Source organism: Oncorhynchus masou, chromosome 18 (genome assembly GCF_036934945.1).
Source record: "Oncorhynchus masou masou isolate Uvic2021 chromosome 18, UVic_Omas_1.1, whole genome shotgun sequence".
NCBI classification, from domain to species: domain Eukaryota; kingdom Metazoa; phylum Chordata; class Actinopteri; order Salmoniformes; family Salmonidae; genus Oncorhynchus; species Oncorhynchus masou.
The window spans coordinates 71844655-71902526 of record NC_088229.1 but is presented as its reverse complement, the minus strand read 5'-3'; the positions used below and the strand labels follow the sequence as shown (position 1 = coordinate 71902526).

Sequence of the window (57872 nt, the reverse complement as noted above, 5' to 3'; positions counted from 1 at the left end):
AAAGTTTGTCATTTCCATTTAACAGACTTGAACTAATAAAAAAGTATCAACATCTTAAAAAATGTCTATTCATTGTAATTCACCCATAATTTAAATTTCCTGTTGCTGACATGGCATGGTATTCACTATATAGTGCCCTACATTTGGCTACAGTAGAACTTGATACCATTAGCTGGGAGGCGTGTAGAATGTCATTGTATGCTGTAGCATTAAGATTTCCCTTCACTGGAACTAAGGGGCCTGAACCATGAAAACCAGCCCAAGACCATTATTCCAAATTTTACAGTTGGCACGATGCATTCTGGCAGATAGCGTGCTCAGATTCTTCCGTCGGACTGTGAAGCCAGATGGTGAAGCGTGATTCGTCACTCCAGAGTCCAATGATGGCGAGCTTTACACCACTCCAGCTGACACTTCGCATTGCGCATGATGATCTTTGGCTTGTGTGATCTTTGGCTGCTTCGCCATGGAAACCATTTCATGAAGCTCCCGACGAACAATTATTGTGGTGATGTTGCATCCAGAAGGCAGTTTGGAACTCGGCAGTGAGTGTTGCAACCGAGGACAGATGATTTTTACGCGCTTCAGCATTTCCTGTTCTGTGAGCTTGAATGGCCTATCACTTCGCGGCTGAGCTGTTGTTGCTCCTAGACCTTTCCACTTCACAATAACAGCATTTACAGTTGACTGGGGAAACTCTAGAGGGGAGAATTTGACAAACTGACTTGTTGGAAAGGTGGCGTCCTATGAAGGTGCCACAAAGTGACTGAGCTCTTCAGTAAGGGCCATTCTACTGCCAGTGTTTGTCTATGGAGATTGCATGGCGGTGTGCTCGATTTTATACATCTGTCAGCAACAGGTGTGGCTGACATACCCGGATCCACTCATTTGAAGGGGTGTCCACCAATGTACCCTTGCACTGAGCAAATTTTGATTCTGATTCTGACTTGATTCTGTGCAACTTCCAGTGTGCGTTTACTATGAACACTGAGGCTGTACCTGCTTTAAGTTACAGGTTTAACAGTGGCCAAGTAGGCTACTGTGGCTATTTGATCATAATGTAGACTTACCAGAGTGGCCTACCATCAAAAACAATGGAGAAAATGCATCCCATAAGATTTTAACATGAAAATAAGTCGCTCTGGATAAGAGCGTCTGCTAAATGACTTAAATGTAAATGTAAATGTAAAATAGCTGTCCAAGTATTCAGCCGACAGTAACAGCCAAAGTTTGGTGTTCAATGTAGGCCCACATTCCATGAGACTTAATCTGTTTATCAACTTAACCTTCAGACAAGGAGGTGACTGAAAATGCAAGAAACCACTTTCCAAAATAAAATGCATTATTATTCCCGTACCATTAAGACAGAGAATCAGACAAATTATGCTTCTCTCTGCCTATTGGCTACTTAGCTTATTCAAGCCTGTCTCAAAATACAACACTGCCCCTTTAAAACATAAAAAAGCTCTTCACCTGACATGATTTTCAAAGATGTGGAGAAAAAAATCACTCCCCTATTGCTGACTACAAATTAGTTTTAACTGGGCTAATAACTCACTAACTAGTAAAGGATACGAACCTAATGTGCACACGTGGCTACATGCAGCTCTTGATCACATAATCTTTCACATTTGGATTCACATGATTTCTGCAAAACAAAAGGAGTCATTCTGACACACAGTGCTTTCAACACATATTTGACAACATTGTGTGTTTTTATAGAGTAATTCATGTACAACATGTTGTTACCTGGGATTTGAACTCACATCCTCTTGGTTCACAGCATTCCAGTCTTCCTGCTCCACCACAATGTCTCTTGTCAGTTACTGATTACACCTATATTCCTACACTTTGGACAGCAACATAAATCTCAGCTTTGTTTAAAAACGATTATATTTATTATGGTGATTCAGGGATAACATTAAAAGAATATACAGAATCACTCAAATGACTGAAATAAGTAAATTAAATCAATGATGAGAGAATAGTCAGATTTATTGAGGACTATAATAGCAGTACAGATGGCACTCTTTTGATAAGTGTAGAGATGTATTATAGGTAATGAATGTTTTAATAAAACACTGCTGACTTTGTGGCGCAGCAGAATGCTCAGTCTACTTCCAATCCAGTGGTTCTGAGTTCAAATCCCAGGTGGGATTATCCCTTTAGCTGAACAGCAATAACACATGGAATTGCACATTTGAAATTGTGAAGTGTTCCAAAAACAAGTTTTCCACATGTGAAGTGTTCCAAAAACACATTTTCCACATGTGAAGTGTTCCAAAAACACAATTTCCACATGTGAAGTTTTCCAACAACACGTTTTTCACATGTGAAGTGTTCCAAAAACACAATTTCCACATGTGAAGTGTTCCAAAAACACAATTTCCACATGTGAAGTGTTCCAAAAACAAATTTTCCACATGTGAAGTGTTCCAAAAACACATTTTCCACATGTGAAGTGTTCCAAAAACACATTTTCCACATGTGAAGTGTTCCAAAGACACATTTTCCACATGTGAAGTGTTCCAAAAACACATTTTCCACATGTGAAGTGTTCCAAAAACACATTTTCCACATGTGAAGTGTTCCAAAAACACGTTTCCACATGTGAAGTGTTTCAAAAACACGTTTTCCACATGTGAAGTGTTCCAAAAACCTATTTTCCACATGTGAAGTGTTCCAAAAACACGATTTCCACATGTGAAGTATTCCAAAAACACGATTTTCACACGATTTGTTCCAAAAACATGTGAAATCATTTGGTTCAACATGTGATAACATGAAACTACACTGTTAGCCATTAGTGTTTATTTTGTGGTAAATTGTACAGTTATTTTACGGTACATTTCTACAGTAATAGGATACTCTATTAGTGTTTTGTAGTTTATTTACTGTCAATGGCAATGCACTTACGTACTTTTTGTCCCGTCAAGAATACATTTTTGCACATTGCTAAAAGTTGCCCGGGAATCAAGTCAATAACGGCGTGATTATCTGACAGCAATTAAAAAGTAGCAGTGCTCAGGGACACTAGACGTTAAGGCCTAGATTCAACACGCGATAGCCGACACCCGCATAGCTGGTGTTTTGACTGTGTCAGAGTTCGGGGAGTTCATGTGGTCATCATCATGAAGCCACGCCAGTTCTACTCAGAACGAGAACGTGTAGGCTATATTGAAATAATGACACTCAAATTGAAAATCATTCCGCAAAATATTGAGGATTTCTATTAGCCTAATTGAGGTGTAGATTACATCTCGTGTTCCAACTTGTAAACAAGGCTGCATGGTACCTCTCTTAATGCAATTCTGTGCAGCCAATGGCAATTTCCGCTTCAGGTATAAGGCCGGAAGACGTTTGTGGATTTGACAGCTCTAATGCAGTTCCACATCTTACACTGCCAAAATAATCGCTTTGCAGGTGTCCACTAGCATGGAGCTGGTAGACTCTAGCACAAAGTGTGATAAAATGCTCTCGGGATTTGAACTTTCAGTCTGGACTGTATTAATGTCTCAGCGGTGCCACAAAATGGTTATTTGTTTCCACACACACACACACACACACACACACACACACACACACACACACACACACACACACACACACACACACACACACACACACACACACACACACACACACACACACACACACACACACACACACACACACACACACACACAGTGAAAGGTACATAGGAACTCAAGTAGTACTGGTCTGTACCTTTTAGTGTACATGTGCTCATAATCTAGTATAATGGAACATTTTTCTACCCAATATATTAAATATAAAGCTGCATTTGTAACCATGTAGGAGGTGGGAATTTACCAGTTGTGAAATCGTAAATACCAGTTGGGTGCGTTAACATTTGAATTATTACAATAACATTATGACGAGCAATAAATTAAATATTGTATGGTTCTTTGGTATCACATTGATATATAATCTCAGCAAAAAAGGAAACATACTCTCACTGTCAACTGCGTTTATTTTCAGCAAACTTAACATTTGTAAATTATTGTATGAACATGACAAGATTCAGCAACTGAGACATAAACTATTCAAGTTCCACAGACATGTGACTAACAGAAATGGAATAATGTATCCCTGAACAAAGAGAGGGTCAAAATCAAAAGTAACAGTCAGTATCTAGTGTGGCGACCAGCTGCATTAAGTACTGCAGTACATCTCCTCCTCATGGACTGCACCAGATTTGCCAGTTCTTGCTGTGAGATGTTACCCCACTATTCCACCAAGGCACCTGCAAGTTCCCGGACATTTCTGGAGGGGAATGGCCCTAGCCCTCACCCTCCGATCCAACAGGTCCCAGGCGTGCTCAATGGGATTGAGATCTGGGCTCTTCGCTGGCCATGCCAGAACACTGACATTCCTGTCATGCAGGAAATCACGCACAGAACGAGCAGTATGGCTGGTGGCATTGTCATGCTGGAGGTTCATGTCAGGATGAGCCTGCAGATAGGGTACCACATGAGGGAGGAGGATGTCTTCCCTGCAACGCACAGCATTGAGATTGCCTGCAATGAAAACAAGCTGAGTCCGATGATGATGTGATACATCGCCCCAGACCATGACAGACCCTCCACCTCCAAATCGATCCCGCTCCAGAGTACAGGCCTTGGTGTAACCCTCATTCCTTCGACGATAAACGCGAATCCGACCATCACCCCTGGTGAGACAAAATCTCGACTCGTCAGTGAATTGCACTTTTTGCCAGTCCTGTCTGGTCCAGCGACGGTGGTTTTGTACCCATAGGCGACGTTGTTGCCGGTGATGTCTGGTGAGGACCTGCCTTACAACAGGCCTACAAGCCCGCAGTCAAGCCTCTCTCAGCCTATTGCGGAGCAGTCTGAGCACTGATGGAGGGATTGTGTGTTCCTGGTGTAACTCGGTCAGTTGTTGTTGCCATCCTGTACCTGTCCCGCAGGTGTAATATTCGGATGTACCGATCCTCTCAGCCTATTGCGGACAGTCTGAGCACTGATGGAGGGATTGTGTGTTCCTGGTGTAACTCGGTCAGTTGTTGTTGCCATCCTGTAACTGTCCCGCAGGTGTAATATTCGGATGTACCGATCCCGTGCAGGTGTTGTTACACGTGTTCTGCCACTGCGAGGATGATCAGCTGTCCGTCCTGTCTCCCTGTAGCGCTGTCTTAGGCATCTCACAGTACGGACATTGCAATTTATTGCCCTGGCCACATCTGCAGTCCTCATGCCTCCTTGCAGCATGCCTAAGGCACGTTCCAGCAGATGAGCAGGAACCCTGGGCATCTTTCTTTTGGTGTTTTTCAGAGTCAGTAGAAAGGCCTCTTTAGTGTCCTAAGTATTCATAACTGTGACCTTAATTGCCCACCGTCTCTAAGCTGTTAGTGTCTTAACGACCGTTCCACAGGTGCAAGTTCATTAATTGTTTATGGTTCATTGAACAAGCGTGGGAAACAGTGTTGAAACCCTTTACAATGAAGATCTGTGAAGTTATCTGGATTTTTACGAATTATCTTTGAAAAACAGAATCCTGAAATAGGGACGTTTCTTTTTTTGCTGAGTTGACGTCTGGCCTTTAACAACACTGAATAACTTGCAGACTACAGGGTTCTTCTTCGCTGAGCTTTAACGGCGGTTGGCATCCAAGAAATGTTGCATTACCACCACCTACTCGACTGGAGTATAACTCCCTTATAGTTTGCTTAAAAAAATACCCAATTATAATAATCAATAAATACCCTACCATCTAACACTACACTCACAAAAAAATAAAAAATAATACTTCACTATTTAAATCTATTTAGTCCGACCTCAGGCAGCAAGTGTCCTGTAGGTTACTGGCACCATTGCTAGTGGCAGCAAGTGTCCTGTAGGTTACTGGCACCATTGCTAGTGGCAGCAAGTGTGATACCGTAGCTCCGAGGCAGGCGTCGAAATCACTAAGCAGCTAACGTTGAGGCAGTGTGAGGATGTGTGTATCACTTCATCAGTAATACGCCATCAAAGCTTTGTTTGATCACGTGTTTTTTTTTCAAACCGTTTGATGCAAAATGCGAGATCCCACTGATTTCGTTGTGGGTTCCGGTGCTTTCTTTGATTCCAAGCTGCCTTCAAAACACCAACCTCTACTTGACACTGAACGTAGAAATAAAGTTAGGATTTTGTACAGACACTTTCACATGACCAGTATCCAAGCAGGTAGAGTAGGGAACTATGGATCATTCAGGGATGCGAGGGTATGTAGTCGAATCCGTTGAAGACACACCATTTAGCGTTGACCAAGTAACCTAAAGGTTGCTAGATCGAATCCCCGAGCTGACAAAGTAAAAATCTGTTGGTCTGCCCCTGAACAGGCAGTTAACCCACTGTTCCTAGGCCATCATTGAAAATATGAATTTGTTCTTAAGTCACTTGCCTAGTTAAATGAAGGTAAAAAAAAACTTTCAACATTTAATTATGTGAAACTTCACTTTCTGCACTGCTGTTCAAATAATTCGTTTTATTTAGTATAGTATAAACTTCTGTCTTAAGCATCCAAAATAATGCCATTGATTCTATTTTTTTTATATCGAAATCAACAAAGGGTAGCATGATGTAAGATGCGAACCTGGTATTTCAACAGTTTCTAGGCTACTAAAGCCAACGACTTATCGCTGTGCCACAGAGTTCTGACCGAAACAACAGTGAAGAAACCTCAACATCTCTCTGATAACCACACGCTGCTATTTATTGATGACCAGCAGATGTCACTAATGTGCATTGTGAACCGATAAATGAAGCTCTGAGTAATTCATCGTTTTTGCGGCACAATTTGTTCAGAAAGCCTCGGTTTCACACCACTACTACAAGGTACCGAACTACACCATTTGAGTTAGTTTGTGTACCTGTGAAGTTTACCTTTGACCTTTTTTGTACCCCAGGCAACAACACTGCGGTGTACCCTAACCATAACCTTCATGTTTGCGAGTGTGTTAATTGGGTGGCCGAAATGACAGAACTCATTCGGGCTGTTTCTTTGCTCCAAGTGCACAAAACACAAGCCCTGGTCCCAGGGTCTGCTGGGGTTGTACAGGCCAGCCAGGCCATCGAGATTGCCCTATGTCCCCCAGAGCTCAGGGAAACGGCTCGGGGTCCGCATAGACCGGGTAGTGCGTTACCAACCCCTGGCTTTCTATCCCTTTACCACCATCATCTTCAGGTTGGAGGAGCCAAAGCACAGACTGGGAAGCAAGGCTCCACTGTTCCCCCAGAAGCAGACGAGGGCAAGCGGATGGAGCCTGTTGTTGTGGTGGGCCGGACCTGTGTTGGGGACTTTGTCATGTGCCTGTCACTGTGGAGGGGGTGCCTTGCTCCGCCCTGGTGGACACTGGGTCCACAGTAACCCTGGTGAGGCCAGATATTGTGCCAGGTTGGTACTCAGTGTGAGCCTACAACTGTGCAGCTCCGCACAGTCACAGGTGAGCTGGCACCATGAAAGGGAAGGGAATAATGACTCTGACACCAGGGGCAGGACTGTGCGTCATCCTGTGTGGGTGGCGGCTGTGCAGGACCCTTGTATCCTGGGGTTGGACGTTTTTAGGAGCACAGGCTGCCAGTCAGACCTAAATAGGGGCACACTGAGCTTCCAGGGAGGGACGGAAGTCACCATGGCTACCCCCTAATGTCACATTCACTCAACCCAACAAACCCTTTACTCCAACAGTTAAAGCAGCAGAGACTCATGGCTGCGCTCAGGCTCCCCACAGCTGTGTGTGACTTTTCCCAGTCCCCCTGTCACCTACGGCGGTGTGTTACATTCCCCAGCTACCTCCATGACACAGCCCTCTGTGAGCCCGGTTAGCCGCAAACCCCCAGCCCAGCTACCCCAGATGGGAGAGGAGAGGACACTGTCTGCAGTGAGGGAGATATGGGGGAGGAACTGGTTGGTCTTGACCCCGAGCAGCAGGAACGGTTGTGGCAGTTGCTGTTTGAATTCAGAGACAGCTTTGCGTTGAGTGAGGATGAGGTGGGTCAGACTCATCTGGTGCAGCATTGAGATCGACACAGGTGATGCTCGACCCATCAAGATGCGTCCCCGCCGTATCCCGCTGGCACGCCAGGAGGCGGCATTGACAAGGCTGTGTTGGAGATGCAGTGGGGCAGACTTCATTGAGCCCTCAGACAGCCCCTGTTCACATCCTGAGGTGGCGCCAGTCGTCATGGTTCCGAAGAAGGGGGCAAGCTGAGGTTCTGTGCGGACTACAGGTGGCTGAATGAGGTAACCAGGAAGGACTCATACCCCATACCACGTATCGATGAGTCGCTGGACCTGGTTAGGGGGTCCTCCTGGTTCTCCTCACTAGACCTCCGCAGTGGCTACTGGCAGGTGCCCCTCTCCCCAGAGGCCAGAGCCAAAACAGCGTTCGGACAAACAGAGGACACTGGCAGTTCAAGGTCCTGTGCTTTGGCCTGTGCAACGCTCCAGCTACTTTTGAGCGTTTGATGGACAGGGTGCTGGATGGCATCTGGGACAGCAGTGTCTGGTATACCTCGATGACATCCTGGCCCATGGCAGCTCCTTCCAGTCAGCCCTGGGGCGCTATGGCGTGTGCTGGAGAGGGTGGCTGCCGCAGGTCTGAAGCTCCACCAGAGAAGTGCCACTTCATGAGGAGAGAGGTGTCCTTCTTGGGCCACCGAGTGGGGAAGGAGGGGATCAGCACTATGGAGGACAAGGTAGGGGCTGTCAGAGACTGGCCCACCCCCACCGACCAGTGTCAGCTGAAGAGCTTCCTGGGCCTGGCCTCGTACTACAGGAGGTTTGTACGGGGCTTGAAGGATGCCGCCTGCCCCCAAGGAAAGGCTTTCACTTGGACAGTGGAGTGTGAGGAGGCGTTCAACACCCTCAAACGTGCACTGATCGAGGCCCCGTGCTCGCCCCCCTGACCTCACCTTGCCCTTTATCCTGGACACAGACCTGTGTTGGCGAGCAATGTGGGCATGGGTGGGGTGCTGGCCCAGGTGGGGCCAGGGGGAGATAGTGGTGGCGTACTTCAGCAAAACATTTGACAAACATGAGCGCCGCTACTGTGTCACCCGTAGGGGGAGGCTCTTGGCTGTTGTGGCTTCCGTCAAACACTTCAAGTACTACCTGGGTGGTCTGCCCTTTACTGTAAGGACTGACCAGGGAGTCACATTCACTCAACCCAACAAACCCTTTACTCCAACAGTTAAAGCACTCTGCTCCCCCTGTCACCTACCGGTGTGTTACATTCCCCCAGCTACCTCCATCCAGTGGCTCATGTCTTTCAGAGAGCCAGAGGGGCAGGTGGCACGCTGGTTGGAGGAGCTTCAGCCGTATGACTTCATGGTGGTGCACAGGGCAGGGGCACGCCACTCCAACGCCCGACGCCATGTCCCGTCAGCCCTGTACTGCAGACGGCTGCCGCCACTGTGAACGGAGAGAGGGACGGGAAGAGAGCTGCGGGCAGAGGAGGGTGTCTGTGCCACAGTGTGTCGGGATGAGGCGGGCCTGTCTGCTGCGAGCTGCAGACTGTCGACGTGGCTGAATGGCGGCAGCAGCAGGGCGGGACACAGACCTACAGCCAGTGCTACAGTGGGTAGAGGCGCAGGTGAGGCCACCATGGGAAGAGGTGACAGCTGAGGTCTCACTCGGACCAAAGGGTTGTGGTCGAAGTTTGAGAGACTGCGGCTGGCTGATGGCGTGCTACAGCGGGCATGGACTGGAGTCAGCTACGGGAGAGGCCAGGTGGCAAAGGTGGTGGTCCCAAAAGCATTGCGGGAGGCTGTGCTCCAGAGTACTCATGGGGGGTGGGGACTGGACACTTTGGGGTCACAAAAACACTGCGCCATGGTCTCCGTCAGGGCTTCTACTGGGGGCAGCACAAGAGGGATGTGGAGGACTTTTGTCGCCGCTGTGACAACTGCACAGCGAGAAAGGGCCCCATGAGGCCGCTCTCCTGCTCAGCTCCAACAGTTCCCAGTGGGGGCTCCCATGGAGACAAGGTGGGAGCTGGATGAGTTGGGCCGTTCCCCACCACCAGACAGTGAAACCGCTGGGTGCTCACGGCCATGGACTATTTCACAAAATGGCCCGAGGCCTCCATGCTCTGCCTGACCAGGAGGCAGAGACCATCGTTCAACACCCTGACAGCGGGGATGTTCAGCAGGTTTGGAGCTGCAGAGTCCATCCAGGACACAAGGCAGAGCAATTTGAGTGGGTGTGTTCGCCACCATGTGTGAGAGGCTGGGTATGCACAAGACCCGCAAACTCCTCTCCATCCTCAAAGTGATGGCCTTGTGGAGCTCTTCAACAAAACGCTTGGACAGCAGCTGGCCATCGTCTCTTCCAAACACCAGCGTGACTGGGACAAGCACCTGCCTATGGTCCTCATGGCATGCCGCTCCGCTGTCCAAGACTCCACCTCCTGCACACCTGCCCTCCTCATGCTGGGGGAGAGATCCGCACCCCTGCGGAGATGGCGTTTGGTCGGCCCCTGGATAGCCCTCATGTTCCTCCGGGGCCGGAGTATGCCCGGAGACTCCAGGACCGCCTGGAGACAGCCCACACCTTCGCCAGAGAGCAGCTGGTGAATGCAGGTGTGAGGCAGAAAGGAACTATGACGTGCACACCCGGGGAAGGCACTTTGTGGCTGGGGAGCTGGTCTGGGTCTACAGCCCCCTAAGGAAAAAAGGCAGATGCCCCAAGTTGGACAGTCACTGGGTGGGACCCTGCAGTGTCCTGGAGAGGGTAGGGGAGGTTGTGTACCGGGTGCAGCTTCCTCCCAGGGGGAGAAAGGTGGCACTGCACCGGGACAGGTTAGCCCCATACAGAGGGGCCTCTTTTCCCCAAACCCCAGGAACCCCCACAATTCCCCTCTCTGGCAATGACATTCTCCAGGCACCCACCCTCAGGTGCCGCAGACAAGGCTCCAGACAGCCCACTCCCCCTGTCTCCCCCCCTGTGTCACCGCGTGGTTCCCCAGAGCCACGGACTGTATCACCCGTTCCCGCTTCCTTGTCCCCCATATCCCTGCCTTCATCCCCTGGTTCCCAGAGGGGCACTCTGCGACCATCACGGACACGCAGGCAAAGGAGACCTCCGGGTCGCTTCAGAGACTTTGTTTGTTCCCTCGGGGACGAGGGACTTTGTGGTGGGGGGCTGTGTAGCGACCCGCACAGACAGCTGTGTGTTATGTGTTAGGCTAGGAGGTGGTTGTGTTGTACTGACCAGTACCCGGTGTTCGCGGGGTCCGACATGTCAATCAACCTGCTATCTGCCAATCACGGGAATGCCTGGAATGTTCTGATGCCGGGCATCCTGGTGGTTGGCGGAGTGGCGTGGAGGGGGGTTGGGCAGGGGGGTGGGCATTGGAAGTTAAGACCAGGTTCAGCCTTTATTCTCTCTCTCTTACGCCTGGGCTTCCCAAGAGAATGTCACGATTGGCTTGTGGGTTATCTGTCATCTTTTTGGCGTGTGCTACGGCCCAAACAGTAGCCTGTGTAAAATTGGTTTAATAAACCGTCAATTCGCAAACTCAAGCCTCTGTCTGGACAATTGTTCATTTATGATCTAGGCAGGTCATTACAATATGTAAGTAAATAAATAAATATCCAAGTATTAAGTATGAACGTGGTGGCAAAAACATCGATGCACTTCAAAACAGCATTAAGTATTAACTTCAAATCTCCAAAGAATTGATGTATACTCTACATCAAGTGTCCTTGAGCACTGCTAGTTTAACGCTGATGTTATGTTGGTGGTGATAATTGGATCATTATTTATTTGATTCTGGGAATCTTTTAGCATAGAGCAGAAATGGACTCTTGCCAATAAGTCTGTGGTCGTATCTCCTTCAAGCTCACAGATCTGGTGATGCAGCTGCGCTGTAGCAGGAAGTTTCAAGTTGCTCGTGACCAATCGATTATGAGTTCAAATTCCATTTAAGGCTGAGTCCCAATTGTGGTCACAGTATAAGATTTGAACAGTAATTGAAATCAGATTACAGCAGCATACTGTCACTGTATCGAAATAACGCCTTCAAGTTGTTGTATATATTTACTTCATTTTTACTGTAACTTTTTGTGCAGAAATGTATTCTTGCCAATCTCCATGATGTCCACAGACCTGGTGGTGCAGCAGGAACTTCCGGTAGCTAACAACAACCACGAGAGTGTAAGTACCAACCACGAAGTACGGTTGAGTCACAAGTCAGCAGCCTACTGTCCTTTAACAAAAATGCCTTAATTTATCTGTAAAAAATACAGGAACTTTTTGTAGATTTACCATATTTTCGCCGCAACTAGACGAAAACCTCCAGGGTATCATGACACAACGTTCTAAGAACGTCCTAAAAACGTCCTTGGGGACCTCCTTTGAACCAACCTGGAACTAAACAAAACCTGCAGGGGACCATGACTGTTTAAATTGAATTAATGTAAATTATGCCATGCAAAGTAAAACATCCAAAATTACATTTGATCTATATATATATATATATATATATGGAAAGTATTCAGACCCCTTCACATTTTCCACATTTGGTTACATTACAGCCTTATTCTAAAAGTGATTACATTGTTTTTCCCCCTCATCAATCTACACACAGTACCCCATAATGACAAAGCAAAAACAGGTTTTTAGAACAATTTGAAAATGTGTTAATAATAAAAAACTGAAATATCAAATGTACATAAATATTCAGGCTCCTTACTCAGTACTTTGTTGAATCACCAATTTTCAGGTCTCTCCAGAGATGTTTGATTGGGTTCAAGTCCGGGCTCTGGCTGGGCTACTCAAGGACATTCAGAGACTTGTCCCGAAGCCACTCCTGCATTGTGTTGGCTATGTGCTTATGGTCGTTGTCCTGTTGGAAGGTGAACCTTCGCCCGAGTCTGAGGTCCTGAGTGCTCTGGAGACGGTTTTCATGAATGATTCGCTCAGTTTATCTTTCTCTCGATCCTGAATAGTTTCCCAGTCCATGCCTCTGAAAAACATCCACACAGCATGATGCTGCCACCACCATGCTTCAAAACCAGGTTTTCTTCAGATGTGACACCTGGCGTTCAGGCCAAAGAGTTCAATCATGGTTTCATCAGACCAGATAATCTTGTTTCTCATGTTCTGAGAGTCCTTTAGATGTTTTTGGCAAACTCCAAGCAGGCTGTCATGTGCCTTTTACTGAGGAGTGGCTTTTGTCTGGCCACTCTACCATAAGGTCTGATTGGTGGAACACTGCAGAGATGGTTGTCCTTCTGGAAGGTTCTACCATCTCCACAGAGGAACTCTGGAGCTCTGTCAGAGTGACCATCGTGTTCTTGGTCACCTCGCTGACCACGGCCCTTCTCCCCCGATTGCTCAGTTTGGCCGGGCGGCCAGATCTAGGAAGAGTCTTGGTGGTTCCAAACTTCTTCCATTTAAGAATGATGGAGGCCAATGTGTTTTTGGCGATCTTCAACACTGCAGATATTTTTCAGTTCTCTTCCCCAGATCTGTGCATCGACACAATCCTGTCTCGCAGCTCTATGGACAATTCCTTCAACCTCATGGCTTGGTTTTTGCTCTGACATGCACTGTCAACTGTGGGACCTTATATAGACAGGTGTGTGCCTTTCCACACCATGTTAAATCAATTGAATTTACCACAGATGGACTCCAATCAAAATCTCAGGGATGATTAATGGAAACAGGATGCACCTGAGCTCAATTTCGAGTCTCAAAGCAAAAGGGTCTGAATACTTCTGTGTTATAAAGTATTTCTGTTTTTATTTTTAATAAAATTGCAAACATTTCTAAACACCTCTTTTTGCTTTGTCTTTATGGGGTATTGTGTGTAGATTGACGAGGTATTCATTTTATTTAATACATTTCAGAATAAGGCTGTAACGTAACAAAATGTGAAAAAAAGGGAAGGGGTCTGAATACTTTCTGAAAGCACTGGAAATGATGCAGACAATTACATTGATAGAAGCTTCAATCTATCTGCAAAATTAAAGCTGATCTACCACTTATAATAATAAATAAATAAAGCCAGCATGGACGCCACAGTACACTTTGTAGTGCAGTGAGGTCATCATTACTACTAATTGTATTACATCAATATAAGTAGGAAAATTCCCGTTCTGTATGTGTGTGTGTGTGTGTGTGTGTGTGTGTGTGTGTGTGTTAGTGCGGTCATGTGTGTGTGTTCTCTTTGACTGAGGCTTCCTTCCCCACTCGGCAGCAGACACACACACACGTGACCACACTAACACACACACACACACACACACACACACACACACACACACACACACACACACACACACACACACACACACACACACACACACACACACACACACACACCATAATTAATATTACCTGATTGAGCTAATGTAATTAAATGTAATTAAATGTAATAGTAATTAACTAGAGAGTCAGGGCACCACAAAATAATATTTATAGAGCTGTTATCTTCCGAATAAACTCTTAAAGACCTAGTAATATTTTACATCAGTAGCAGTCAATATTAATCGTCACCTTAATTCAGTCTCATCTGAAAGTTGTAAATTCTTGGTTATCTTCACGAACCCTGGCTAACAAGTTTAATCAGCAATACAAAATTGGGTTTAATAATTTATTTACTAAATACCTTATGAATCACACAGAATTACACATACACATAATTAATCATAACTTGACTACAAATTATGTCATAAAGGAAAACGTCCTTAACGGGCTGAACAGATATGACAGCTTTTTACACAAAAGTAAAGGGGCTGGGTTGAGTGAAGGAGCGGGAAGACTGAGGAACAAAGGGTAGAAGCTGTGCTATCGTAAATACAGTATCTTATGCATTCTAAATTACCGCCCATTTGGAAAGGAAAATGCAATAAATATTTACTCTGAGCTGCGCTTCAGTAGGTTGGTGGTAGATGGAAGGCCGTGTTGCCAAACCGAGTCCTTTGTCCTTTAAAGAATGTCTCTGGTGGTCAATTGGATACGTTGTAGTAACGTCATTGTGTGATAGACAGGATACTCTGTCTGTTCCTTCCTAACCCTCGTGTGCAGCTGCTGTTGCTAACTCACCGGCTAGGAGGTATCACTTCTGTAGTGAATAAGAGTTCAAAGTTCATACCATTCTCAACCAAAGCTCATGCTGAGGTTGGCTTCATTCTGTAGTTATTATCTGAACCATTCTGACATCGGACCGTCGTCCTCACATCCTCGGAACAGCAGGTTATATTGTTGTCAAGGCTTTAAATGGGAGCGAGAAGGGTGTGTCTGAAAGGTTTTATAACCCATGTCTCTTGACAGGGGCGGGCCACTGAGCAGAGCCCTAACCTTATGAAAACCCAATTCTCACATTTTAGAAGCTAACATTTCATCCCATCACAAATAATTTCATATTCAAACATTTCAATTTAACAACAATTCCATGTGAATCCGATAACTCTGATGTGTAGACTTTCCACTTTAGAGTTTATGTCATCTTATCATTAATGAGAATGTCTCAGATGACAACCGAACTGACATCATATTCATTAAGTACCCCGCATATGTTCAATTGGTCGGATTACCAGAATATAGTTCATTTCCCCCCACCTTCTGATGTTCCCAGAATCTCTATGCAAATGTACCATCAGTAGGGTAGAGAGAGGAAAAAGGGGAGAAGAGGTATTTATGACTGTCAAACCTACCCCCAGGCCAACGTCATGACAACAGGCAAAGAGCAATGTCACTTCTAGGACCCCCATCCCCTGTCCAGAAGAGATGTGAGGCTTCTCAATTGAAGGAGTAGCAGTCAGAAACGTAAAGAAAAACACATCTAGATGTGAAGCGATCATTCTGTCTTTCTCTGTTTGTACTTGTGTTGTGTATCACCTACTCATATAGAGTCTTACAGTTTTTTTCAATTGCTAAAACACAATTTCAGAAAATTTGCTCCATTTCCCGAAAACATTAAACACAAAACCTCATCTTCAAGCACTATTTACATAACCTCTGACTCCTCTCACAAAATGAAACATTCGCCTCAAAACAGTTTTACCTGTGTTCAAACTCAAACATAACTCTCAAATCATAAACAAAGTGATCAAAATGATATACACTCACAAGCAGTCAGTAAACACTACACCAAAAAATAGAAAACACATGGTTCAAAACATACAATTCTCAGGGAGAAGTAAATTGTTAATCTAAAATAATATTCATATTTCTCCGTCTGTTACGGTTTTCTATAGGCAAAGGAGAGCCGGACCAAAAGGTATCTCCTGCTGCTGCCGCTGTCCTGCCTGTATGACGGACCAAAAGGTATCATCTCCTGCTGCTGCTGCCTGTTCCTGTTGTGGTCGGTGATTCTGTTGATTCTATACGGTTTTCTATAGGTATCTCCTGCTGCTGCTGCCTGTTGACACGCCGCTTGGTCCTGTTGTGGTCGGTGATTCTGTTACGGTTTTCTATAGGTATCTCCTGCTGCTGCTGCCTGTTGACACGCCGCTTGGTCCTGTTGTGGTCGGTGATTCTGTTACGGTTTTCTATAGGTATCTCCTGCTGCTGCTGCCTGTTGACACGCCGCTTGGTCCTGTTGTGGTCGGTGATTCTGTTACGGTTTTCTATAGGCATCTCCTGCTGCTGCTGCCTGTTGACACGCCGCTTGGTCCTGTTGTGGTCGGTGATTCTGTTACGGTTTTCTATAGGTATCTCCTGCTGCTGCTGCCTGTTGACACGCCGCTTGGTCCTGTTGTGGTCGGTGATTCTGTTACGGTTTTCTATAGGTATCTCCTGCTGCTGCTGCCTGTTGACATGCCGCTTGGTCCTGTTGTGGTCGGTGATTCTGTTACGGTTTTCTATAGGTATCTCCTGCTGCTGCTGCCTGTTGACATGCCGCTTGGTCCTGTTGTGGTCGGTGATTCTGTTACGGTTTTCTATAGGCATCTCCTGCTGCTGCTGCCTGTTGACATGCCGCTTGGTCCTGTTGTGGTCGGTGATTCTGTTACGGTTTTCTATAGGTATCTCCTGCTGCTGCTGCCTGTTGACACGCCGCTTGGTCCTGTTGTGGTCGGTGATTCTGTTACGGTTTTCTATAGGTATCTCCTGCTGCTGCTGCCTGTTGACACGCCGCTTGGTCCTGTTGTGGTCGGTGATTCTGTTACGGTTTTCTATAGGCATCTCCTGCTGCTGCTGCCTGTTGACACGCCGCTTGGTCCTGTTGTGGTCGGTGATTCTGTTACGGTTTTCTATAGGCATCTCCTGCTGCTGCTGCCTGTTGACACGCCGCTTGGTCCTGTTGTGGTCGGTGATTCTGTTACGGTTTTCTATAGGTATCTCCTGCTGCTGCTGCCTGTTGACACGCCGCTTGGTCCTGTTGTGGTCGGTGATTCTGTTACGGTTTTCTATAGGTATCTCCTGCTGCTGCTGCCTGTTGACATGCCGCTTGGTCCTGTTGTGGTCGGTGATTCTGTTACGGTTTTCTATAGGTATCTCCTGCTGCTGCTGCCTGTTGACATGCCGCTTGGTCCTGTTGTGGTCGGTGATTCTGTTACGGTTTTCTATAGGTATCTCCTGCTGCTGCTGCCTGTTGACATGCCGCTTGGTCCTGTTGTGGTCGGTGATTCTGTTACGGTTTTCTATAGGCATCTCCTGCTGCTGCTGCCTGTTGACATGCCGCTTGGTCCTGTTGTGGTCGGTGATTCTGTTACGGTTTTCTATAGGTATCTCCTGCTGCTGCTGCCTGTTGACACGCCGCTTGGTCCTGTTGTGGTCGGTGATTCTGTTACGGTTTTCTATGGGCAAAGGAGAGCCGGACCAAAATGCGGTGTGTAGATCGCGATCCATGTTTAATAAAGAACAGTAAACACGAATCAAAATACAAAAAAAACAACAAACGGAACAAGAAAACCGAAAACAGCCTATACTGGTGTAAACTAACACCGAACAAGGACAGGAAAAGGACATAAGGACAATCACCCACGAAACACTCAAAGAATATGGCTGCCTAAATATGGTTCCCAATCGGAGACAACGATAAACACCTGCCTCTGATTGAGAACCACTTCAGACAGCCATAGATACACCTAGAACACCCCACTAAGCTACCATCCCAATAAATGTGAAAAAACCCCAATACAAAACACACCACATACAAAACCCATGTCACACCCTGGCCTGACCAAATAAATGAAGAAAACACAAAATACTAAGACCAGGGCGTGACACCGTCATTGTCTTTTGATGAACGAAAACATGTTCTATCATAGTAGCTCAAAATGTATCAGAAATTACACTCTGTTTTGTTCTTTGCAATTTTGTTTTTTGTTCTTCCTCCTCCTTGTACCCCTATTTTTACAGGACTGTACCCTGCATCTCACAAACCTGTCCTTTGTCTCTGTGATACTGTAATTCTTGTTCTTTGTTGATATGAACCTGCAACCAGTCAAAACCTATTGAGCAGTCAGTACTGTTAATAAATGGAAAGCACAATGTTCAGGGCCATACAATTTGTCCATTGTACAGTATACAGCCTACAATGCACTGTACTACAGTCTACAATACTAAAAGGGACAAAAATCAAAGGAGTAAACATGTGATCAATGTGCTTCTTCTTGTCTTTGGGCTGGGTCAGGCCAGAGCACTTCGTCGACATCCCAAGTAATATTGTCCCTCCTGAGGCAATGGGGGAAGAAGGCTCTTGTGTGCCGCATCCAGCCCTGACATGATTCCTCACCTACTGTATATCACCACAGGCTAAATCCATGGCTTGCAGCAGATTTACTCTGGTGTAGGGTTGTCTATCATACACTTTCCATCTCCAAGTGGAGAAAAACTCCTCAATCGGATTCAGGAAAGGCGAGTATGGAGGGAGGTACAAGTTCATAAACTGCCCATTGATGTTAAACCATTCCCTTACCTGAGCAGCTCGGTGGAAACTGACATTGTCCCACACTATCACATCTGTGGGAATGGGATTCTCATTTAGCTCTTGACCCTGCTGCTCTTGAACCTGCTGCTCAAATACAATATCTCTTAGATTGGCAATAAATCTTAGAAGGTGCTGGGTGTTATATGGCCCGAGTGTAACATGGTGATGTAGAACACCATGGTTGCTGATAGCAGCACAGATTGTGACATTGCCACCTCGTTGACCAGGGACTTCAACAATGGCCCGCTGTCCAATCATGTTTCGGCCTCTCCTTCTCCTCTTTGTTAGATTGAAGCCTGCTTCATCGACAGAGATGAACTCACGGGGTCTGTCCAAGGATTCCAAATCAAATATTGTCTGTGTAGAAATACAATATACTGTATGTAGGATTTTGTAAGTCGTAAAGAGACAGTGCTATACTGTAGAGTACAATTAGGCTTCTAATTCACAAACATTGTATGTACTGAAGAGTAATGTCATACACATAGTATGTGTTAGTACTGTAGACAATCTGGATTGCAGTAAATATTTCTGAATGTTCACTTACTTGCACATACTGAGCTCGCAGTTCTTTCACCCTTGTTGATTTGGCTCAAAAGGTTCTCTGTATACTTGATTTATTCACATCCTGTTACGATGGAGGACACGGTCAATGGAAATGCTCACACTGTCGATTCCCTAGAAGTGTGTGTTGTCTTGTATCACTCGTTGCTGGATTTCTCTGAGTCGTATTGCATTATCTTGAAGGACCATGCCAACTATAACGGCGTCTTGCTTCCGAGTGAATATAGCTGTCCTTCCACCTGCATGTGGCAGCCTTGCAATTCTACAAAAAAGTAGTTGCGCAGTTACAAAACATATTCATGCAGTACAATACATACAGTGATTAACTTTACAAATGTCTATTGAAATAGCTGCATATAGTGTAGTACAGTAAATTTGCAATTACAAAAATACAGTAGTATACCGTACCTGTTCTCTTCTCTGAATGTCCTTACTATGGTGGACACAGAAAATCATCTCAAATTGGGTTGCACTCTAAGTCCTGCTTCCCTCATTGTCAGTCCATGGACAAGAACATGGTCTATAACTGTTGCTCGAATTTCATCAGATATTTCCACTCTTTGTCTTCCTCTTCGTCCTCCTCTTCCTCCTTGTTGCGCACCTCGCATACGCACTCATCCTCATCCTCTTACATTGTTTCTTCTGTCCATTCTCAGACTTTCTCCTTCCCACCTTCAACAACCTGTTTGCTCTCTGTACTGGCATATATTGGTTGTGTCGCATCATTTGAAACAAGTTAAATCAATTTTGAGTGGTTGTGTTCAATCAATGACATATGTTCTCTATTTGTATTTGATTGTTGCCACTTGTGTTTACCAGTATGGATGACATGTGCATTAGAGTGCAGAATGTGTTTTGAGAATGAGAATGTGTTTAGAGTTTTGCTGAAAAGTCTAAGTGAGATCTGCAAATTGTGTTTTACCATGTGAAATGGTTTAAGGTATTGACAACAGACTGTGTTTTACCATGTGAAATGGTTTAAGGTATGGACAACAGACTGTGTTTTACCATATGAAATGGTTTAAGGTATTGACAACAGACTGTGTTTTACCATGTGAAATGGTTTAAGGTATTGACAACAGACTGTGTTTTACCATGTGAAATGGTTTAAGGTATGGACAACAGACTGTGTTTTACCATGTGAAATGGTTTAAGGTATTGACAACAGACTGTGTTTTACCATGTGAAATGGTTTAAGGTATTGACAACAGACTGTGTTTTACCATGTGAAATGGTTTAAGGTATTGACAACAGACTGCATAATTAGCTAAATGGGTCCAGGCAACTGAGAACTTTGTTCAGCCAATGGGTTTTAGTGTTTTAGCAATTGAGAAAAAGTGTAATATATGAAGCAGAGAAAGCTGAGAAACATCCATTTATTCCCCAGCTATGAATTAGTTAGACTCTTTTTGAGAGCTCAGTGCCGCCCTCCCTGTCCCAGAAATTGATTTGATACCCAAGGAGAGGAGAGGAGGGAGAAGAGGCGAAGAGAGGAGAGGAGACGAGGAGAGGTGAGGAGAGGAGAGGAGAAGAGAGGCAAGGAGAAGAGAGGAGAGGAGAGGAGAGGCAAGGAGAGGAGAAGAGATGAGAAGAGAGGCAAGAAGAAGAGAGGAGAAGAGAGGAGAGGAGAAGAGAGGAGAGGAGATGAGAAGAGAGAAGAAGAGAAGAGAGGAGAGGCAAAGAGAGGAGACAGAAAAATGTGTTTAGGTTAAGGACTCCAAAATGAGTGTGCAAGCAATGGAAGGTCAGAGTGAAAATGAAAGATAAAGGAGTGAGGAAGGAAAGAGAGGAGGACAAAAATACAAATCACACTGCCAGAGACTCAGAGCCCACTGTATCAGACTCCATTCACTATTCATGGTAATGTGACACATCATCCCCACTGAGAGCAATGGATGGCCCTCACTCCAAAACCCATTCCATCCACAACCACTAGCTGTCCAATGCTGAGTGTAATTGAATTTCTCAAAGTCGATCTGACTGTGAAAGCACATGCTTTATATCATGTGTAAGTGTACTGTCTGTCTGTGTGTCTGTAGCAGGAAAACACACACACACACACACACACACACACACACACACACACACACACACACACACACACACACACACACACACACACACACACACACACACACACACACACACACACACACAAACTTGGTCCATAGCGTGTTATTTGAGGCCTACACTGTAAATTTACAGCAAAACCTTTCACAGTTAGCTACTGTAATTCTATACAGTACTGTATTACCGTTTTGCTGTATATTTGCAGCAGCAACCTGTGAATTATGGTGCATTGTGTCAGCTGCAAAATAATGTTTGTCTCATTAACATATTTTCAAAAAGTATCTTGTTACAAATACAGGATATGTTGAAGACTAACGCATCCTTAACTACAGCAACATCACTAGTAACGGTTACAGAAGCATTTTACTTGCTGTGACTTGGTCTTGTTTTGGGGGCGTGGCTCATTAGAATAATACCCACAGTGCTTTTCAAGTGTTCATTTTCACATTTACATTTTGGTCGTTTAGCAGACACTCTTATCCAGAGCGACTTACAGTCAATGTATTTAAGTAAGGTAAACAAACATATACCACAGTCATAGCAAGTAAAAAGATTTTTACAGTTACTGAGAATGCTGACGTTAAGAGGGATATATTATATTAGACGGTACAGAACACATGTATTCTACTTCAACTTTTACTAAATAGACTACATGAATTGTAGTTCAGGCCAGTGAAATACAAATTACAAAGTAGGTATTGAAAGTATTGAAATAGCTATATCAAATACATTCAACAGAAATACTGCCAATCGTTGGCACTAGCTGCCTGCACTGTAAATATGCAACAGTTTAGTAACCACTGTACTTCCAGTAATGTACTGTAAATTCTAGAAATACAGCATGTTACTGTAATCAGGTGTTCCAGTTATATGCAGTACATTTGTGTTACAGTAAAGGTCCTGTAAATCTACAGTATTTTACTGGCTTCTGTGCTGCTAGTCATTTACTGTAAATTTACAGTAACCTACTCGCTACTTGCTGCCAGTAATTTACTGTTTTTTTTTTACAGCATGGCCAAGATCCCCCACCCCATTTCTCCTTCACTCAAATCCAGATAGCTGATGTTCTGAGAGAGCTGCAAAATCTGGACCCTCTCTTTCTAAAATGATCAGCTGAAATTGTTGCAACTCTTATTACTAGCCTGTTCAACCTCTCTTTCATATCGTTTGAGATCCCTAAAGATTGGAAAGCTCCGCGGTCATCCCCCTCTTCAAAGGGGGTGTCACTTTAGACCCAAACTGTTGCATACCTATATCCATCCTGCCCTGCCTTTCTAAAGTCTTCGAAAGCCAAGTTAACAAACAGATCACCGACCATTTCCAATCCCACCGTACCTTCTCCGCTATGCAATCTGGTTTTCGAGCTGGTCACGGGTGCACCTCAGCCATGCTCAAGGTCCTAAATGATATCATAACCACCATCGATAAGAGACAATACTGTGCAACTGTATTCATTGACCTGGCCAAGGCTTTCGACTCTGTCAATCACCACATTCTTATCGGCAGACTCAACAGCCTTGGTTTCTCAAATGACTGCCTCGCCTGGTTCACCAACTACTTCTCAGACAGAGTTCAGTGTGTCAAATCAGAGGGCCTGTTGTCCGGACCTCTGGCAGTCTCTATGGGGGTGTCACAGGGTTCAATTCTCGGGGCGACTCTTTTCTCTGTATACATCACTGATGTAGCTCTTGCTGCTGGTGATTCTCTGATCCACCTCTATGCAGACGACACCATTCTGTATACCTCTGGCCCTTCTTTGTACACTGTGTTAACAAACCTCCAGATGAGCTTCAATGCCATACAATTCTCCTTCCGTGGCCTCCAACTGCTCTTAAATGCAAGTAAAACTAAATGCATGCTCTTCAACCAATCTCTGCCCGCACCTGCTTGCCCATCCAGCATCACTACTCTGGACGGTTCTGACTTAGAATATGTGGACAACTACAAATACCCAGGTGTCTGGTTAGACTGTAAACTCTCCTTCCGGACTCACATTAAGCATGTCCAGTCCAAAATTAAATCTAGAAACGGCTTCCTATTTTGCAACAAAGCATCCTTCACTCATGCTGCCAAACATACCCTCGTAAAACTGACTATCCTGCCGATCCTTGACTTCGATGATGTCATTTACAAAATGGCCTCCAACACTCTGCTCAGCAAATTGGATGCAGTCTATCACAGTGCAATTCATTTTGTCACCAAAGCCCCATATATACTACCCACCACTGCGACTTGTATGCTCTCGTTGGCTGGCCCTCGCTTCATATTCGTCGCCAAACCCACTGGCTCCAGGTCATCTATAAGTCTTTGCTAGGTAAAGCACCGCCTTATCTCAGCTCCCTAGTCACCATAGCAGCACACACCCGTAGAACGCGCTCCAGCAGGTATATTGCAAAAATCACTGAAGCTGGAGACCCATATCTTCCTCACTAACTTTAAGCACCAGCTGTCAGAGCAGCTCACAGATCACTGCATCTGTATATAGCCCATCTGTAAATAGCCCATCCATCCCATCCAACTTCCTCATCCCCATACTGTTATTTATTTTTTTGCTGCTCCTTTGCACCCCAGTATCTCTACTTGCACATTCATCTTCTGCACATCTATCACTCCAGTGTTTATTGCTAAATTGTAATTATTTCGCCACTATGGCCTATTTATTGCCTATCTCCCTAATCTTACTACATTTGCACACACTGTATATAAACTTTTTCTCTATTGTGTTATTGACTGTATGTTTGTTTATTCCATGTGTAACTCTGTGTTGTTGTTTGTGTCACAGTGCTTTGCTTTATCTTGGCCAGGTCGCAGTTGTAAATGAGAACATGTTCTCAACTAGCCTACCTGGTTAAAAAAATCTGTGTGCGTTAGCCAAGAGCTGTGTGAGTTAGCCAAGAGCCGTGTGAGTTAGCCAAGAGCTGTGTGTGTTAGCCAAGAGCTGTGTAAGTTAGCCAAGAGCAGTGTGAGTTAGCCAAGAGCTGTGTGAGTTAGCCAAGAGCTGTGTGTTTTTTCTACTGTATAAGATTCTAGGCCAGTATAGGCCAGGTGTATTCAACTTGTTCCCTACGAGCTCCGGAGACGACTGGTATTCTGTTCCATCTGAGAGGTAATTTCACCGACCTGGTGTACCAGGTCTAAATCAGTCCCTGATTAGAGATGAACATTGGAAAAATGCAGTGGAACTGGCTTTGAGGTCCAAAGTTCTGTCTGAAGGCTCTAGGCTATATGGCTCTGATCAAGAGTATTGCACTACACAAGAACTAGGGTGTCAGATGTATGCCATTTTGTGTCTGTGCCACGTTTGCTGCCATTTAGCTTAACGTGACTGGCTGGCTGACTGGCTGATTCGTGATAGCCTGCTGAACATAATCCCTGAAATGAAACCCAGCACTACCTGGAACAGATTGGCATTGACATGGGAGAAGAGATCCCACTGATAGTTAATAGACATTAAGAGATAGTTAATAGACCCACCTCCACAGTCATTTTCACAGGAGCTTGTCTGTCAACGCTGTTTAGACATTCAGACATGGACCTTGCTTATATCAGGCATATATAAGGCTCAGTACCAAAGACGTGACATTAATTTAACAAGACAATTTCTTATTTACAATGACAGCCTACTGGGGAACGACTGGAATATACGACTGATTGTTGTCCTATGGACAGAGTCTCCCACCTCAGCTGTAGATCTCTGTAGTTCATCCAGAGTGATCATGGGCCTCTTGGCTGCATCTCTGATCAGTCTTCTCCTTGTATGAGCTGAAAGTTTAGAGGGATGGCCAGGTCTTGGTAGATTTGCAGTGGTCTGATACTCCTTCCATTTCAATATTATCGCTTGCACAGTGCTCCTTGGGATGTTTAAAGCTTGGGAAATCTTTTTGTATCCAAATCTGGCTTTAAACTTCTTCACAACAGTATCTCGGACCTGCCTGGTGTGTTCCTTGTTCTTCATGATGCTCTCTGCGCTTTTAACGGACCTCTGAGACTATCACAGTGCAGGTGCATTTATACGGAGACTTGATTACACACAGGTGGATTGTATTTATCATTAGTCATTTAGGTCAACATTGGATCATTCAGAGATCCTCACTGAACTTCTGGAGAGAGTTTGCTGCACTGAAAGTAAAGGGGCTGAATAATTTTGCACGCCCAATTTTTCAGTTTTTGATTTGTCAAAAAAGTTTGAAATATCCAATAAATGTCGTTCCACTTCATGATTGTGTCCCACTTGTTGTTGATTCTTCACAAAAAAATACAGTTTCATATCTTTATGTTTGAAGCCTGAAATGTGGCAAAAGGTCGCAAAGTTCAAGGGGGCCGAATACTTTCGCAAGGCACTGTATATGTATATCAACATTTTAGTGTTAGTTTATTTAGCCTGAAAGTTATTTTCAACCTTTTTTCAACCTTTTTTCAACCAAATTTTCTCTTTTCCCTGAGCCCATTGCTCAAACCTCTTCAAAGCATGCATGTATTCAGTAGAGTCGAGCTGTGCCGGTATTAACATACTTAATGACATTCCTACTCCTTAGCAGGGAAGTGTGACTAGTGAGCACAACCCCCCCCCCCTAATAGGGTGAAAGTTAGAATAGCATTTAGTATTAGCATTTGACCTCGTGGAGACTAATGTCCCCAGTTGGTCAATAATCATGTGTTTACTATTCTTGTGGGACACACACGCACAGAAAAACACGCACACACGCACACACACACACACACACACACACACACACACACACACACACACACACACACACACACACACACACACACACACACACACACACACACACACACACACACACACACAACTCGAAAGGAAGATGTTTTTTTACCCCCAGGGGGAGGAGATAAAGTTTAAAGTTGACTATGTTCTTTTCATTAGCCACATTTACACTTTCAAAAACACAACTAGGAGCACAAACTGTCCTTTTCACTGTGGCCCTGTGGCCCTGTTGAGCATGGTGATTGCCACACCAAAGGTAGAGGGTTCGATTGCCGCTTGGGGCCACCCATATGGAAAATGCATGCACATGTGACTGATGTGAAATGACTAGCTAGTTAGCTAGTGGTACGCGGTTCGATGGGTGACGTCACTCGCTATGAGACCTTGAAGTAGTGGTTCCCCTTGCTCTGCAAGGGCTGCGGCTTTTGTGGAGTGATGGGTAACGATCCTTCGTGGGTGTCAGTTGTTGATGTGTGCAGAGGGTCCCTGGTTCAAGGCGAGGAGAGGGACGGAAGCTATACTGTTACACACACATGACTGTAAATTGCTTTGGATGACAGCGTCTGCTTACGAGTATATGTTATATACTGTAATTCATAGCATACAGATTGCTTGATTTGGTTAACTCTCAACCTGAATGCAGCCATGTCTTGGTCTGTGTCCAATGGCTTCTGTAGTGTTTTTATGGCTCCGTCACACAGGATCCTCCCTGCTGGGACTCATCTCTCACCCCTACAGAGGCCCAATCTGGAGAGAGGGAGGGAAGGAGAGAGAAGGAGGGAGGGAGAGAGAGCGAGGAAGGGAGAGAGAAGGAGGGAGGGAGAGAGAAGGAGGGAGGGAGAGAGAAGGAGGGAGGGAGAGAGAGAGAGAGAGAGAAGGAGGGAGGGAGGGAGCAAGGGAGAGAGAAGGAGGGAGGGAGGGGAGAGCGAAGGAGGGAGGGAGGGAGGGAGGGAGGGAGAGAGAAAGGGAGGGAGAGAGAGAGAGGGAGGAAGAGGGAGGAAGGGAGAGAGAAGGAGGGAGGGGAGAGAGAGTGAGGGAGGGAGGGAGGGAGAGAAGGAGGGAGGGAGAGAGAAGGAGGGAGGGAAAGCGAAGGAGGGAGGGAGAGAGAAGGAGGGAGGGATGGATGGAGGGAGGGAGTGAGAAGGAGGGAGGGAGAGAGAGTTGCCTGAGGCTGCAGAAAAACATGTAGCTGAAAAACAGACACTCTTCTATAAATGAATGTCAATCATACTATAATCAATTCTAATATTGTATTGCATCACTGCATTCCGGGTTTCCCAGAATGCACTGCATTAACGTCCATCCCCTGAGTTGGACAATATTTCAGACTGAACAAATCAATCATTTATGAAACATACTGTCTCCTTTTGCCTGGGTATTCAGGGCAGGATATAATATTCTGTCTCAAATCTGTTCCCCTCCTCTGAACCCCCATTGCCCTAGCTGTATAGTTAATTAATACGGTTTTGTGTTTATTGTGCTCCAGAGTTCATGTTAAGTAAGAGAGGGCTGTGATGTCAAACATTTTAGGACTAGGAGGGGGGAGAGAGAGATCTCAAAAGAAGGTCCAGGTATGACATTCACCCAGTCACGCTCACCTCGGTCACCATGAAGTGCTTTGAGAGGCTGATCATGGCCTACATCAAGGCCAGCATGCCAGGCACACTGGACCCAGTCTAATTTGCATACCGCTCTAATAGATCCATGGAAGATGCCATTTCCATTGCTAATCACATGGCTGTAACACATCTGGACATGAGAAACACGGATGTGAGAATGCTGTTCATTGACTACAGTTCAGCATTCAACACTATAGTTTCCTCCAAGCTCGACACCAAGCTCAGAGCCCAAGGTCTGGACACCAAGCTCAGATCCCTGGGTCTGGACACCAAGCTCAGAGCCCTGGGTCTGGACACCAAGCTCAGAGCCCTGGGTCTGGACACCAAGCTCAGAGCCCGGGGTCTGGACACCAAGCTCAGAGCCCGGGGTCTGGACACCAAGCTCAGAGCCCGGGGTCTGGACACCAAGCTCAGAGCCCGGGGTCTGGACACCAAGCTCAGAGCCCGGGGTCTGGACACCAAGCTCAGAGCCCTGGGTCTGGACACCAAGCTCAGGGCCCTGGGTCTGGACACCAAGCTCAAAGCCCGGGGTCTGGACACCAAGCTCAAAGCCCGGGGTCTGGACACCATCCTCTGTAACTGGATCCTGGACATCCTGACCGGCAGACCAAAGGCTGTGAGTATTGGCAACAACACCTCCTCCACACTGACTCTTAACACCTGACTGGCGTGCCCAAAGTAAACTGCCTGTTACTCAGGCCCAGAAGCCAGGATATGCATAAAATTGGTACTATTGGATTGAAAACACATTGAATTTTGTAGAAATGTTAAAATAATGTATAAGACTATAACACAATTGATATGGTAGGAGAAAATCCAAAGACAAAACCACCAGAAATGTTTATTTTTGAGATCCTATCCTCTTACAATGGAAAGCTATGGGGCAAATGCAATTCCAGCTCCCATATTGCAATTCATATGGCTTCCACTAGATGTCAACAGTCTTTGTTCAAGGTTTCAGGCTGGCTTCTTCCCAAATGAGGAAGAATTATGAGTTTTAGTACTGGGAGTCAGAGTTGGAAGTCAATCTGTTCATGTTGTGTTTCTCTGCATGTTGAACGAGTGGATTACTCAAATCGATGGTGCCAACTAAACAGACTTTTTGGGATATAAAGAATGATTTTATCTACAAAACAACCACGCGTGTCGTAGCTGGGACCCTTTGGATTGCAAATCAGAGGAAGATTTTCAAAAAGTAAGTGAATATTTAATCGCTATTTGTGATTTTATGAAGCCTGTGCTGGTTGAAAAATATTTTGATGTGGGGTGCCATCCTCAAACAATCGCATGGCATGCTTCCGCTGTAAAGCCTATTGTAAATCGGACAATGCAGTTCGATGAACAAGACTTTAAGCTTTTAACCGATATAAGACACTTCTATGTACCAAAATGTTTAATATCCATAATTTTTATGATTATTTATTTGAATGGCGTGCCCTCCAATTTCACCGGAAGTTGTCGACAGGTGTCCCGCTGGCAAGTACTGACTTGTCTAGTTAAATGAAGGTAAAAAAATATTAAAAAATACTACGGCATGCCCAAACTGTGCAGAAACTTCAAACAACTGGGACATCTGGCCATTTCCTGCACAGCCATCATCTGCAAGATATGTATAGACAACCATTCCACCTCAGACTGTACCTCCACGTGCCCGTGCAACCTGTGTGGGGAAAGGGGGACATTTCTTCAGAACCTGCCCCAGTTCCTACGCCGGGCCAAGGCCACTAACCCAAATCCCAACCCCTTCCACCCTCTCCACCAGACAATAACATCAAAGACACAGACCTTTCTACAGCCACAAACCAAGATGCCTCAGAAACAGCCCCCCCACGCCGGCCCCTCCACCTTTGCACCCCCAACAAATCCCTTGCTTACCTCCTCCACCCCCTCCAAACCCCTGGTTAAATGGGAGCCGGTTTTGAGAGAGCTTACACAACTCCAGTTCTTAGATGACGATGACGACCCAAACTGGACTAACATTTCCAAACGGACAAGACCAGACAAACAACAGACCAACAAGAGACTAGACCAGAAGACCACCCCAGAACCCAAACGCCAGCCAGCCTCAGTCCAGACCCCTCAGACCCTCTGAACCACCTTCACCCCTCCCAGCATCCCCCATTCCATCACCAAGATAGTACAAGGTTTCAACAGGCAGTCAATGGGGAGGCACGTCAAGACCTGTGAACAGCCAATAACCATTCAACACAAATGACCCGCTAGAGGCCCTCATCCAAATATGCACTGAATCAATCAGACCTGAACTCTGCCCCAATAACCCATCATCATGACCCTGACAGCACTCTGAATAGAAAGATTTTCCCCAGATGGGTGTTCAAGGTGGCCTCCCCACAAGATAATCCTTCTATAGGTGGAATTTGGTACCTATAGAGAGCTTCCCCCAGGTGGATCTGGGTCCTGTTTTCTCCCCTTGTCTTCCAGCCTCCGGCGTCCAGCCTTGCTGTCACATCGCTCCTACTCCAACACCAGCCCAGGCCGATGGACATACCCTCCACCACCCCCACACCCCTGCTCCCTCTCCATCTCTTCCCCCTACTCTTATCCCTCTCACAGAACCAGACCAGAAGCAGGAACCATTCATCACCACACCAGAAGGCACGGAGGAAGGACCAAAGCTCTAGACCTACGCCTGGAGCGAGCAGGCCACAGGAGAGTACCATCACTGACCTCCAGGTCTTGTGCTTCCAAGTGTGTTTGTCTGCTCCTCAGGTCGTCCTTCCTCCCCTTTGCAGATCCAGATCCAGATCCAGACCTAGACCCAGCACCAGAAGAGGCACGGAGGAGGGACCAAAGATCACACCTTCACCTGGAGCAAGCAGACAACAGGGAAGTACCAACATTGACCTCTGGGTCTAGGGCTCCCTTGTGTGTCTGCTTGCTCCTCAGGTTGTCCTTCCTCCCCTCTACAGACCCAGATCCTAACTCAGCACCTGTAACAGCCACAGTTCCGGTTTCAGGTTCCAGTCCTGTCCCCCCCAGCACCAGACTCAAAACAAACCCTTGACCTCCAGTCCCGGTCCCAGCAAGATTCCCAGTCCCGGCCCTAACACCAGTACCAATCCAGGTTTTCCTGGTCCCAGACACAGCACCGACCAACCACAACTGTCACTGCTTTTCAGCAACTGCCAGCACAATCCCCACCACTTCCCCTCCCCCGACACAAAGACACATACTTTACATTGTGGACTGACTGACTGAATTGACTGACAGATTTTTCTGATTGATTGATTGATTGCTTTTGTTTCTTTAAACATTTTTTGGGGGATTGGATGACCTTTTGGTTTGCTTAATTTTAATTGATTACTTATTGTTTTAATTGTTTATTATTTGAAATTTTAAATGAATGATGGATTGAATTTGAACTTGTTGAACATTTTCAACTGTAATTAATTTTTGAAAAAACTATTAAAGGGAGAAAGTAAGTTAACTGGCATTGTGGTATCATGACTTCAGGAAGCAGAGGAGGGAACATGACCCAATCCACATCAACGGTACTGCAGTAGAGAGAGTCAGCAGTTTTACATTTCTCGGCGTCCACATCACAGAGGACCAGAGGACATCACAGAGGACCAACAACACCACCACTCTGGTCAAGAGGGCGCAACAGCGTCTTTACGTCCTAAGGCGGCTGAACAAATTTGGCATGCCGCCCCGGGTCCTCTCCAAATACTACCAATGCACCATGGAGAGCGTCCTGACCAGTTGCATCACGGCCTGGTACGGGATTTGCTACATCCACGATTGTAAGTCCCTCCAGCGGGTGGTGAAGATGACCCGTACATCACTGGGACCGTGCTCCCACCCATCCAGGACATCTACTCGAACAGTGTCTGGAAAAGTCCCACGGTACCATCAAGGACCCCACACACCCCAGGCATGAGATGTTCTCTCCTTATTGTCGTGTAGACGGTATCGGAGCATGAAGTCTGATATGAACAGGCTCAGAGGAAAAAGTTTCTATCTACAACCTATCAGACTGCTGAACACTTGAACTGGACGGACCACATGCTCTGATCCACGTTCCTCTTTTGTTCTCTAACGCTCCTCTATGGTTCCTCAAGCAAGGGGGGAGGTCGATGACATCAGAAATTCCCATGAGACCAACTCTTTGAATGCCCGACACCTTGAAGTTTGCAGTTGTGTAAAAAAAAAGCCCTATTTTGCTCAAAACTGATTTAGTTTTACCTTATAGTATATAGTTCACTATATTTATACTGTCTTTCAACATTAAAAGTAATACCAGAAAAAAAACGTATTTGAGCTTTACACAGTTACTAGGACACAAACAGAAAGAACTTGACCATTGTGTAACAAAACCAGTCACTCACACGGTCCCACAGACCATGACCTAAAAGTTTCATCATAGTAACCTGTAACCTAAGGAACTTTAGCCTACTATAAAACGTAACATTTACACATAATATCCTATTTTTTAAGCAAGGACCCAATATGCATAACCGTTTAACTCTAATGTCCATTCATTTCAATATATCAATTTCTCTCTTGTATTCCTAATATTTAGGAGAGCGAGGTCAGAAAAACCCTGTAACTTCAAGCTAAAGCATAACAAAACAAAATTCGCGAACTGTACAGATTGTACAGCCAATGTCCCAAGTACCTAACGGAACAGAGCACAACCCTACACGGTGACATGTGTCCTTCCGCCAAACTGCCTATGTACTACTTTTCCCTCTGCACAACCTTTTTTGCACGTCGTCTCACAATGATCATTGCATTTCCAAAATAATCACACTGGAATAATCTTTGGGCATAATCAGAGCAACTACAACAAATCATTGTCTCATACATTTGAGACACTATATCGCACTGGTTTTAAGTGTCCGTTTCTTTGCTATGAAATTGAGTGGAATTTATTTACTACTGTCAAAGTACACACATTAATGTTCAGTAGCTATCTCAACAACCTTCAACATTATGATACTTGTGGTCCCAATACACATGAAACGCTAACCACTACCGTAAATAAACTCTTGCTATTGACTGACTTGCTAAACAGCCAATCGGAATGCAAAATGAAGTAGTTCACGAATGACGAAGACCGAGTTTGGCCAATGGAAACCCGTTATTTAGGCTCGACCTCTGAGCACCTCATCACCGCCTTTTTTGTGTCCGTGGCGGAGTACTACCTATATATAAACGAGACAATCCGAACTTTAAAGCACAGTTGTAAAAAAAAACTTCCCGACGAAATAAAAATTGTCCCCCGCATAACATAATTGGAAAAATATATAGTCATACAGCAGCAGGACAATTTTGTTCAACAAGGAAGTAGCTAACCGTCTCCATTTAGTTAGCTGAAAAGCGTATTTGACAACGTTATTTTTGTTTGCTACAGTAGCTAACTGACGTTAAGTCATTCGTCATCGAAGCTGTGCAGTGCAACGACCTGCTGTGAATTTCTATGTAAGTGTAACGTTGGATACTTACATGTAAGTATAATTCTCTTTTATTAGCTATTTCAATAGAAGTCGTTAGCGAGGTAGCTAGTTATTAAGTTATATTGTTGTTCAAATCCCTAGAGACGAGCTAACTTATGATATAACCGCTTTGTTCCGTCTTGTTTTGGGTTGGTTATAACGTTAGCTAGCTAGCGCAGATAATTATTAGTAACAACGTTAGCTAGTTGATATAGCTGACGATGTGGATATCTAGCCAGCTAGCTAGAAGTTTAAATCAAACTATTTTGAGCTAACAACCAGAAGTATTTTTGTTAGCTCGGTGGTCATTGAATGACAGTGAAGGATAGGAGCACATTCAACAGTTTTTACGTTAAATTACACATCCGATGTGCTTTCATTTAACAGACTATACCGTAACGGTAAGCATAGCTGCTGTTTACAATACTAAATTTCCTTCACAACCTTGGTGCGTAACTAGCTAACGTTGGCTACGTTACTGATTGATGGATTCAATTGAAGCGAGACAAGCTGTAGGATTTGGATTGGACGTTTGATCATCTCATATATATATATATATATCTCGCTAGCTAGCTAATGGTAAGCGTAATTTCTAAAAGAGAAGGACATCTATGACCGTGAATAGAAATTCAATGAGGATTATGTAACAACAAGGGTTCTCTTTGCTAGATCAGCTCACCAGCTGCTCTCTAACAATACATGATTCTCTAGCCAGTGGTGGTTCACGGACACGGTTTCTTCTGTTACCTTCACTAGACAACATGATTCTTTCATCTCATCATATCAAATGAATTAGGGGCGTGTGTGTGTGTCATCGCGCACGAATTATTCTATATAAGGTGAGGTTACAATGTCTCGGATCATTGGCTAATTACATTGTTACTTTAATTGCGTTAAAAACGCGCTGAGCCACCACTGTCCAGAGGTCAACTATGCTTGCTTTTAGCTGTCACAAATACTAGAAGACTGCCGGGGAACTGAGTCCGTATGTTTAGGCCTTACTTATAGCTAGTGATATTGTACACACTGTCTGGTGGACACAGCAATGCACTGTACTGGGAAGGGAATGGCAGAGCACATTTAGTACTCTACTGTAAATGCAATCAGGCTTATGAAACCAACATCTTTACAACGGTGAGTTAAACAGATTATTTAATATCATGATAATATATTCTATTTAGCAGATGCTTTTATCCAAAGCGACTTGGAGTCGTCATGCGTGCATACATTGATCATATTACTTATATGAACGTACAGTTTTGTTGTACTATGGGATGGTAGGTTTAGCAATAATGACTCAAGTGGTTGTGGTATATGGCCAGTTACACCACGCCTATGCATGAATCAGAAAGTCATTAGCCATGGTATATTGGCCATATTCCACAAACCCCTGAGGTGATTTATTGCAATTATAAACTGGTTACCAACGTGTGTGTGCGCACACACACACACGTTGGTAACCAGTTTATAATTGCAATAAATCACCTCAGGGGTTTGTGGAATATGGCCATATATAACAGTAAACAGGTAGTTTTGCATCATACCAGTGGTATATTGTCTGATATTTACACGGCTGAAATGCTGTTTCAGCCAGTCAGCATCCAGGACCCAAACTACCCGGTTTATAATTAGCCATATAGTATTGTCATCGTGTTTTTGTTAATTTATCTCTCCTCCTCTTCTTCCAGGCTTAGGAACCTTATCCTGTGGACGGAAGAATATCATTTCAGCAACTACCACTTACTCTGTCCCTCTGTTTGGCCCAAACTGCTTATCACTGCAACGCTCAGGAATACCCACGTCATAACCGGGAAGCAGCTATGCAGCTTGAAATTCAAGTAGCACTTAACTTTATTATTTCCTATTTGTACAACAAACTCCCCAGACGGCGTGTGAACATCTTCGGCGAGGAGCTCGAGAGGCAGCTGAAGAAGAAGTACGATGGCCACTGGTACATGGATAAGCCATACAAGGGCTCTGGGTACAGGTGCCTCCACGTAGGGGAGAAGGTGGACCCTGTGGTGGAGCAGGCAGCCAAGGAGAGCGGTCTGGACTTGGACGACGTCCAGGATCATCTCCCTCAGGACCTCAGTGTGTGGATTGACCCCTTCGAGGTGTCCTACCAGCTTGGCGAGAAGGGGCCGGTCAAGGTGCTGTACGTGGATGATAACAATGAGAACAACGGGTCCGAGTTGGACAAGGAGATCAAGAACAGCTTCAACCCAGAGGCCCAGGTCTTCATGCCCATCAGTGACTCTATTGGGACCTCTTCTGAGTCCAGCTCTCCTTCACCCCCTTTCGGGCAATCTGCGGCCATTAGCCCCTCGTTCATGCCGCGCTCCACCTATCCAATAACCTTCACCACCGCCACCTTTGCCGCCACCAAGTTTGGCTCCACCAAGATGAAGATCTCCGGCCGCAACAACAACAATGGTAACGGCAACAAGGTGGCCCGCACCTCCCCAACCAATGACCTGGGGCTGAATGTGAACACCCTAATGAAGCAGAAAGCCGTTTCCACCTCTATGTACTCTCTGTACGGCCTGGGCCAGCAGCAGAATGCCTCTGCACTCTCTCCTAATGCTAAGGAGTTTGTGTTCCCCAGCCTCCAGGGTCAGGGGAGCTCCGGTGGCATGTTCCCCAGCGAGGGCTCTCTCAGCCTCAGCCCGCTGCAGTACAACAATGCCTTTGACGTGTTTGCGGCCTACGGAGATCTCAACGACAATACCCTCAATGATGGGCTGAACTTCAACCTCAGCAACATGCAGTATTCCAAGCAGCAATTCCAGTCGGTCATGGCTAACTAAACCTGACACTAGGACTTGAACATGTTATTTCTTAATGACGACGGTAGCTTGAAGGGAAGCATTACGAAGAACTGGACTTTCAAGGAACCTCTTGAGGAGCTTTCTATCTAGTTAGGGAAGCAGCATGTGTCCAAGGGTGCTTTTTCTCTGCCCCATTGAATTTTTTTTTTTTACTAAAAGTTTGTTGTACGAACACGTCCAAGCTTGATTACTTAAATTCAACATGCATAGTTGTTTTTTTTTTTTTTTTTTTGTCAACCGAGCACAAAATATATTTTTGTACTATGTTTGAAATACAAAAAAATACTCCATTAACATGGATAAAAAATTAAAAAAATACAAAAAAATGTCTGTCCTCTTAGTGTTTTACATGTGTTGGGACATGGCAGATTTGTATGACTTTGCACTACTAAATGGGGTTACTTGGTCTTTTTCTACTTGTATAATTTAATTTAGTACAGAGTTTAAGATATCAGAGTATATATTGTTTCTTTCACATGGCAGTGCATCTCTTTTTACTACTCCAGCGATGGTTGCAGCAGCTTGTCATTGTGTTTATTTTATTAGTAGTATTTTTTTAATTTTTAGGTAAAGAATTGTCTTTAAAATCCATCCCGTATTCTAAAGATTGCGTACAGAGTTTTCCTTCGTGGTGGAATTTCATGTACAACAAGAGTTGTATTTTCTCTTCAGAGTTGAAAGATTTTGCTATATTATGTACAAAAAATGTAAATTGTATACATTTTAATTTTGTACCTACATTGTGTAATACTTGATAAAAAATACGCTATAACAAAGTATTTTTTTGTCTGTGTCTTAGATGTCAAGAGGGACTGGAATAGTTTTGTTTTGTATTAAAAATGCTTAAATTATGTTTCTTTTTACATTTTTTAAAAATATTTGCACCCTGGTCTTTTTAATACATTAAACTACAGTCAAAACAGGATAAATTGTGGACATTGGATTTATTGATTGATTGCATTTGTTAGGCCCAGAATCTCATTTTACGAATAACTCATTACTATAACTACATTTCGTATGTGATGCATTGGAATGTAATGGGGCTTTTATGACAGGATTAGACAATTAGTTTAGGACCAAGGCCTGACTCCTCACTATTCCGGGGATAGTGTTGATGCGTTTCTATTATAATAGGCCATCAGCAAGACTGCTCAATGCACATCCACCATGAATGAACAACCTTCGCTGTTGGGCAATCCTTGGCCCTGGATGGATAAAGAAGCAAGCTGTGAAAGTGTAGCACTATACACATGTCATGTTTATAGTCTTGTTCCCAAAGGGCAGGTTAAGATGTCACAGTAATAAACTGCCAAGTCATCCTGTGTTATCACACACAGATAATCTACAATTCATACCACTCCTATGTTGTGCATGTGAACTCCCAATGCTATTCATGATTATGATGGAATCCCGTCCTATTTTCAGGCTTTTGCGTTACTTTGCTTGCTATAGTCAAATGAAATTGTATTTGTCACATGCGCCGAACACAACAGTGAAATGCTTACTTACAAGCCCTTAACCAACAATGCAGTTTTAAGAAAATACCTACAAAAAAGTAACAAATAATTATAGAGCAGCAGTAAAATACCGGTACGGAGTCAATGCCCAGGGGCACCGGTTAGTTGAGGTAATTGAGGTAATTTGTACATGTAAGTAGAGTTAAAGTGACTATGCATAGATAATAACAGACTAGTAGCAGCAGCATAGAAGGAGGGGGGCAATGCAAATAGTCTGGGTAGCCATTTGATTAGATTTTCAGGAGTCTTATGGCTTGGGGGTAGAAGCTGTTTAGAAGCCTCTTGGACCTAGACTTGGCGTTCCAGTACCGCTTGCCATGCGGTAGCAAAGAGAACATTCTATGACTCGGGTGGCTGCAGTCTTTGACAATTTTTAGGGCCTTCCTCTGACACTGCCTGGTATAGAGGTCCTGGATGTCAGGAAGCTTAGCCCTGGTGATGTACTGGGCCGTACGCTTCTTTTCAGTCTCCTGAGGGGAATAGGTTTTGTTGTGTCCTCTTCAGGACTGTCTTGGTGTGCTTGGACCATGTTAGTTTGTTTGTGATGTGGACAACCAAGGAACTTGAAGCTCTCAATCTGCTCCATTACAGCCCTGTCGATGAGAATGGGGGCGTGCTCGGTCCTCCATTTCTTGTAGTCCATATACAGCTCATTGTGTGCGGTCTTAGTGCCAGCATCGGTTTGTGGTGGTTTGTAGACAGATGAAAACTCTCAGTACATGGTGTGGTCTCCAGCTTATTTTTATTTATTTATTTATTTATTTTCACCTTTATTTAACCAGGTAGGCAAGTTGAGAACAAGTTCTCATTTACAATTGCGACCTGGCCAAGATAAAGCAAAGCAGTTCGACACATACAACGACACAGAGTTACACATGGAGTAAAACAAACATACAGTCAATAATACAGTAGAAACAAGTCTATATACGATGTGAGCAAATGAGGTGAGATAAGGGAGGGAAAGGCAAAAAAAGGCCATGGTGGCAAAGTAAATACAATATAGCAAGTATTACACTGGAATGGTAGATTTGCAATGGAAGAATGTGCAAAGTAGAAATAAAAATAATGGGGTGCAAAGGAGCAAAATAAATAAATTAAATACAGTAGGGAAAGAGGTAGTTGTTTGGGCTAAATTATAGGTGGGCTATGCACAGGTGCAGTAATCTGTGAGCTCATGAGAGAGCTTATCATGAGATACTCAACCTCCGCGAGCAAAACCTCAAGACTTCCTTAGATTTTCTTGCACCAGCTGTTGTTTACAAATATACAAGACCTACAGTGCCTTGCGAAAGTATTCGGCCCCCTTGAACTTTGCGACCTTATGCCACATTTCAGGCTTCAAACATAAAGATATAAAACTGTATTTTTTTGTGAAGAATCAACAACAAGTGGGACACAATCATGAAGTGGAACGACATTTATTGGATATTTCAAACTTTTTTAACAAATCAAAAACTGAAAAATTGGACGTGCAAAATTATTCAGCCCCCTTAAGTTAATACTTTGTAGCGCCACCTTTTGCTGCGATTACAGCTGTAAGCCGCTTGGGGTATGTCTCTATCAGTTTTGCACATCGAGAGACTGACATTTTTTCCCATTCCTCCTTGCAAAACAGCTCGAGCTCAGTGAGGTTGGATGGAACAGCAGTTTTCAGTTCTTTCCACAGATTCTCAATTGGATTCAGGTCTGACTTGGCCATTCTAACACCTGGATATGTTTATTTTTGAACCATTCCATTGTAGATTTTGCTTTATGTTTTGGATCATTGTCTTGTTGGAAGACAAATCTCCATCCCAGTCTCAGGTCTTTTGCAGACTCCATCAGGTTTTCTTCCAGAATGGTCCTGTATTTGGCTCCATCCATCTTCCCATCAATTTTAACCATCTTCCCTGTCCCTGCTGAAGAAAAACAGGCCCAAACCATGATGCTGCCACCACCATGTTTGACAGTGGGTATGGTGTGTTCAGGGTGATGAGCTGTGTTGCTTTTACGCCAAACATAACGTTTTGCATTGTTGCCAAAAAGTTCAATTTTGGTTTCGTCTGACCAGAGCACCTTCTTCCACATGTTTGGTGTGTCTCCCAGGTGGCTTGTGGCAAACTTTAAACAACACTTTTTATGGATATCTTTAAGAAATGGCTTTCTTCTTGTCACTCTTCCATAAAGGCCAGATTTGTGCAATATATGACTGCTTGTTGTCCTATGGACAGTGTCTCCCACCTCAGCTGTAGATCTCTGCAGTTCATCCAGAGTGATCATGGGCCTCTTGGCTGCATCTCTGATCAGTCTTCTCCTTGTATGAGCTGAAAGTTTTGAGGGACGGCCAGGTCTTGGTAGATTTGCAGTGGTCTGATACTCCTTCCAATTCAATATTATCGCTTGCACAGTGCTCCTTGGGATGTTTAAAGCTTGGGAAATCTTTTTGTATCCAAATCCGGCTTTAAACTTCTTCACAACAGTATCTCGGACCTGCCTGGTGTGTTCCTTGTTCTTCATGATGCTCTCTGCGCTTTTAACGGACCTCTGAGACTATTACAGTACAAGTGCATTTATACGGAGACTTGATTACACACAGGTGGATTGTATTTATCATCATTAGTCATTTAGGTCAACATTGGATCATTCAGAGATCCTCACTGAACTTCTGGAGAGAGTTTGCTGCACTGAAAATAAAGGGGCTGAATAATTTTGCACGCTCAATTTTTCAGTTTTTGATTTGTTAAAAAAGTTTGAAATATCCAATAAATGTCGTTCCACTTCATGATTGTGTCCCACTTGTTGTTGATTCTTCACAAAAAAATACATTTTTATATCTTTATGTTTGAAGCCTGAAATGTGGCAAAAGGTCGCAAAGTTCAAGGGGGCCGAATACTTTCGCAAGGCACTGTAAACCCCTGGTCTTACAAGAGTCTACTGTTCTATCCTGCTGATAGAGTGTATAACCCACCAGCTGTATGTTATTAATGTCGTTGTTCAGCCACGATTCGGTGAAACACAAGATATTACAGTTTTTAAATGTCCCGTTTGTAGGATATACGTGCTTTTAGTTAGTCCCATTTATATTCCAGCGATTGTACAATGGCTAACAGTACGGATGGCAAAGGCAGATACACATTTATGGAATACCAGCTCCTTCAGAGACGATCCAAAGTTCATGCCCCCCCACACATGCAGAGACCCCACCTGGCTTAATTGGCGCCTCCAGAGTTGCAACCTCTCTCATCGTCACTCAATGTAGTGACTCTCACTAGGTTTACCCCCACTGAACTCGCATCCTACCATACCCTTGTCTGTACACTATGCCTTGAATCTATCCTACTATGCCCAGAAATCTGCTCCTTTTATTTGCTGTTCCCAAAGTACTGGATGACCAGTTCTTATAGCTTTAGCCATACCCTCATCCTACTCCTCCTCTGTTCCTCTGGTGATGTCGAGGTAAACCCAGGCCCTGTGTGTCCCCAAGTGCTCTCATTTGTTGACTTCTGCAACCGTAAAAGCCTTGGGTTCATGCATGTTAACATCAGAAGCCTCTTCCCTAAGTTTGCTTTATTCACTGCTTTAGTACACTCTGCCAACCCTGATGTCCTAGCCGTGTCTGAATCCTGGCTTAGGAAGGCCACCAAAAATCCTGACATTTCCACCCCCAATTACATTTTCCGTCAAGACAGAACTGCTAAAGGGGGCGGAATTGAAATCTACTGTAGAGACAGCCTGCAGAGTTCTATCATACTATCCAGGTCTATGCCCAAACAGTTTGAGCTTCTACTTCTAAAGATCCATCTCTCCAGAAATAAGTCCCTCACTGTTGTCGCTTGTTATAGACAGCCATCAGCTCCCAGCTGTGCCCTGGACACCATATGTGAATTGATTGCCCCCCATCTATTGTCAGAGTTCGTACTGCTAGGTGACCTAAATTGGTATATGCTTAACACCCCGCCCATACTACAATCTAAGCTAGATGCCCTCAATCTCACACAAATTATCAAGGAACCTACCAGGTACAACGCCAAATCCGTAAACATGGGCAACCTCATAGATATCATCCTGACCAACTTGCCCTCGAAATACACCTCCGCTGAAGTTGGACATGGGCGGCCTCCCAGGTTTCCTGCGCACGCCGGAACCAATTGTCCACCACAGGAGCCTCGGTCTGACTGATGCCAAGGAGCCAGAACCGGCTGATACACTAATACACATTGAAAGGGAGAAAGGTTAGTGGAGGAGTGGCATAGCGAGTTCTGGGCAATCTCTGCCCATGGCACAAACTTTGCCCACTCCTCCGACAGTTCCTAGCAATAAGACCGCAGAAACCTACCCACATCCTGGTTAACTCTCTCCACTTGCCCATTACTCTTGGGGTGAAAACCTGAGGTAAGGCTGACCGAGACCCCCAGACGTTCCATGAACGCCTTCCAGACCCTTGATGTGAACTGGGAACCCTGATCAGACATTACATCCTATAGTGCCGAAAAACGTGTGTAAACAGGGCCTCCGCAGTTTGTAGAGCCGTAGGCAGACCGGGCAAAGGGAGGAGACAACAGGACTTAGAAAAACGATCCACCACGACCAGGATCGTGGTGTTACTCTGTGAAGGTGGAAGATCAGTTAAAAAAATCCACCGACAGGTGCAACCACGGCCGTTGTGGAACAAGTAAGGGTTGTATGTAACGTACCTCTGGACAGGTGTCTAGGAGCCTTGCACTGGGCGCACACTGAGCAGGAGGAAACATAAATCCTCACGTCCTTAGCTAAAGTGGGCCACCAGTACCTCCCATCAAGACAGCGCACCATCCGACCTGTCCTAGGATGACCAGAGGAGGGTGCCGTGTGGGGCCAATAGATCAGGCGGTCGCGGACAGCAGACGGAACGTACAGACGCCCAGCTGGACACTGAGGGGGACAGTGCGTCTGCCTTAACGTTCTGGGAGCCTTGTCTGTAAGAGAGGGTAAACACAAAACGGGTGAAAAACATGGCCCACCTTGCCTGACGAGGATTCAGTTTCCTCGCCTCCCGGATGTACTCTAGATTGCGATGGTCAGTCCAGATGAGAAAAGGGTGTTTAGCCCCCTCAAGTCAATGTCTCCACCCCTTCAAGGCTTTTACAACAGCTAACAGCTCCCGGTCCCCCACATCATAGTTTCGCTCTGCCGGGCTGAGCTTCTTCGAAAAGAAGGCACAGGGGTGGAGCTTCAGTGGCGTACCCGAACGCTGAGGAGCACTGCTCCTATCCCAGCTTCGGATGCGTCCACCTCCACTATGAATGGCAAAGAGGGGTCCGGATGAGCCAACACAGGAACCGAGGTAAACAGAGCCTTCAGGTGCCTAAAAGCCCTGTTTGCCTCAGCCAACCACTGCAAGCGCACCGGGCCCCCCCTTAGCAGGGAGGTAATGGGAGCAGCAACCTGACCAAAACCCCGGATAAACCTCCAGTAGTAGTTGGCAAATCCTAAGAATCGCTGCACCTCCTTTACCGTGGTGGGAGTCGGCCAATTATGCACGGCTGAAATGTGGTCTCTCTCCATCTCCACTCCTGACATGGAAATCCGATGCCCTAGGAAGGAGACGGATTGTTGGAAGAACAAGCATTTCTCAACCTTGATATATAGATCATGCTCCAACAGGCGACCAAGCACCCTGCGCACCAGGGATACTTGCTCGGCGCGTGTAGCGGAATATATCAGAATGTCATCGATATACACCACAACACCCTGCCCGTGCAGGTCTCTAAAAATCTCGTCTACAAATGATTGGAAGATGGAGCATTCATCAACCCATATGGCATGACAAGGTACTCATAATGACCTGAGGTGGTGCTAAATGCCGTCTTCCACTCGTCTCCCTTCCGAATACGCACCAGATTGTACGCACTCCTGAGATCCAGTTTAGTGAAGAAGCGCGCTTCATGCATTGACTCATTCGCTGTAGTGATAAGAGGTAGTGGGTAACTGTATCTCACCGTGATTTTATTGAGACCTCGATAATCAATGCAAGGGCGCAAACCGCCTGAGATCCAGTTTAGTGAAGAAGCGCGCCCCATGCATTGACTCAATCGCTGTAGTGATAAGAGGTAGTGGGTAACTGTATCTCACCGTGATTTTATTGAGACCTTGATAATCAATGCAAGGGCGCAAACCGCCATCCTTCTTCTTCACAAAAAAGAAACTCGAGGAGACGGGTGAACTGTAGGGCTGAATGTACCCCTGACGCAGGGATTCGGAGACATATGTCTCCATAGCCACCGTCTCCGTCTACCAGAAGATCTATCGCACAATCCCCCCGTCGATGGGGTGGTAAATGAGTCGCCTTCTTTTTACAGAAGGTGAGAGCCAAATCTGCATATGAATGAGCACGGTGGAGACCTGGTCTGGACTTTCCACCGTAGTAGCACCAACGGAAACCCCTAACACCTACCTGAGCACTCTCGCGACCACAAGCTAACCAGGGTTGGCCTAGCACCACAGAATACGCAGGAGAATCAATAAGGAAAAGACTAATCTTTTCCTTGTGACCCTCCTGCGTTACCATACACAAAGGAGCGGTGGCCTCGCTGATAAACCCTGACCCTAATGGTCAGCTATCTAAGGCATGAACGGGGAATGGCATATCCACAGGAACAATGGGGATCCCTAAAATATGAGCTAAACTTTTATTAATGACATTCCTAGCCGCCCCTGAATCTACTAGCGCCTTATACTGGGAACGCGGGGAAAATTCAGGAAAAGTGACAGAGACAAACATATGTGCAACAGAGGGCTCTGGATGAGGATGGTGCCTACTCACCTAGGGTGACGCCAGAGTGCCCTGCCTGCTGCCTTGATTCCCAGAGGAACCAACCCGGCACCGACCAGCAGTGTGACCTCTGCGACCACATATGGTGCTCGAGAGGGAACCCCCTCCGGTCTCCCTGCGCAGCGTCCCTCCCAACTCCATGGGTACAGGAGAGAGGGTGCGGGAGGATGGAACAACCAGACCCCGATCTAGACGTCCACGAGAAGCCAGCATGTTTTCCAGCCTGATGGACATGTGCACCAGCTGGTCGAAGGTGAGGGGGGTGTCTCTGCAGATCATCTCCCAACCTACGTCCTCGCGTAGACTACAACGGTAATGGTCAATCGGGGCTCTGTCGCTCCATCCAGCACCGGCAGCCCGGGTCCTAAACTCCAGAGTAAACTCCTGTGCGCTCCTCGTCTCCTGCCTCAGATGATAGAGGCGCTCACCTGCCGGTCTGCCTTCGGGTGGTTGGTCGAATACTGTCCTGAAATGGCGGGTGAACTCTTCAAAATGGTCCAACGCCGCATCCTCCTCTCTACACACAGCGCTGGCCCACTCCAGGGCTTTCCCGGTGAGGAATGAGACGAGGGCATAACTCTTCTCACGGTCCGATGGAGCTGGGTGAACCGTGGCCAGATACAAGCTTAGTTTGAGGAGAAAACCCTGGCAGCCGGCAGTATCTCCGTCGTACCCCTTAAGCAGGGATAAATGGATCCTGCTGGGTTCAGGCAGGGATAAATGGATCCTGCTGGGTTCAGGCAGGGATAAATGGATCCTGCTGGGTTCAGGCAGGGATAAATGGATCCTGCTGGGTTCAGGCAGGGATAAATGGATCCTGCTGGGTTCAGGCAGGGATAAATGGATCCTGCTGGGTTCAGGCGGGGATAAATGGATCCTGCTGGGTTCAGGCGGGGATAAATGGATCCTGCTGGGTTCAGGCAGGGATAAATGGATCCTGCTGGGTTCAGGCAGGGATAAATGGATCCTGCTGGGTTCAGGGGGATAAATGGATCCTGCTGGGTTCAGGCGGGGATAAATGGATCCTGCTGGGTTCAGGCGGGATAAATGGATCCTGCTGGGTTCAGGCGGGGATAAATGGATCCTGCTGGGTTCAGGCGGGGATAAATGGATCCTGCTGGGTTCAGGCGGGGATAAATGGATCCAGGGATAAATGCTGGGTTCAGGCAGGGATAAATGGATTGCTGGGTTCAGGTGGGGATAAATGGATCCTGCTGGGTTGGGGATAAATGGATCCTGCTGGGTTCAGGCGGGGATAAATGGATCCTGCTGGGTTCAGGCGGGGATAAATGGATCCTGCTGGGTTCAGGCGGGGATAAATGGATCCTGCTGGGTTCAGGTGGGGATAAATGGATCCTGCTGGGTTCAGGCAGGGATAAATGGATCCTGCTGGGTTCAGGTGGGGATAAATGGATCCTGCTGGGTTCAGGTGGGGATAAATGGATCCTGCTGGGTTCAGGTGGGGATAAATGGATCCTGCTGGGTTCAGGTGGGGAAAGGGTGCTCAGGGGAAACCCCAGTTGTGCTTGCGGAGGCGCTGGAAAAACTCTCTGTCTCTCCCAGCGGTCCATATTCTGGACAACGCGATCCATGGCGGCGCTCAGATTGTCAATCATCTCCGTGTGTTCCATGACGCGCTCCTCCACCTCCATGGTACTTTCTCCTGCTGACTTCATTTTTTGGTCAGAGATTCTGTCAGAATCGTGTGTATAGGTGGCAGGGAAGTCATGCGCAGGAGAATCAAATTGAGTGTAATGGAGTTATTTAATAACAATAAATGAAACATACTCCAAACACTAAATGTAACAATAAACAAAACATTCTCCAAACACTAAATATAACTATAAACAAAGTGGGTACGAGGACCCGTCGCACACCAATACAAAAACAACACAACACTGAAATAACAAACAATCTCTGACAAAGACATGAGGGGAAACAAAGGGTTAAATACACAACAGGTAATGAATGGGATTGAAACCAGGTGTGTAGGAAGACAAGACAAAACCAAATGAAAATGAAAAATGATCAATGATGGCTAGAAGACCGGTGACGTCGACCGCCGAGCACCACCCGAACAAGGAGAGGCTTCGACTTCGGCAGAAGTCGTGACAGCAGGTCATCTATATGTCTTTGCTAGGTAAAGCCCCGCCTTATCTCAGCTCACTGTTCACCATAGCAGCACCCACCCATAGCACGCACTGCAGCAGGTATATTTCACTGGTCATCCCCAAAGCTAACACCTCCTTTGGCCGCCTTTCCTTCCAGTTCTCTGCTACCAATAACTGGAACAAATTGCAAAATTCACTGAAGTTGGAGACTTATATCTCCATCGTTACTTTAAGCGTCAGCTGTCAGAGCAGTTTACCGATCGTTGCAGCTGTACACAGCCCATCTGTAAATAGCCCATCCAACCAACTACCTACCTCATCCACATATTTGTTTTTGTTTTTCTGCTCTTTTGCACACCAGTATTTCTACTTGCACATCCTCATCTGCACATATCTCACTCCAGTGTAAATTGCTAAATTGTAATCACATTGCCACTTTTGGCCTATTTATTGACTTACCTCCTTACTTCATTTGCACACACTGTATACAGATTATTATATTGTGGTTTTGACTGTACGTTTGTTTTATTCCATGTGTAACTCTGTGTTGTTGTCTGTGTCACACTGCTTTGCTTTATCTTGGCCAGGTCGCAGAACTTGTTCTCAACTGGCCTACCTGGGTAAATAAAGGTGAAATATATATATATATATATTTTAAATCCCTGAGTAACCCTGGCATGTGATTGGTGACGTCATAACAACAGATGGAGCTAGCTATGTTTGTCACATTTAAATTTTTTGTGACTATATCAAACTATTTTCACAGGCTGTTGTGTTACTTTGCTTTTTATAGTCTATCTGACGCTGTAAGAGGGTAGACAGCAACACAGCAACACAGCCAGCCTCTGACGCCATTAAAGATGATGGTGAGCGCCACTTGAAGGGAAGTGAATTGGAGCCCATGTGAGGCTAGGCTAGGTCAAAACCTGGACCACGGACGGTTTAATGCTTCAGCAGTTCAACTCGCCAAACAGATATTCACATTTGCAATTGTATATGTGGTGAAGGTAGCAGCAGGAGAATAGCTTGTGTTGTTATGCTTGAAAGACCTCTCCCTGTGAAGTGTCTGATGATCTGTTAGGCGTGTGGACCTGCCTATATTAGTATGCCTAGAGGATTTAACATCTAAAGCGCTGTGAACACAGTTAAAAGTGTAAAGCCCACTTGTTAGATGGTTCTGTCGAAGGGTTGAGATCATTTTGTGGTGTTCACTGAGCTTGTTTGTGTAAATTCGAATGTGTGAGTTTGATGTGTGTGTACATGTATAACACTATTACAGTATGAACATGACACACACACGCACACCCCCCACACACACACACACACACACACACACACACACACACACACACACACACACACACACACACACACACACACACACACACACACACACGTGCATGTTGCTAAATAGAGCGGCAGATGGTCCTGTGTTGCTCCAGCTGGGTCTCCCAGGGTGTGTGATGTTGTTGCTGGGTGTCTCCCAGGGTGTGTGATGTTGTTGCTGGGCGTCTCCCAGGGTGTGTGATGTTGTTGCTGGGTGTCTCCCAGGGTGTGTGATGTTGTTGCTGGGTGTCTCCCAGGGTGTGTGATGTTGTTGCTGGGTGTCTCCCAGGGTGTGTGATGTTGTTGCTGGGTGTCTCCCAGGGTGTGTGATGTTGTTGCTGGGTGTCTCCCAGGGTGTGTGGTGTTGTTGCTGGGTGTCTCCCAGGGTGTGTGATGTTGTTGCTGGATGTCTCCCAGGGTGTGTGATGTTGTTGATGGGTGTCTCCCAGGGTGTGTGATGTTGTTGCTGGGTGTCTCCCAGGGTGTGTGATGTTGTTGCTGGGTGTCTCCCAGGGTGTGTGATGTTGTTGCTGGGTGTCTCCCAGGGTGTGTGATGTTGTTGCTGGGTGTCTCCCAGGGTGTGTGATGTTGTTGCTGGGTGTCTCCCAGGGTGTGTGATGTTGTTGCTGGGTGTCTCCCAGGGTGTGTGATGTTGTTGCTGGGTGTCTCCCAGGGTGTGTGATGTTGTTGCTGGGTGTCTCCCAGGGTGTGTGATGTTGTTGCTGGGTGTCTCCCAGGGTGTGTGATGTTGTAGCTGGGTGTCTCCCAGGGTGTGTGATGTTGTAGCTGGGTGTCTCCCAGGGTGTGTGATGTTGTTGCTGGGTGTCTCCCAGGGTGTGTGATGTTGCGGCTGGGTGTCTCCCAGGGTGTGTGATGTTGTTGCTGGGTGTCTCCCAGGGTGTGTGATGTTGTTGCTGGGTGTCTCCCAGGGTGTGTGATGTTGTTGCTGGGTCGCCATCTAGTCCAGTGTACTTTCACTAAAGATACCTCTCACAGTACTGTTCCACAATGCAACATGTTCCTCATCCTGTTATTGGTTCTTGGACATGGCTGCGATAGAATCTACAGTCCTATTTATCACCTCCTCAGCCTTTACGGATGAAGACAGAGACAGTTAGATGGACTAGAAACACCTCCTCCGCCTTTACGGAGGAAGACAGAGACAGTTAGATGGACTAGAAACACCTCCTCAGCCTTTACGGATGAAGGCAGAGACAGTTAGATGGACTAGAAACACCTCCTCCGCCTTTACGGAGGAAGACAGAGACAGTTAGATGGACTAGAAACACCTCCTCAGGGTTTACGGATGAAGACAGAGACAGTTAGATGGACTAGAAACACCTCCTCCGCCTTTACGGATGAAGGCAGAGACAGTTAGATGGACTAGAAACACCTCCTCAGCCTTTACGGATGAAGACAGAGACAGTTAGATGGACTAGAAACACCTCCTCAGCCTTTACGGATGAAGACAGAGACAGTTAGATGGACTAGAAACACCTCCTCAGCCTTTACGGATGAAGGCAGAGACAGTTAGATGGACTAGAAACACCTCCTCAGCCTTTACGGATGAAGACAGAGACAGTTAGATGGACTAGAAACACCTCCTCAGCCTTTACGGATGAAGGCAGAGACAGTTAGATAGACTAGAAGGACAACAGAGACAACACAGTATAGATGCAGCTGACCTTTATGACTGTGTTGGTTTGGCTGTGTGAATGAGAAGAGGAAGATGGCACCTGTTCCCAGTTATTGTGTTTGGCCAGGGCAGTGCGACCAATGACATTTAGAGTGGCTCAAAGATATCATATGACACGTACGTGTGAGAGTATCTCTTTCATTTTCACAATCTTCGCCAAACATGTTTAACGAGAGAGAGAGAGAGAGAGAGAATACCCCAGTGCTGCTGAATGTAAAATGTAGCTGAGGCTCTTGCTATTTTTCATTTATCTTTATTTAACTAGGCAAGTCAGTTAAGAACAAATTCTTATTTTCAATGATGGCCTAGGAACAGTGGGTAAACTGCCTGTTCAGGGGCAGAACGACAGTTACTAGTCCAACACTCTAACCACTAGGCTACTAGGCTACCCTGCCGCCCCCTATAACCCTAATGACTACAGCCTTCATTGTGTTTGGCTGAGATAACCCTAATGACTACAGCCTGCATTGTGTTTGGCTGAGATAACCCTAATGACTACAGCCTGCATTGTGTTTGGCTGATATAACCCTAATGACTACAGCCTACATTGTGTTTGGCTGAGATAACCCTAATGACTACAGCCTGCATTGTGTTTGGCTGAGATAACCCTAATGACTACAACCTGCATTGTGTTTGGCTGATAGAACCTTAATGACTACAGCCTGCATTGTGTTTGGCTGATATAACCTTAATGACTACAACCTTCATTGTGTTTGGCTGAGATAACCCTAATGACTACAGCCTGCATTGTGTTTGGCTGAGATAGAACCTCCCTCAGTTTTCTGCTTTCAAGTGTTGCCAAGTCATTTCACTGCAGATCATCCCTCAACACTATTCTCATTCAGCCAGATATAATTCAACTTAAATGACAGCCCAGCAAAATAGAACAATAATCCATATTTTGGCTGAGCTCATAACCAATTAATAAAGATGTTCCATAACCACAGACTACACTGCCTCCCTCATTGTGTTTTCTCTCTCTCTCATTGTGTTTTTTCTCTCTCTTTTTCTCTCTCTCATTCTTTTGTCTGATATAACCCTAATGACTACAGCCTGCATTGTGTTTCTCTAATGACTACAGCCCGCATTGTGTCTCCTACAGCCTGTGTGAGATAACCCTAATGACTCCTCCTGTGTGTGCCTCTCTCCTGTGTTTGTGTCTCTTCTCCTCCTGAGATCTCTCCTCCTCTGTCTCTCTCTCTCTCTCTCTCAGCCTGCATTGTGTTTGCTGTCTCTCCTGTGTCTCTCTCTCCTCCTCTGTCTCTCTCTCTCTCTCTCTCTCTCATTGTGTTCCTCCTGTGTCTCTCTCTCTCCTCCTCTGTCTCCTGCTCTCTCTCTTCTCTCTCTCTCTCTCTCCTAATCCTGTCTCTCTCTACTCTCTCTCTCTCCTCCTCTGTCTCTCTCTCTAACTCCTCTCTCTCTCTCTCTCTCTCTCTCTCTCTCTGTGTTTGGCTGAGATAACTCTCTCTCCTCCTGACTCTCTCCTGCTCCTCCTGTCTTTGGCTGAGATCTCTCCTCTGACTCTCTCCTCCTTGTGTTTGGCTGAGATCTCCCTAATGACTCTCTCCTCTCCTCTCTCTCTCTCTCTCTGCTCTCTCTCTCTGACTCCTCCTGTCTCTCTCTCTCTCTCTCTTGTGTCTCCTCTCTCTCTCTCTCTCTCTCTCTCTCCTCCTCTGTCTCTCTCTCTCTCTCCTCCTGTGTCTCTCTCTCTCCCTCTCTCCCCCTCTCCCTCTCCCTTTTTTTGGTTTACATACACAGTTGAAGGTTAAGGTAATGAATAGGTATCTTACACACATCAATATTTGTTTAAATACAGGGCTCTTCTGCTTTACCTTCAGAGGAGAATGACTACAGCCTCCAGCTCCCCCATCTCTCCCCTTTTCTGTCCCTCTCTTCCTCTCTGCATCCCTCTAATGACTCCCTCCAGCTCCACCTCTCTCCCTTCCTCTGTCCCTTTTCCCTCCAGCTCCACCTCTCCCTGACTCTCCCTGCTCCATTCCCTTCCTTTCCCTCCAGCTCCACCTCTATCCCTTCCCTCTCCCTCCAGCTCCACTACTCTCCCTTCATTCCCTTCCTCTTCCCTCCAGCTAACCTCTCCCTTCCTCTCTCCCTCCATCTCCACCTGTCCCTTCCCTCTCTCCCTCCAGCTCAACCTCTCTCCCTTCCTCTCTCCCTCCAGCTCCACCTCTCTCCCTTCCTTCTCCCTCCATCTCCACCTCTCTCCCTTCCTCTCTCCCTCCAGCTCCACCTCTCTCCCTTCCTCTCTCCCTCCAGCTCCACCTCTAATTCCTCTCTCCCTCCATCTCCACCTCTCTCCCTTCCTCTTCCCTCCAGCTCCACCTCTCTCCCTTCCTCTCTCCCTCCATCTCCACCTCTCTCCCTTCCTCTCTCCCTCCAGCTCCATCTTCCCTTCCTCTCTCCCTCCATCTCCACCTCTCTCCCTTCCTCTCTCCCTCCATCTCCACCTCTCTCCCTTCCTCTCTCCCTCTAGCTCCACCTCTCTCCCCTTTCTCTGTCCCTCTCTTCCTCTCTGCATCCCTCTCTCCCTTCCTCTCTCCCTTCCTCTCTCCCTCCAGCTCCACCTCTCCCCCTTCCCCTCTCCCTCCATCTCCACCTCTCTCCCTTCCTCTCTCCCTCCAGCTCCACCTCTCTCCCTTCCTCTCTCCCTCCATCTCCACCTCTCTCCCTTCCTCTCTCCCTCCAGCTCCACCTCTCTCCCTTCCTCTCTCCCTCCAGCTCCACCTCTCTCCCTTCCTCTCTCCCTCCAGCTCCACCTCTCTCCCTTCCTCTCTCCCTTCCTCTCTCCCTCCAGCTCCACCTCTCTCCCTTCCTCTCTCCCTCCAGCTCCACCTCTCTCCCTTCCTCTCTCCCTCCAGCTCCATGTTCCCTTCCTCTCTCCCTCCAGCTCCACCTCTCTCCCCTTCCTCTCTCCCTCCAGCTCCACTCTCTCCCTTCCTCTCTCCCTCCAGCTCCACCTCTCTCCCTTCTCTCTCCCTCCATCTCCTCTCTCTCTCCCTTCCTCTCTCTCCATCTCCACCCCTCTCCCTTCTCTCTCCCTCCAGCTCCACCTCTCTCCCTTCCTCTCTCCCTCCAGCTCCACTCTCTCCCTTCTCTCTCCCTCCAGCTCCACCTCTCTCCCTTCCTCCTCCCTCCAGCTCCACCTCTCTCCCTTCCTCTCTCCCTCCATCTCCACCTCTCTCCCTTCCTCTCTCCCTCCAGCTCCACCTCTCTCCCTTCCTCCTCCCTCCAGCTCCACCTCTCTCCCTTCTCTCTCCTCCTCTCTCTCTCCCTTCCTCTCTCCCTCCATCTCCACCTCTCTCCTTCCCTCTCCCTCCATCTCCACCTCTCTCCCTTCCTCTCTCCCTCCAGCTCTCTCTCCCTTCCTCTCTCCCTCCATCTCCACCTCTCTCCCTTCCTCTCTCCCTCCATCTCCACCTACTCCCTTCCTCTCTCCCTCCATCTCCAGGTCTCTCCCTTCCTTTCTCCCTCCATCTCCATCTCTCCCTTCCTCTCTCCCTCCATCTCCACCTCTCTCCCTTCCTCTCTCCCTCCATCTCCAGCTCCCCCTCTCCCTTCCTCTCTCCCTTCCTCTCTCCCTTCCTCTCTCCCTCCATCTCCACCTCTCTCCCTTCCTCTCTCCCTCCATCTCCACCTCTCTCCCTTCCTCTCTCCCTCCATCTCCACCTCTCTCCCTTCCTCCCTCCCTCTCCCTTCCTCTCTCCCTCCATCTCCACCTCTCTCCCTTCCTCTTCCCTCCATCTCCATCTCCCCCTCTCTCCCTCCATCTCCACTCTCTCCCTTCCTCTCTCCCTCCATCTCCACCCTCTCCCTTCCTTTCTCCCTCCATCTCCTCCCTTCCTCTCTCCCTCCAGCTCCACCTCTCTCCCTTCCCTCTCCCTTCCTCTCCCTCTCCCTTCTCTCCCTCCATCTCCACCTCTCTCCCTTCCTCTCTCCCTCCAGCTCCACCTCTCTCCCTCCTCTCTCCCTCCAGCTCCACCTCTCTCCCTTCCCTCTCCCTTCCTCTCTCCCTTCCTCTCTCCCTCCAGCTCCACCTCTCTCCCTTCCTCTCTCCCTCCAGCTCCACCTCTCTCCCTTCCTCTCTCCCTCCAGCTCCACCTCTCCCTTCCTCTCTCCCTCCAGCTCCACCTCTCTCCCCTTTCTCTGTCCCTCTCTTCCTCTCTGCATCCCTCTCTCCCTCCAGCTCCCCCTCTCTCCCCTTTCTCTGTCCCTCTCTTCCTCTCTGCATCCCTCTCTCCCTCCAGCTCCCCCTCTCTCCCCTTTCTCTGTCCCTCTTCCTCTCTGCATCCCTCTCTCCCTCCAGCTCCACCTCTCTCCCCTTTCTCTGTCCCGCTCTTCCTCTCTGCATCCCTCTCTCCCTCCAGCTCCCCTCTCTCCACTTTCTCTGTCCCTCTCTTCCTCTCTGCATCCCTCTCTCCCTCCAGCTCCCCCTCTCTCCCCTTTCTCTGTCCCTCTCTTCCTCTCTGCATCCCTCTCTCCCTCCAGCTCCCGCTCTCTCCCCTTTCTCTGTCCCGCTCTTCCTCTCTGCATCCCTCTCTCCCTCCAGCTCCCCTCTCTCCACTTTCTCTGTCCCTCTCTTCCTCTCTGCATCCCTCTCTCCCTCCAGCTCCCCCTCTCTCCCCTTTCTCTGTCCCTCTCTTCCTCTATGCATCCCTCTCCTCTGCCTTCTGGCTGCTCCCTCCGTCGTGAGGGACTATCTGTATGCAAATAGTGTAGCTAGGAAACATTCTCCATGCACCTGCGTATCACCCAGGACCAGAGTTGATGTAACACCTCATCTGCGATAGAAGGAGAGAGGGAGGGTGGAGGGAGAGGGGATATTAATTGGGGTTTGTTTACAGTTTTCAGTCTGCTGTAGTTCCATGTCCCTCCTTACATCTCTACAGTCTTCTATTTAGAATACTATGCCTCAGCATATCCTCTCCGTCCCTCTCTGTCCCTCTCCACCCCTCTCTGTCCCTCTCCACCCCTCTCTGTCCCTCTCCACCCCTCTCTGTCCCTCTCCACCACTCTCTGTCCCTCTCCACCACTCTCTGTCCCTCTCCACCACTCTCTGTCCCTCTCCACCACTCTGTCCCTCTCCACCCCTCTCTGTCCCTCTCCGTCCCTCTCCGTCCCTCTCAGTACCTCTCCGTCCCTCTCAGTCCCTCTCTGTCCCTCTCCGCCCCTCTCTGTCCCTCTCCGCCCCTCTCTGTCCCTCTCTGTCCCTCTCCACCCCTCTCTGTCCCTCTCCACCCTCTCTGTCCCTCTCCACCCTCTCTGTCCCTCTCCACCTCTCTCTGTCCCTCTCTACCTCTTCACCCCTCTCTGTCCCTCTCCATCCCTCTCTGTCCCTCTCCACCCCTCTCTGTCCCTCTCCACCTCTCTCTGTCCCTCTCCACCTCTCTCTGTCCCTCTCCACCCCTCTCTGTCCCTCTCCACCCCTCTCTGTCCCTCTCCACCCCTCTCTGTCCCTTTCCACCCTCTCTGTCCCTCTCCACCCATCTCTGTCCCTCTCCACCTCTCTCTGTCCCTCTCCATCCCTCTCTGTCCCTCTCCACCCCTCTCTGTCCCTCTCCACCCCTCTCTGTCCCTCTCCACCCCTCTCTGTCCCTCTCCACCTCTCTCTGTCCCTCTCCACCACTCTCTGTCCCTCTCCACCTCTCTCTGTCCCTCTCCACCTCTCTCTGTCCCTCTCTACCTCTATCTGTCCCTCTCCACCCTCTCTGTCCCTCTCCACCTCTCTCTGTCCCTCTCCACCTCTCCACCCCTCCCTGTCCCTCTCCACCCCTCTCTGTCCCTCTCCACCCCTCTCTGTCCCTCTCCACCTCTCTCTGTCCCTCTCCACCTCTCTCTGTCTCGAGTCCATCCCTCTCCTCATCTCTACTAGACTCCATCCCTCTCCTCTCCTCTCCTCTCCTCTCCTCTCCTCTCCTCTCCTCTCCTCTCCTCTCCTCTCCTCTCCTCTCCTCTCCTCTCCTCTCCTCTCCTCTCCTCTCCTCTCCCCTTCTATCTCTACTAGAATTCATCCCATCCCTCTCCTCTCCCCTTCTCTCTATCTGTACTAGACTACCCATATTCTCTATCTCCTCTCCCCTTCTTTCTATCTCTACTTGACTACCCCTCTCCTCTCCCCTTCTTTCTATCTCTACTAGTCCACACCTCTCCCCGTCTCTCTCTCTACTAGAGTCCACCCCTCTCCACTTCTCTCTCTCTACTAGACTACGCATCTCCTCTCCCCTTCTTTCTATCTCTACTAGAGTCCACACCTCTCCCCTTCTCTCTCTCTCTCTACTAGAGTCAACCCCTCTCCACTTCTCTCTCTCTACTACTAGAGTCAACCCCTCTCCCCTTCTTTCTATCTCTACTAGACTACCCCTCTCCTCTCCCCTTCTTTCTATCTCTACTAGAGTCCACACCTCTCCCCTTCTCTCTATCTCTACTAGAGTCCACCCCTCTCCACTTCTCTCTCTCTACTAGACTACGCATCTCCTCTCCCCTTCTTTCTATCTCTACTAGACTACCCCTCTCCTCTCCCCTTCTTTCTATCTCTACTAGAGTCCACACCTCTCCCCTTCTCTCTCTCTCTCTACTAGAGTCCACCCCTCTCCCCTTCTCTCTCTCTACTAGAGTCCACCCCTCTCCCCTTCTCTCTAACTCTTGAATTAATGTGGGAAACTGATTGGATTTGAGAAAGTCATCATCGTAAGGGAATTTCAGCTTTTTTTTCACCCACATTTAAACCAAAAGTACATGGTGAAATGTTGATGTTTCACATTGCATTCAAGCAAGTTGACAATTCAACCAAATGTTGAAATCAAAACTAAACACTGAAGTGACGTCCGTTCCCACCCACATGAAAAAAGACAATATATATATACAAAATACAAAATCGGCAGTGTATCAAATACTTGTTCTCCCCACTGTATACTCATTCCAGGTTTTTTCTTTATTTTTTACTATTTTCTACATTGTAGAATAATAGTGACGACATCAAAACTATGAAATAACACATATGGAATTATGTAGTAACCAGAAAAGTGGAAAACGAATCAAAATATATTAATATTTGAGATTCTCCTAAGTAGCCACCCTTTGCCTTGATGACAGCTTTGCACACTTTTGGCATTCTCTCAACCAGCTTCACCTGGAATGCTTTTTCAACAGTGTTGAAGGAGTTCCCACATATGCTGAGCACTTGCTGCTTTTCCTTCACTCTGCGGTGCAACTCATCCCAAACCGTCTCATGAGGTCGGGTCATTGTGGAGGCCAGGTCATCTGATGCAGTACTCCATCACTCTCCTTCTTGGTCAACACAGGCTGGAGTTGTAGGGGGTCATGGGTCACAGTGTTGCTTCATAGTCCTAATAAGCGCAAACCAGATGAGATGACGTATCGCTGCAGAATGCTGGTTAAGTGTGCCTTGAATTCTAAATAGATCATGACATCATCACCAGCACTGGTACTGTATATGTGTCTGATTCCTGCTACGGCCGTCAACATTGCCTTCCGTCAGATGGCATCATTCTGAACTAACACGCCGGTGTCAGGTCAGTGCAGACAGCAGTCACGCTATCTGATGTAAGACAATGGGGCCAGCAACAGAGAATACCGTATGGCTCTGCTTTCGACACACTCCTTGAAAGAGGAGGTTTTTTTGGTTACCATGGCTACTGTTGTAATCAGGAACAGCTGTAGAATAATGTAAGTAAGAATCAACCTCATTCAGTGATCAGAATCAAGACATTCCTATACTAACCAGTTATAATGATCAAATTGTCCAGGACTAATATCATATTTAATAGGAAGAGTACATGTAACATTCAAATGTTGGTCCAACATATAACTTTTAACCATGCAGAGCCACAGTCACTAGAGTGGTGTTGTGAAATGTAAGACACAAAACCTCTGGAGGAGGTGGTCCTCATAGCTCCCTGCTGTCAACACTAGATAAATATGGAGTATGAATCTGAGATTGAGTTATGTGTTGGGTTTGGTAGTTATGATGACCTAGAAAGATGGGAGCTCCTCTTCGACAAACCAATGTGTGGAATTTCAGATAGACCCGAGATGGCATTGAATAGATTAAATCTCTCTCTCTCACTCTCACTCTCACTCTCTCTCTCTCTCTCTCTCTCTCTGTCTCTCTCTCTCTCTCTCTCTCTCTGTCTCTCTCTCTCTGTCTCTCTCTCTCTGTCTCTCTCTCTCTCTCTCTCTCTCTCTCTCTCTCTGTCTCTCTCTCTCTCTCTCTCTGTCTCTCTC

At 46.5% G+C, this 57872-nt stretch overlaps 1 protein-coding gene across 2 annotated transcripts; it reads left to right on the top strand.

Annotated features, from left to right (window-relative positions):
* Positions 1-33080: 33080 nt before the first annotated feature.
* LOC135505225 (protein Tob1-like) lies at positions 33081-37095 on the top strand. Of its 2 annotated transcripts, none has more exons than XM_064924408.1 (2): positions 33081-33331; positions 35034-37095. In XM_064924408.1, exon 2 carries the CDS (start codon positions 35166-35168, stop codon positions 36150-36152), a length of 987 nt encoding a protein of 328 aa, XP_064780480.1. In that variant the 5' UTR covers positions 33081-33331; positions 35034-35165; the 3' UTR covers positions 36153-37095. The 2 variants fall into 2 exon arrangements, with proteins under 2 accessions (XP_064780480.1, XP_064780479.1); XM_064924407.1 differs by having other exon boundaries at positions 33081-33357.
* Positions 37096-57872: the final 20777 nt, after the last annotated feature.

Bases quoted from the DNA above. Each gene is read 5' to 3' on its own strand.
- LOC135505225 (XM_064924408.1), top strand. From the start codon at position 35,166: ATGCAGCTTGAAATTCAAGTAGCACTTAACTTTATTATTTCCTATTTG.